The sequence below is a fragment of the Coregonus clupeaformis genome, chromosome 24, assembly GCF_020615455.1.
Source record: "Coregonus clupeaformis isolate EN_2021a chromosome 24, ASM2061545v1, whole genome shotgun sequence".
NCBI classification, from domain to species: domain Eukaryota; kingdom Metazoa; phylum Chordata; class Actinopteri; order Salmoniformes; family Salmonidae; genus Coregonus; species Coregonus clupeaformis.
In genome coordinates, this window is record NC_059215.1 from 45,579,840 (window position 1) to 45,650,782 (window position 70,943).

The 70,943-nt window shown below is 41.0% G+C and overlaps 5 protein-coding genes across 12 annotated transcripts in view; 3 read left to right on the forward strand and 2 right to left on the reverse strand.

Annotated features, from left to right (window-relative positions):
- The first annotated feature begins 9,058 nt into the window (after positions 1-9,058).
- LOC121538595 (RNA-binding protein 39) lies at positions 9,059-25,658 on the forward strand. Of its 2 annotated transcripts, XM_041846750.2 has the most exons (17): positions 9,059-9,575; positions 11,754-11,810; positions 14,914-14,966; positions 15,154-15,333; positions 16,011-16,076; positions 16,195-16,248; positions 17,181-17,298; positions 17,445-17,597; positions 17,701-17,838; positions 17,928-17,993; positions 18,072-18,276; positions 18,513-18,614; positions 23,097-23,129; positions 23,647-23,761; positions 24,034-24,139; positions 24,336-24,414; positions 24,681-25,658. In XM_041846750.2, exons 2-17 carry the CDS (start codon positions 11,760-11,762, stop codon positions 24,779-24,781), a joined length of 1,620 nt encoding a protein of 539 aa, XP_041702684.1. In that variant the 5' UTR covers positions 9,059-9,575; positions 11,754-11,759; the 3' UTR covers positions 24,782-25,658. The 2 variants fall into 2 exon arrangements, with proteins under 2 accessions (XP_041702684.1, XP_041702685.1); XM_041846751.2 differs by lacking the exon at positions 23,097-23,129 and having other exon boundaries at positions 9,061-9,575; positions 24,681-25,655.
- Positions 25,659-27,559: 1,901 nt separating this feature from the next.
- Positions 27,560-31,284, reverse strand: LOC121538597 (polyadenylate-binding protein 1A). Of its 7 annotated transcripts, none has more exons than XM_041846756.2 (10): positions 31,159-31,284; positions 30,923-31,037; positions 30,127-30,266; positions 29,552-29,918; positions 29,365-29,463; positions 29,030-29,242; positions 28,746-28,853; positions 28,021-28,347; positions 27,802-27,872; positions 27,560-27,697 (listed from the first exon to the last, which is right to left on the reverse strand). In XM_041846756.2, exons 4-9 carry the CDS (start codon positions 29,678-29,680, stop codon positions 27,810-27,812), a joined length of 939 nt encoding a protein of 312 aa, XP_041702690.2. In that variant the 5' UTR covers positions 29,681-29,918; positions 30,127-30,266; positions 30,923-31,037; positions 31,159-31,284; the 3' UTR covers positions 27,560-27,697; positions 27,802-27,809. The 7 variants fall into 7 exon arrangements, 6 of the variants coding, with proteins under 6 accessions (XP_041702690.2, XP_041702689.2, XP_041702688.2 ...); XM_041846755.2 differs by having other exon boundaries at positions 30,127-30,677; XM_041846754.2 differs by having other exon boundaries at positions 30,597-31,037.
- A 10,624-nt stretch (positions 31,285-41,908) lies between these two features.
- LOC121538598 (14-3-3 protein beta/alpha-2) lies at positions 41,909-46,409 on the reverse strand. Its single transcript, XM_041846760.2, has 6 exons — positions 46,304-46,409; positions 44,205-44,506; positions 43,981-44,104; positions 43,600-43,763; positions 43,169-43,264; positions 41,909-42,962 (listed from the first exon to the last, which is right to left on the reverse strand). Exons 2-6 carry the CDS (start codon positions 44,496-44,498, stop codon positions 42,906-42,908), a joined length of 735 nt encoding a protein of 244 aa, XP_041702694.1. The 5' UTR covers positions 44,499-44,506; positions 46,304-46,409; the 3' UTR covers positions 41,909-42,905.
- Positions 46,410-59,204: 12,795 nt separating this feature from the next.
- On the forward strand, positions 59,205-60,496 carry LOC121537552 (protein BTG1). The gene is made up of 2 exons (XM_041845159.1): positions 59,205-59,743; positions 59,891-60,496. The coding sequence occupies exons 1-2, from the start codon at positions 59,626-59,628 to the stop codon at positions 60,238-60,240; spliced, it is 468 nt and encodes a 155-aa protein (XP_041701093.1). The 5' UTR covers positions 59,205-59,625; the 3' UTR covers positions 60,241-60,496.
- An 8,530-nt stretch (positions 60,497-69,026) lies between these two features.
- LOC121537553 (mimecan-like) overlaps positions 69,027-70,943 on the forward strand; it is a 2,424-nt gene continuing 507 nt past the window's right edge. The window contains exons 1-6 of the mRNA XM_041845160.1: positions 69,027-69,193; positions 69,587-69,668; positions 69,967-70,131; positions 70,276-70,478; positions 70,664-70,756; positions 70,931-70,943. The exon at positions 70,931-70,943 is cut by the window's right edge and continues 507 nt beyond it. Of these exons, the coding sequence (XP_041701094.1) occupies positions 69,095-69,193; positions 69,587-69,668; positions 69,967-70,131; positions 70,276-70,478; positions 70,664-70,756; positions 70,931-70,943 (655 nt within the window). The 5' untranslated portion in view covers positions 69,027-69,094. The remainder of the gene's footprint in view (positions 69,194-69,586; positions 69,669-69,966; positions 70,132-70,275; positions 70,479-70,663; positions 70,757-70,930) is intronic.

Below are 70,943 nucleotides of genomic sequence, written 5' to 3' on the forward strand. Positions count from 1 at the left end.
AGAACTACTGCCGTAGTTGCCCTGAGTGTCAGCAGGTTGCGCCAAAGCCCACATATAGAAACCCGCTCATTCCCTTGCCCATTATCGAAACTCCTTTTGAGAGGATTGGATTAGACATAGTCGGGCCCTTACCGAAAAGTTCCAGGGGACATCAATACATTCTGGTCATTCTGGACTATGCATCCCGGTACCCGGAGGCCATTCCGCTGAGGAAGGCTACATCCAGACAAATCGCCAAGGAGTTGTTCCGTCTCTCAACTAGTCTGGGAATCCCAAAAGAGATATTGACGGACCAAGGGACTCCATTCATGTCCAGAGTGATGAAAGAACTCTGTGCTTTACTGAAAATCAAACAGCTGAGAACCTCGGTCTACCACCCCCAGACAGATGGCCTAGTCGAACGTTTTAACAAAACACTAAAATCCATGCTGCGGAAGCGGTAGGGGAAGATGGGCGCAACTGGGATCAGCTGTTACCCTACATATTATTTGCGGTGAGAGAGGTACCTCAGTCTTCTACTGGTTTTTCACCCTTTGAGCTCTTGCTTTCCTACAGACCCAGAGGACTGCTCGACATCGCCAAGGAGGCCTGGGAGGAGCAGCCATGCCAACAGCGGACACTGATCGACCATGTCGGGGCTATGAGGGGAGAGAATGAAGGCCATCTATCCCATGATGCGGGAACACCTGGAGGCCAGTCAGCGGCAACAGCAAGCCTCCTACAACAGATCTGCTCAACCCAGGGAGTTTAAGCCGGGGGACAGAGTGCTGGTCCTGGTGCCAACCGTTGAGTGTAAATTCCTGGCAACCTGGCAAGGACCATATGAGGTCATTGAACGCATGGGAGAAGTAAACTACAAGGTGAGGCAATCAGATAAAAGGAAAACTGAGCAGATTTATCATGTTAACCTTTTAAAGAAGTGGCACGCCAGAGAGGCGCTGTTCAGCTGTCTACCCCCCACAGAGACCAAGGAACCGGCGCGAGAAGAGGTTCAGCTGGGTCCAAATCTGTCCCCACATCAACGACAGATGGCCCTGGAACTCGTGGAGCAGAACCAGGATGTCTTCTCCTCCCTTCCCGGTCACACAGAGGTGGTCCAACATGAGATCCGCACCATGCCTGGCCGAACGGTAAACCAGCGCCCGTACCGCGTGCCAGAGGCTCGTAAAGTGGTTATACAGAAGGAGGTAAGGAAGATGCGGGAGTTGGGAGTAATCGAAGAGTCCCACAGTGCCTGGGCAAGTCCCATCGTACTAGTTCCCAAGCCAGACGGTTCAGTACGATTTTGTAATGACTATCGAAAGTTGAATGAAGTGTCTGAATTTGATGCATACCCAATGCCTCGTGTCGATGATTTAATAGACTCCTTGGGGCATGCTCGTTTCCTAACCACTCTTGATCTCACAAAAGGCTACTGGCAGGTGCCCCTGACCCCGGCGTCTAAGGAGAAGACAGCCTTTGCCACCCCGGAGGGGCTCTACCAGTATACCCGACTTCCGTTTGGTCTCCACGGGGCACCTGCCACGTTCCAACGCCTGATGGATCGAGTCCTTGCGCCCCCACAAGAGTGCACGCAGCGGCTTATTTGGATGATGTTGTTATACAAAGTCCGGATTGGGCCAGCCACATACCCCGGGTACAAGCGGTGCTGGATTCGCTCAGGGAAGCAGGGCTCACGGCAAACCCGAAGAAGTGCAAGCTGGCCTTCAGTGAGACAAACTACCTGGGGTACACCATTGGGCGGGGGTTGGTCAAACCACAGGAAGCCAAACTGCGGGCCATACAGGACTGGCCGCAGCCCATCACCAAGAAGCAAGTAAGGTCATTTTTGGGCCTCGCTGGCTACTATAGACGCTTTATTGCAGATTTTGCTACCATAGCTGCACCGTTGACGGAGCTGACGACCAAACGCCACTCACGAATGGTGAAGTGGAACCCTGCGGCGGAGGCGGCTTTCCTCAACCTGGAGCGAGCACTCTGCTCCAGTCCGATCCTGGTAGCACCAGACTTCAAGAAGGAATTCATTGTCCAAGCGGATGCTTCGGAGGTGGGTCTGGGTGCTGTCCTCACCCAGGCACATGACAGTGAAGAACATCCCATTCTCTACCTAAGCAGAAAGTTACTTCCAAGAGAGAAGAACTATTCAACGGTGGAGAAAGAATGTCTGGCTGTAGTCTGGGCCCTGGAGTCCCTTCGGTTCTATCTCCTGGGCCGACGTTTCATGGTGGTATCTGATCACGCCCCTCTGCAGTGGATGGCCAAGAACAAGGAATCAAACAGTAGAGTAACCAGATGGTTTTTGAGCTTGCAACCGTTTAACTTTTCTGTTGTCCACAGGGCTGGCAAGCACCACGGCAATGCGGACGCCCTCTCCCGGCGTGATGCCTTCTTCGCTGCCTTTACCCCGACGAGGGCGTCGGTCCCGAGGGAGGGGATGTGTGATGTCACGAGAGGCTGTGTCCTGGAGGGACGTTACATCCCCCCTGAGGTGGCTGCAAACCCAGACAGCTATGGCTCCATCTGCTGGTATGGTCGGGAACTCCACCCCTCTATGGCCAATCTTCCCACGCAGCTGAAACAAATGAGGAGCTGATGAGCTGAAGGTTTGGGAAGGGGAAGAGACACACTGAGGGAGTGTGGGGGGGGTGAAGAGACACAGTCTCCAACCTGGGCTCTCTGGAGGACAAGAGTGCTGCACGTCCACTTCCATGAGGAATATAAGGATTTGGAGATACTTACCTTTGGGAAATACTCACCTTTGGATATATGCACCTGTGGAAATACGTGAGAGACATTTGGAAGGACTTTTTTGCTGGGTTGGCCACTAGCTGCAACGTGGACTACAGTAAGGCTGGGGAAAAGTTATCTGAGCGAGTGAGAATTATGATTTTGGATGTGGAAGAGACATCCCTGAACTGTTAACCCTTAAAGAGCCACAAGAGAACAGAATTTTGTTATATTTTCGTTAATTTCCCAAGACCTATAATAAAATCCTTGTTTTGTTTGAACCTTGTCTCCTTGCACTACTTGAGCAATCCCGCTGAAAGCTGTGTAGCCTCTCGTGACGTCACAATATATATATAAACGCAACATGTAAAGTGTTGGTCCCATATTTCATGAGCAGAAAAAAAAGATCTCAGAAAACACATTGAAATAGGTGGGTAAACCTTGGCAAGACATTCATTTTCACAGTATTTATGCCTCCAGATAGCGAAAGGGGGAGAAGAAACCAACGCTCAAAGTCAAGTTTAGTATGTTCTAGTAGCTTTGTGTAAAGTTTGCCTTTAGGAAGTCTTTAAAATGGATGGATGGAAGTGTAGCCAAACTAGTGGACCCATCATGCGGGAGAATAGAAAACATTTCACATTTATGCAGATTTAGTTTATAGCCAGATATTTTCCCAAAGGTTTCAAGAGTATTCAAAACCATTGGTGCACATAACATTGGATTAGAGATAAATAAAAGTATATCATCAGCATGAAGTGAGATTTTGTGTTCGAAGACCTCCTCTTATCACCCCTTTCACTACCTCACTGCTACGTAGAGCGATGGCTAGTGGCTCTTTGGCTATAGAAAAAAGGAATGGAGACATCGAATAACCCTACCTAGTGGAATGTTGTAAAGGAAAGTATTCAGAAAGGATGGCATTAGTTCGAACTGAAGCCAGTGGAGATTTGTAGATTATTTTAACGCATGAAATAAATGCATCTCCAAAACCAAAGCCTTTCAATGCTTGGAATAAATAATCCCATTCTATATGGTCAAATGCTTTTTTTGCATCCATCAACATAACTATTTCTAAGTTTGCAGAGGGTGGAGTATATATAATATTAAACAGGCGTCTCAATTTTTTTTTAAGAATGTCTGTTTTTAATAAACCCTGTTTGTTCGGGGTTGATTATAGAACGTAAGGCAGTCTCAAGGAGAAGGGTTTTAGCTAATATTTTATAGTCTACATCCAGAAGCGAAATAGGACTATTGGAGGCACACTCGGGGGGGGATCCTTATCTTTCTTTAGAATTATTGATATAGTGACTTGGTAAAAAGTCTGGGGTAGAAATTTCGTATCAAACGAGTGGGAGAAGGCTGAGGCTAAAAGCGGTACGAGTTCTTTAGCAAATGTCTTAAAAAATTCAGCTGAGAACCTGTCTGGTCCCGGTGTTTTGCCATTCTTTAAGGACTTTATGGCTTGTAAAATTTCTGAAGTTATAAGTGGTTTATCAAGATCCATTCTCACTTTGTCGTTTTGCTTAGGTATTGGTAAACTTGAGAGGAAAGTGTCTGTCAATGGGGAATCTCCAGAGGCTTCAGTGTGATATAAATCAAAGTAAACATTTGAAACTGATTATTGATCACATGGCTATCATTTGAAATCAGCCCTTCTTTTAATTTTTTTACCCATCTACCAATTGGTGCCCTTCTTTGTGAGGCATTGGAAAACCTCCTTGGTCTTTGTGGTTGAATCTGTGTTTGAAATTCACTGCTCGACTGAGGGACCTTACAGATAATTGTATGTGTGGGGTACAGAGATGAGGTAGTCACAGTGGCGAATCGTGACTATAGGACCTGGGCCTTCAAAGGGACCCAAAATCTTCCAATACGTTGTATCAAACAAAAAAATCTAGAAAATAACAGAAAACATAGCATCACTTAATGCGCCCGACAATATACAGTAGAAGTCGGAAGTTTACATACACTTAGGTTGGAGTCATTAAAACTTGTTTTTCAACCACTCCACACATTTATTGTTAACAAACTATAGTTTTGGCAAGCCGGTTAGGACATCTACTTTGTGCATGACACAAGTAGTTTTTCCAACAGTTGTTTACAGACAGATTATATCACTTATAATTCACTGTATCACAATTCCAGTGGGTCAGAAGTTTACATACACTAAGTTGACTGTGCCTTTAAACAGCTTAGGAAATTCCAGAAAATGATGTCATGGCTTTAGAAGCTTTTGATGGACTAATTGACATCATTTTAGTCAATTGGATGTGTACCTGTAGATGTATTTCAAGACCTACCTTTGCTTAACATCATGGGAAAATCAAAAGAAATCAGCCAAGACCTCAGAAAAAATATTGTAGACCTCCACAAGTCTGGTTCATCCTTGGGAGCAATTTCCAAACGCCTGAAGGTACGTTCATCTGTACAAACAATAGTACGCAAGTATAAACACCATGGGACCACGCAGCCATCATACCGCTCAGGAAGGAGACGCGTTCTGTCTCCTAGAGATGAACGTACTTTGGTGCGAAAAGTGCAAATCAATCCCAGAACAACAGCAAAGGACCTTTTGAAGATGCTGGAGGAAACCGGTACAAAAGTATCTATATCCACAGTAAAACAAGTCCTATATCGACATAACCTGAAAGGCCGCTCAACAAGGAAGAAACCACTGCTCCAAAACCGCCATGAAAAAGCCAGACTACGGTTTGCAACTGCACATGGGGACAAAGATCTTACTTTTTGGAGAAATGTCCTCTGGTCTGATGTATCAAAAATAAAACTGTTTGGCCATAATGACCATCGTTATGTTTGCAGGAAAAAGGGGGAACGCTTGCAAGCCGAAGAACACCATCCCAACCGTGAAGCACGGAGGTGGCAGCATCATGCTGTGGGGGTGCTTTGCTGCAGGAGGGGCTGGTGCACTTCAGAAAATAGATGGCATCATGAGGAAGGAAAATTGTGTGGATATTTTGAACCAACATCTCAAGACATCAGTCAGGAAGTTAAAGCTTGGTCGCAAATGGGTCTTCCAAATGGACAATGACCCCAAGCATACTTCCAAAGTTGTGGCAAAATGGTTTAAGGACAACAAAGTCAAGGTATTGGAGTGGCCATCACAATGCCCTGACCTCAATCCTATAGAAAATGTGGGGGCAGAACTGAAAAAGCGCGTGAGAGCAATGAGGCCTACAAACCTGACTCAGTTACACCATCTCTGTCAGGAGGAATGGGCCAAAATTCACCCAACTTATTGTGGGAAGCTTGTGGAAGGCTACCCGAAACGTTTGACCCAAGTTAAACAATTTAAAGGAAATGCTACCAAATACTAATTGAGTGTATTTAAACTTCTGACCCACTGGGAATGTGATGAAATAAATAAAAGCTGAAATAAATAATTCTCTCTACTATTATTCTGACATTTCACATTCTTAAAATAAAGTGGTGACCCTAACTGACCCGACAGGGCATTTTTACTAGGATTAAATGTCAGGAATTGTGAAAGACTGAGTTTAAATGTATTTGGCTAAGGTGTATGTAAACTTCCGACTTCAACTGTATTACCTAATTTCCTCGACCAACCTATTGACACATTGATTCTGTACCGGTACCCCCTGTATATAGCCTCCATACTGTTATTTAATTTTACTGCTGCTCTTTAACCTCTATGAGATCGGTGTCCTGTATATGTGACGGTTGAGCTAACGTGTGCTAATGTGATTAGCATGACTGCTGTAAGTAACAGCAAACTTTCCAGGACATAGACATGTCTTATATGGGCAGAAAGCTTAAATTATTGTTAGTCTTTTCTGCACTGTCCAATTTACAGTAGCTATTACAATGAGAAAATACCATGCTATTGTTTGAGGAGAGTGCACAACAACAAAAACCTATCACAGCAACTGGTTTGATACATTCACCTCTGAAGGTAAATAATGTACTTACTTCACTAGTCTTGCTCTGATTTGTCATCCTAAGAGCCCCAGAGACAAAACGTAGTATAGTTTTGTTTCATAAAATCCATTTTTATATTCAAATGTAGGAACTGGGTTCTACAGTTTGAACCCCTGCTGCCTCTGGCTCCACACCCACCCCGCCCGGCCATTTAGATGTGTGAAAGTTAGAGTATAAGCTAATGATCCATCATGTATGACATTCCTGGGAGTGTGTAAACTTACATTTTGTATTACCATATCTTTTTTGTATGTTCTCTATAGTTACGTACTTGAAATTGTATCAATTGACCAATTTGGCACATTTGGGCAGACTTGATACAAAATAGTCCAGTATTGCAATGCTTCACTGGATCAATCTGAAACTTTGCACACACACTCCTTCCATCTAGTGGCCAAAATCTAAATTGCGCCTAAACTGCAATATTATATTGTGGCCTTTCTCTTGCATTTCAAAGATGATAAAAAACAACAACAAAATTTGGGGTTTGTATGATCTTTTACCAGATCTAATGTGTTATATACTTCTACATTAATTTCACATTTCCACAAACTTCAAAGTTTTTCCTTTCAAATGGTATCAAGAATATGCATATCCTTGCTTCAGGTCCTGAGCTACAGGCAGTTAGATTTGGGTATGTCATTTTAGGCGAAAATTGAAAGAAAGGGTCCGATCCTTAAGAGGTTACTTATTTATTTTTTACTTATCAATTTTTTACTTAACACTTATTTTTCTTAAAACTGCATTGTTGGTTAAGGGCTTGTAAGTAAGCATTTCACTGTAACATCTACACCTGTTGTATTCAGCGCATGTGGCAATATAATTTTATTTGATTCCTGAGTGGCGCAGTGGTCTAAGGCAAGCTGTGCCACTAGAGATCCTGGTTCGAGTCCAGGCTCTGTCGCAACCGGGAGACCCAAGGGCTGCGATGCAGTGCCAATTGGTCCAGCGTCTTCCAACGTAGGGGAGGGTTTGGCCGGCAGGGATGTGGGTTCGTTTTCCACCGGGGGCCAGTATGAAAATAAAAAATTAAAAAAAACTATGCATTCACTAACTGTAAGTCGCTCTGGGTAAGAGCGTCTGCTAAATGACAAAAATGTAAATGAGCATAGAGTGAGGCGGTGGAGTACCCTGTTTTATCAGATCCTTGCTATCAGGGATCCTTGGGAGTCCCTACCCTATTGAAGTTGACATGTAAAATGGTGAGGGTTAAAGGTGGTTATGGTTAGCGTAAGGGTTAAGGGAGGAAGATGGCAGAAGTGGTTGATGAGTTCGAATTAAGCAGCGCGTCTAGTAAATTTGGTGAAGAACAATGTTCTGAGTGGACAACAGTAATATCGAAAACTGGAACAAAAAGGAAATTGTCTAAAATTGGAGTGGTGGATACATGTGTAAATGAAAATGAATCGCTTCTTGTTTGGATGCGTTTGTTGAGTAAGGATGCATATGTGGGAATCCCGTTTGAGGTGTTGAAAATTGTGAAGTATGCGCTTTGAAAAGTGGAGTCTGCCAGAGTGACCAAGAATGGTCTTACTTTGATTCATTGTATTTCTGAAGAGCAGAGGAAGATTGCAGTGGGCCTCAAAACAATCCGGACAACAGAAGTTTTGTGTTTTGAACATCGGAGTAGAGCACCCGTCAAATAAGTAATCTCAGGGGTGACGACGGAAGTTCAGGTTGAATACCTGAAGATAATTCCTTGCGTGGTTGGTGCCCGGCGTCTGACCCGCTGGGTGAATAGAGAAAAATAAGAAAGTCTGTCGGTCCTGTTGTTTTTTGATAAAGTACAAATACCTACGCATGTGAAGCTTGGTTATATAAGATACGCCTTAAGAGCTTTCGTCCCCAAACCATTACAGTGTAAGAATTGTAAAGGATTTGGCCATGTTTCAAGTGTGTGCTGACGAACAGAGTATACTGAAGAAAGGTGAGTAGAAGGACGACGGTGTTGCAATTGTGGTGGGTATCATGATCTTGTAAGGGTGAAGGAAATTGCAGTTGCAAAAGTTAGTGGTCAATCAAATCTCCGATGCAGAGGCGATTAAAATAATTGAGAAAACAAGTGATGCTAGTGAAGAGATGGTAGTGGATACACCACAGCCTGTATAAATGTTTGCTGCCAGACAAAAGATACCCTGTGGATTTTGTTGCGTTCATTTCCATAGTTATAAACTGTAGAGCACAAGTCTAAAAGAAACTAGACATTATTGTGGCTGCAGCAGAAACGTTTTTGGGACTCAGGGATTTTACATCGGAAGACCCGCCCTCCCAGGTTCCACTTGAGCCTGTGTAGGGATCAGATCTGTTTTATTTATTTATTTTTAAGAGAACAGTTGTTTTATTTATTTTTGTTCGTTTTTTTTGGTAGTTCCGTTTTGGGGGGGGGGTCCTGTTTCCATCCTGCATAGTAGGTGGCGGGATGCACATTAAATTGTGTGATCGCCAATATACCATAGAAGAATAAGTAGTAGTAGGGGTTAAGGTTAGGGACGTCCTAAGGACCCAGCATTGCACCGTTTTAGATAGGACCACCCTCATCGCAAGTCGTGTGTTGATCAGACGAGAGAACGCAATTTTAGAGAAGCTAATGAAAGTTGTTTTGTGAAACAACTTCAAACGCTAAAAAAGGTTATACACATTATAGCTAGCTATTATAAGGCTAAATACCTTACGGGCTGCTATTAATAATTTCGTTAGCTAGCTAATACGTTACGTTAGAGCGGAACGGGAGCTTTTTTTTCTTTTCAAACTGTTGTTGGGAAGGTGAAATTGGGCCAATTTTATCCTGAAGGAACGTTAGCTGGCTAGCTCACTGGCTGATTGATAAGTTTGCTAGCTAACTGAATTGTTTCTGCGCACAGAAGAAGCAGACGTTGGGACAAATCCCTGCGGTAAGTTAGCGACTACTATTACAAATCGCCACAGGCACATCTTCCTCAGATGGGTTTTGGCTAACGTTGTCTAACTAGGCTAGCTACGTTACTAGTAAACATATTGGTAGTAAGCCAGGTAGCTAGCTAATTTTACGCAAGTCAAGTTCAATGTGGTTCTTGCTCTAGCTTGTTGGAAGCTGCAGGAGTGTTGGTCAAAAAAAGGGACAGTAATGCGCTAGCTAGCAGATTGTAAAGAGCTTATGTGACGCTCAGGACTGTCAGAGTTTCTAAACCTAGAGGCGAGACTTCCGAGAACGCTTGCGACAGACCAGGCCGGGGTTTGAGAAGGCAATGAGATTCTTCCTTAGTTGTTAGTCTTCTCAAAATCTAAAGGCACAACCTAGATTCGAGCCAATGTCTTAAGTAGTTGAACATGTTATTTCTCCAGCCTCGCGAAAGTGACATACTGACACGTTTTAATTTTCGTCAAAAGCAACTTTATATCGAAAGAGTGCCGGCTTGCACATGACGTGTTACTACGTATGAGCTTAGCTAGCCAACGACGTCGCCATTACCTCGCCTAGAAGTGTGATCGGGGATTTCTATTGGAGGAGCAGTTTTGGCCTATCTTCAAACTGTACTGTTTTTGGTACTGTTTGGTATAATTTTATCCAGAATAGATTCCGACCCTACGCTTGTTTACAGCTGCACTGGGGTCGGACAGGCTTCCTAGGGTGTAAGGGGACAAAATGAAACTTTGGTTCTGATGCTAAACTTTGTATTCCATGTTATAGTATCACAGAACAGTTTATTTCATGAGGATAGGACTTACCATTGCTGAGATCTTATTTTGAAGTTATCAGAAAAGGTCAAAAAGGTTGTGGGCAGGTCAATGTTAACCCCTAGTCAATAATGGCACCAAATCACCTCTCTCAATTCAAAAATTCAACACGTTTTGTCCAATATCTCAAGATAGGGTGGTCATATTGTTTTGCCATTTTCAGAACTGATGTAGAACACAGATGATTCAAATAAATGTAAAATGCAATATTATTCAAAGTATGCACATTAATACACAATTACAGTAATTTAAGACTAATAATTTAAGGTAGGGTGGTGATATTATTAACAAATCAAAATGCTTTATGCAAAACTGAGTTTATAACAATTTGAAACAATTTATGAAATTAGAATAAAACTTGTTATACTACTTTATGTAAATTAGATACTTAATATGGTAATTAGTCTACGGAATAAAAAAATATACAGCATGTTACGCCCATTCATTTAAAGTAAGGTGGTTATATTGTTGACATATTTATGCAAAACTGGGATTTTACACTGAATTTGATGCTGGCACAAAACAGCCAATGCCATGCAGCGCTGCCTCTTGCCCGGCTTGTTACCTCAGCGAACTGCATCAGGCACTCCCACACAGCTAGCACTCATCGTGGAAATGGGTGTGGCAAAACATCAATTTGGACCAATCCCTGATAACCCATACATCAAAATGTAGCTACGAAGCTCTACTTTGTAGCCTGCTGTTTTTTTTTCTTGTGACAGAAGCAAAATCAACTTCTTACCTTATATTTCAGTCAAAAGTTGTCAGATGACCGTGAAACACCCTCAGGATTTCCCATACATACTTGGCGATACAATGTCACATCGATCTTACTCTGAGGAATACCCATCGTAAAGAGCAAATATGAACACGTGATTTTGCGGGTTTCACAAAAAAGGCTGTCCCTCAGATTTGAACGTTCTTAACACAGCACTTGCTTTACATTTGGGCTCATATTGCATATATATATTAACGTACAGTATTGGAATATTAAGACATGGGTAACAACTGCCGCATTCATGTTTTCAAAGGATTTATGTATTTTGACCACATGATTGACATTTAGTGAAAATAGATTTGTTTACCGATTTTTTTTTTTTTTTGAATTCTCACATAGCGTCCATTGTTTGTCGTGTCACCGAACACCTTAGGCTTCTTGTTTAGATTAAGACACCGCAGAGCCGGCACATTCAGAAAACTAACCTCAATCCAGGGATGAGAAATGCATTGTAACCCATCTATTCTGTGCCGGTTGTAGTAACAAGCTATCTAGCTAGACATATTTCTTCTCAAATGTCTTGCTTTTATCGCATGACTGATGTTTTGACTTGATTGTATCATGTTTTCTCTTTCAGGAGACCATGTCAGACGACTTTGACATTGAGGCTATGCTAGAGGCTCCATACAGAAAGGTGGGTAGCTAGAATTGCCAGGCTTGTAGCTATGTTTTTTTGTGCATTCACTATTTGCTGGTCTTGTATCATCTCTGCTGCTCAGATGTGTAGCTATTATTTATGGTTAAAGGATTGTGTGTGCTTCTCTCAAAATGTTTGAATGTGGTGTGTGTGATTCATTCAGACAAATCCAAAATTCGGAATAAACGCCCATCTATCTCTCTTTGTAGACTTGCCTAATGATATCTCACCTCTTCTCTCACCTTTTGATTCAAGTGTGAACTGTGGAAAAAAAGTAAGGTAGTAATTGCGCAATGTATTGATGTACTGTGATCCCCCTAGGACAAAAAGAGCCTCATTTTTGAACATCCTATCACCTGTTTGGTTACAACAAGGTGAATGCAAATGTGTGATAATCAGCACATTTTACCTCGCATGCAAAGGAGACAGTATTCACATTTTCTGTTGACATGGTAGCTAAAGGCATTTTCACCATGTTTACACCTAACGTTACAGTTGGATTGACCCATAGAAATATAATTACTGTGACACCAGTAGTTCTGGCACATATTCTATTTATATGCATTGACCTTTGTTGATCAGTGTCAATCAAGTAAGTCTGACCTGAAATAGGCCTTACATGTATTAGTACCTATTTTATCCTTACATTTGGCTTTAGTAGATTCGTCTACTCTATAGTACACTTTAACAAATCATTGATAAGGCTTAAATGTGTAGTCACGATTTTACCAAGGTCAACAAAACAAGCTATTGATTATTTTAAAATATGAATAGTTTCTCCCTGCCCAAGTCTATTGTGATGGTTTCCGATTTTGTAAATCAGCATCTTGACTTTGCATGCCTTTTAACACCAGTAATTTTCGTTTATTTTCTTACTACAATTTATTTGTAAGATTTATTTAAAAATTTCATTTCTATTATAAATGTAGTTAATGATTTCACCAGTATGAGTATTTTCCCCCTAATAAATACAAGCCATTCAAATACAAACACATCCATTCAGCTGGCACAAAATACAAATAAATAAATAGGACATTTAACATGAGGCTGAACTAGTGGATTTTTTTTTTTCTTCAGTTTTACTTGGGAGTCCATATTACTAAGCAGTGTGAATCCCTGTTTTCTTCCGGGCGAGATGTGTGACAGAGGTGGCATCGAACTCTTACAGTCCAAGAACGAAAATGGGTGAAGATCACTGGACTGACATCAACCACAGGATCTCTTTTTAGCGGCTGTGGGCCAAGCATGGCCTCAGTGGGCTTAGGAACAGATAGTGGTATTGGTACGACAAAGGAGGGGTGGGGTTGAGATGACCAAACAGTTTCCATGGCTTACTGTAGCATTCCAAAATAGTCTTATTTTCCCATAGACCTAGACTTTTGGTTGGATTGAGTACTGTACAGTCGTGGTCAAAAGTTTTGAGAATGACACATACTATTTTTCACAAAGTCTGCTGCCTCAGTTTTGATTATGGCAATTTGCATATACTCCAGAATGTCATGAAGAGTGGTCAGATGAATTGCAATTAATTGCAAAGTCCTTCTTTGCCATGAAAATTATCTTAATTTAAAAAAAGCATTTCCACTGCATTTCAGCCCTGCCACAAAAGGACCAGCTGACATCATGTCAGTGATTCTCTTGTTAACACAGGTGAGAGTGCTGATTGAGTTAGAATAACAGACTGGAAGCGTTAAAAGGAGGGTGGTGCTTGAAATCATTGTTCTTCCTCTGTTAACCATGGTTGACTGCAAGGAAACACGTGCCGTCATCATTGCTTTGCACAAATATTGCTGCTAGGAAGATTGCACCTAAATCAACCATTTATCGGATCATCAAGAACTTCAAGGAGAGAGGTTCAATTGTTGTGAAGAAGGCGTCAGGGCGCCCAAGAAAGTCCAGCAAGCGCCAGGACCGTCTCCTAAAGTTGATTCAGCTGCGGGATCGTGGCACCACCAGTGCAGAGCTTGCTCAGGAATGGCAGCAGGCAGGTGTGAGTGCATCTGCACGCACAGTGAGGCGAAGACTTGGAGGACGGCCTGGTGTCAAGAAGGGCAGCAAAGAAGCCACTTCTCTCCAGGAAAAACATCAGGGACAGACTGATATTCTGCAAAAGGTACAGGGATTGGACTGCTGAGGACTGGGGTAAAGTAATTTTCTCTGATGAATCCCCTTTCCGATTGTTTGGGGCATCCGGAAAACACCTTGTCCGGAGAAGACAAGGTGAGCGCTACCATCAGTCCTGTGTCATGCCAACAGTAAAGCATCCTGAGACCATTCATGTGTGGGATTGCTTCTCAGCCAAGGGAGTGGGCTCACTCACAATTTTGCCTAAGAACACAGCCATGAATAAAGAATGGTACCAACACATCCTCAGAGAGCAACTTCTCCCAACCATCCAAGAACAGTTTGGTGATGACCAATGCCTTTTCCAGCATGATGGAGCACCTTGCCAGAAGGCAAAAGTGATAACTAAGTGGCTCGGGGAACAAAACGTCTACATTTTGGGTCCATGGCCAGGAAACTCCCCAAACCTTAATCCCATTGAGAACTTGTGGTCGATCCTCAAGAGGCGGGTGGACAAACAAAACCCCACAAATTCTGACAAACTTCAAGCATTGCTTATGCAAGAATGGGCTGCCATCAGTCAGGATGTGGCCCAGAAGTTAATTGACAGAGGTCTTGAAAAAGAACAACACTGCAAATATTGACTCTTTGCGTAAACTTAATGTAATTGTCAATAAAAGCCTTTGACACTTATGGAATGCTTGTAATTATACTTCAGTATACCATAGTAACATCTGACAAAAATATCTCATAACACTGAAGCAGCGAACTTTGTGAAGACCCAAACTTGTGTCATTCTCAAAACCTTTTGACCACGACTGTACAATATGTAGTTATAACAGCGGGGGGAGTAATGGGAGTGGAACTCTACCGGGGCTGTAGAAGTACCGCCTTAGATACTTGTCCAAACATATTAGTAATGTTAACAGTATTTTTACTATATTAATATATTCTGTATTTTCTTGTTCCCTTACCCCTGACGACTTGCAATGTTTCCTCTACATCCTCATGATGTTCTTCTATCAACCCTGCTTAGGATGAGAGAAAGTCCTCTAGTGCTAACGGACATGAAGAGCGCAGTAGGAAGAAGTAAGTACTGATTTTAAACTCTTTGCTAAACCATCTCCACATTATCGTGTCAGTTAGTTGCTACTAGTCATGCTTCAATCATGTAACCTTTTGGAAACTGCATCAGTGATGGATAGGAGATGTCTGAAGTGTCTGTTTACAATTGTATTCGGTGACTGCACCCTGATAATGTCATCCTGTGTTCCAGGAAAAAGAGGAGCCCGAGCTCTGACAAGCGCAGAAGCAAGAGCAAAGACGGGAAGAAGAGCCGTGATCGGAAGAGGAGCAAGAGTTGGGAGAAGAAACGGAGCTGCAGTAAAGAGCGCCGCCGCAGTGGCTCCCGTAGCAGCGAACATGCTATATGCTACAGAGGACACCGGAGCCCCTTGTATGTATAGCATGGTTTTCCAAACTCAGTGCACGTTTTGGTTTTTGCCCTAGCACTACACAGCTGATTTCAAAGAATCAACTGATCATCATGCTTTGATCATTTGAGTCAGCTGTGTAGTGTAAGGTCAAAAAACCAAAACGGGCACCCCTTGGGTTCCTGAGGACCGAGTTTGGGAAATGCTTATGTATAGAGTATTTTTCCTGTGTCACAATTTTTGGCCTTCCTTATGTCTTGTGTTCTGTCTGTGTTGTCTGCAGACAAAAATGGGTTGGATTAATCTGCTATATCTCCTCGTTGGACGTAATTTGTGGTTTCCACCGTGAAAGCTGTTGTCTATAGAAACTTTGTGTTGATGAAATGAAACCGGGTTTTGTATTTAAAAGCGGTGTAGTTTGTTGCCTTCTATGTTGAAGTTCACGCATGAGACGGATAACTGAAGCCATAGCCCTGGGGTTTGTGTCCTCAGGTCAACCCCCTCCCTGTTTATGTGACCGGGCTGATGTGTTTCAAGAGAAGTAGAGTACACAAAGTAGGCCCAAATGAGTGGGGGGAACTAAGTTGGAAACTAAGTTGAATAGAATATTACTTATGTATTAAAAACCTATACAGTTTGGCATATAACCTTAATCAGTAGGAGGCATACATACTGAGCTGAACCTTGTTTTACACCCTAGTTTAGGGCTGAAATTTTATGGTGGTCCGGGAGGGAAGATTGGTCCACCACATGCCAACAAACTAAGGTTTTTATGATTAAATTCTTTGTGAATTGTTGGTGGTTGCCTTTTGGATGTCTTGTCAATAAAGTATGTATGTGAAGTCTGGGTAAGAACTAAACGTTGTGATTGTACTTTTTTTCAGTTGGAGACGCTCAAGAAGTCATAGCCCCTTCAAGAAAGACAAGAGTCCAGTAAGGTGAGATACACAGCTGGATTGTCTAGTTAGAAGCCGCAGTGGAGAGGGTAAAAAGCTTCAAGTTCCTTAGCATGCACATCACGGAGGACCTGAAATGGTCCCTCCACACCGACAGCGTGGTGAAGAGGTTGCAACAGCGCCTCTTCAACCTCCGGAGGCTGAAGAAATTTGGCTTGGCCCCCAAGACCCTCACAAACTTCTACAGATGCACCATCGAGAGCATTCTGTCAGGCTGTATCACCGCCTGGTGCGGCAACTTCACCGGCCGCAACCACAGGGCTCTCCAGAGGGTGGTGCGGTCAGCCAGCGCATTATCGGGGGCACACTGCCTGCCCGCCAGGACATCTACAGCACCCAGTGTCACAGGAAGGCCAATAAGATCATTAAGAAGATGGAGACCGTACAGGTGCATCAAAGCTGGGACCGAGAGACTGATAAACAGTTTCTATCTCCAGTCCATCAGACTGTTAAACAGCTATCACAAGCAAGCTGGTACCCTGCCCTGAACCTTAGACTGCTGCCCTATGTACATAGTAATTGAACACTGGTCACTTTAAATGTTTACATACTGTTTTACCCACTTTATATGTGTATATACTGTATTCTAGTCATGACTTATCCTATATAACTACTGCTAAATACACCATTTATATACATATTTATATTCTGGACATCGTACTGAGACGTCTTAATTTCTTTTGTTTTTTTAATTTTGAGATTGTGTGTGTTGTTGTATTGCTAGATATTCCTGCTTTGTTGGAGCTAGACGTAAGCATTTCGCTGCACCTACGATCAAATCTGTGTACGCGACCAATAAACTTTGATGTGATTTAGAAGCGCTATCATGGTTTCAGACAAGTTTTGTGAACAGGACTCTTTGCTCACCATTCATGAAAATGATCTATGTTACTCCGTTTTTTCTCTTTTTCAAGGCAACCAATTGACAACCTGACCCCAGAGGAGAGGGATGCCCGTACTGTTTTTTGTATGCAGCTGGCAGCCAGAATCAGACCACGAGACCTAGAGGACTTCTTCTCAGCCGTGGGGAAAGTCAGTATTCGCAGTTTACAAACTTAAAAGTATATTGCATTATCTCTTTGACGCATGAAATAATTCAACATCGAGACTTTATTTAACTACTGGTCTTTAGGAAGGTGCTCACTCTTGATACACGATTACTATTTTATCCCCTGTAGGTGAGAGACGTGAGGATGATCTCCGACAGAAACTCCAGGAGGTCAAAGGGCATTGCCTACATTGAGTTTCTGGAAGTGAATTCAGTCCCGCTGGCTATTGGCTTGACTGGTCAGAGACTTCTAGGAGTGCCCATCATCGTGCAGGCCTCTCAGGTAGTTGATTTAACTATAGCATTGATGGAATTAGTAAATGTGATGTCACCTTTCACCGCTTACTTGGCAGATGGCATAGACTCACCATTTTGTGTGTGTGCAGGCTGAGAAGAACAGAGCTGCAGCAATGGCCAACAACCTTCAGAAGGGTAATGCTGGCCCCATGCGGCTGTATGTGGGCTCTCTGCACTTCAACATCACAGAGGAGATGCTGCGAGGCGTCTTTGACCCTTTCGGAAGGGTAAGGAGGAAACACCATTACTTATCAATTACATTTTAACCTCCATCTACACTAACTCTCTTTATATATATAACTGTTTTCATAAACAGATTGAGAGCATACAACTGATGAATGACAGTGAAACTGGACGATCCAAAGGATATGGTTTCATCTCAGTAAGTTCCTGATTTAGACTTACAATAGATTGGGCTGTGTGCCATTTTAGTTAGCTGATTCACACTGTGTTATTGTAGTTTGCAGATGCAGAGTGCGCTAAGAAGGCCCTGGAGCAGCTGAATGGCTTTGAGCTGGCCGGACGGCCCATGAAGGTTGGTCACGTGACGGAACGCACCGACTCCTCCACCGCCAGCTCCTTCCTGGACAACGACGAGCTGGAGAGGACGGGCATCGACCTGGGCACCACCGGGCGCCTGCAGCTCATGGCCCGGCTGGCTGAGGGTGAGATTTGGTCTTTTTGGCGCTCATAATTGCCATTAGGTTTATTTGTCAGCCGTAAGTGAAAGTTGAGCTTAGTATTCGATATCTCTACCTGTTGTGCTTAAATGTAAAACTAATTGGTCAACCAAGGTGTTGATACCCCAGTTGACTTCTATAATCGTTCCAGTATGTGTGCTCAAGTTGTTTTGAATAGCTTTGAACAGACTTGATGCTAATGAATAGTTTGTTTCCCTCAGGTACTGGTCTTCAGATCCCTCCAGCTGCACAGCAGCCTCTACAGATGAGTGGTTCCATCCACTCTACTCCAATCCACTTCAGCAACATGGCAGCTGGTACAGGTAGGCTCGTTATCCATGTGTAACGTATCATACTGCATATTGTGGAAGGAACTACTCATCTAAGGACATTTGAAGTTTGAGCTTATTGATACCTCATGCAAATGTGAAATGCACCACTAAGTTTGCTTTGGCTATTAATCATAAAACTCATTCTAAAGGTAGGTAGCAAAGGAAAGCTGTCAGACATGCTTTGGCAGTATGATTTCCAGTGACCTTTTTGCTCCTCCCTTAATTTGGTCTGTGATGTATCAGAAAACGATGCAAAGCCTCCCGAGTGGCGCAGCGGTCTAAGGCACTGCATCGCAGTGGTCTAAGGCACTGCAGACCCGGGTTCGATCCCAGGCTGTGTCACAATCGGCCGTGACCGGGAGTCCCATAGGGCGGCACACAATTGGCCCAGCGTCGTCCGGGTTAGGGGAGGGTTTGGCCGGGTGGGCTTTACTTGGCTCATCACGTTCTAGCGACTCCTTGTGGCGGGCCGGGCGCCTGTACTGGCGGTCATGGATGCACATAATGTTAACCCATTTAGTCTCCGGATAATGTGAACCCTCTTTGCAAGTTGTCTTTTTTTTATGCCCCCTTTTTCTCCCCAATTTCGTGATATCTAATTGCGATCTTGTCTCATCGCTGCAACTCCCCAACGGGCTCGGGAGAGGCGAAGGTCGAGTCATGCGTCCTCTGAAACATGACCCGCCAAACCTCCGACACATTGGTGCAGCTGGCTTACGGGATAAGCGGGCGGGTGTTAAGAAGCCTTGCAAAAGTATTCATCCCCTTTGGCGTTTTTCCTATTTTGTTACATAACAACCTGTAATTTAAATAGATTTTTCTTTGGATTTCATGTAATGGACATACACAAAATAGTCCAGATTTGTGAAGTAAAATGAAAGAAATAACTTGTTTCAAAAAATTTGAAATAATAAATAACGGAAAAGTGGTGAATGCATATGTATTCACCCCCTTTGCTATGAAGCTCCTAAATAAGATCTGGTGCAACCAATTACCTTCAGAAGTCACATAATTAGTTAGATTGCACACAGGTGGACTTTATTTAAGTGTCACATGATCTCAGTGTGTGTATATATACACCTGTTCTGAAAGGCCCCAGAGTCTGCAACACCACTAAGCAAGCGGCACCATGAAGACCAAGGAGCTCTCCAAACAGGTTAGGGACAAAGTTGTGGAGAAGTACAGATCAGGGTTGGGTTACAAAAAAATATCCGTAACTTTGAACATCCCACGGAGCACCATTAAATCCATTATTAAAAAATTGAAAGAATATGGCACCACAACAAACCTGCCAAGAGATGGCCGCCCACCAAAACTCACGGACCAGGCAAGGAGGGCATTAATCAGAGGGCAACAAAGAGACCAAAGATAACCCTGAAGGTGCTGCAAAGCTCCACCGCGGAGATTGGAGTATCTGTCCATAGGACCACTTTAAGCCGTACACTCCACAAAGCTGGGCTTTATAGAAGAGTGGCCAGAAAAAAGCCATTGCTTAAAGAAAAAAATAAGCAAACACGTTTGGTGTTCGCCAAAAGGCATGTGGGAGACTCCCCAAACATATGGAAGAAGGTACTCCGGTCAGATGAGACTCAAATTGTGCTTTTTGGCCATCAAAGAAAACACTATGTCTGGCGCAAACCCAACACCTCTCATCACCCCGAGAACACCATCCCCACAGTGAAGCATGGTGGTGGCAGCATCATGCTGTGGGGATGTTTTTCATCGGCAGGGATTTGGGGTTTATTTATAAATCTATAAAAACATGCAAAGAGGGTTAACATTATCTGGAGACTAAATGGGTTAACATTATCTGCATCCATGACCACCAGTACAGCGGTTCTTCCTTTAAAAGTTGTGTCATACTGCAGCACAGCTTGCGGTGTGCTGCGGAATGGTATGGCACTGTTGGAGTGCATGACGTCATAATATTTTACTGTCAGCCATTGTTGCCGTTTAATGCTAGTTTGACCACCAGAGGGCATCTTTGAGAAGCTAAGTTATTGAAATGACATGGAGCTGTAGGCCTAAGAGTCCTGTCTACTGTAGCTGTTTTAGCGTAACTTACTTATTGGCATAAAGGCCTACTTCAATATACAGGTTATCATTAATTCATTTGTGCATGTCATCACACAGCATACAAGTCATCCATGTCTTTAAATACAGTCATGCGTTTTAGTTATAAAATGAAATAACAAAGGGAGCCTTGAATAATTAAACAATGAATAAACCGCAACATGTCGGCTAAAGCGATTGAATTCACAAATGCATTTGACTGTTTTTAATATTGGCTGTACTAGAGACTTTAAAACTTTTGTTTTGTTTTGTTAGAACAGACTATATGGGATTGATAATTTGTTTGTAAATTATTATTGTATTTGTTGTGCTTTTTATACTGTTAGAAATGTAGCTTAATTAAATGGATTAATATTATGGTGTTTCTATTCCAAGAAAAACGAAAATGCATTTTACAGTAGGCTATGTAGGCCTCAGTGTTTCCGTTAGGAAAATATGGCGCTGTACAACGTGACCGGTTGGGAGTAGACCTAGGCTTCTAAGCGACTCAGAGTGAAGAGCAAAATAATCCTACAATTTCCACACCCTCAGTCAACACATATTTTAAGAAATAATGGAATATAACAGACCATTTTTGTTTCTCTTAGAATAAAAACCTTAGTGTAACAACCATTTTAATAAGTAATAAGCTACAGTCCAGTTAAAGCTTCTTCTGACAAAGTAGAAACAAAGGAAGAGCAAATCTTAAACTATTGTTCTAAATTCAATAACTCTTCTTCATCCTCATCATTCCATTAATTCAAATAGAATTGTAATACATTTTGTCACTCCTGTTCAACAACTCCAAATTGATTTTGCATGTGCTCTAAAGGGATAACTTGAAATAATATGATATAGGTTAATTAAATAATCAAAAGGAAAAATGTGATTTATTTATTAGCCTAGTGGATATAAGTATTTTAGGCATATTGTGAATTAGGCCTCATGTAAAATCATTGTCAAAGGTGCAAGAGATACTATTGCATGACAAACAGGTGCTGTTAGATTACAATAATTTATCTGCCAGTTTGGAACAGTGTAAACAATACTAAATAAATTATAAGTAATACCAGAGAGTCTGTTCTAATGAAAAATGTGTAAAGCCTTTAATACAGCATAGCAAATTTTAAAAACAGACGGATTTATGAAATTGCTTTATCCTACATTTTGCGGTTGCATGAGGCTTGGTGATCACAGAATCAGTAGGATATAAAACAAACACTCAAATAGGCAATAGAAGCAGGAACAGCATAGGGCTGAATGACTCACTCATTCCTGGCTTTCGTTCAAAAGAAGTTATAATGCAGGGTTAAATAAGACTCAACTCTGACTGACCGCAGCATCTATCGGTAGTCTAAACTGTGGCACAAATTGGGGGATTTTTCACACCTAGCCAAGCAATTAGACTATCCTTTTGTAAAAAAATAAAAAGTCAGTCCACAAGTGTAATTACGCTATTGTATTTACCCAAGTTCTCTCAACTCTGGAACCACCCGTCAGCTTCTTTGTTGTTGTTGTTGCCTGATGCAGGACTCAAGTGCCAAAGAGGAGACTCTTGGACTGAAACATTCACACCTCCATTAATTTAGGAAAAGATTGTCAATTTGTGCCACAGTTCAGACTACCGATAGATCAGCGTTCTAACTCCCCCTTGTGATAGTGTGGTGCAATGACAGAATTACGCAATTTAGCACAATCTGCCACAAATGGTAGCGGCATAAGCTCAAAACTTTTGATTGAGGAACCACTGTATATGATCATCTCAAATGAACCGCCATAAGACTTCTCATCTTTTCTCACTATCATTTCTCCTTTAATGATCTCTTCCACATTTATCCAATAGATCCACATGTAAACACTAAAGGCCAATCCGGCATTGCCACCAACACTCATTATGAGGTATGTTAATCACTTCTGATCACATCCCTGCAACAACCTGCCATGACGTTGTCAGCCTCTGATGAAAGAGTTGGTCTCTGAGATGTCTATGTGAAAGCTGTTTTTTCACTCACCGTGGCCCTGCTTGAAAAGAGCACATTGAATATCATGGGCAACTGGTATGAAACCCAGAATGAGTTTACATCATTCAAGTCAACCCGTGTGTTGTTTTGACTTGCCAAAGCCAGCAGTTTGTCTTGCTAAGTGAAGGGACTCTTCAAACTTATGTAACACACTACAATATCACAGTACCATGTTAGATGTGAATGCTGATATTGAAGTAGCATGCAGAAACAGGATAACCTTTGCTTCTCTCACATTGTTTGCCATATGCTATGGCTGTCCTCTTCTAGCACCTAGGCCTAATGGTTTGATGTGCAGCGTAGTAAGTCCATGGTCTTCATCCATTGTGCATCGTTCCATCCTCACAACCTTTTCTAACTGAAGTGCAAGTCTTTAATTTCTCTTCTTCTAATCTTTTAGACATACAAGCCAGGCTGAACCCACCCCCTGAAGGTGAATGTGAAAGAAAGTGTACAGCTTCTCAAATCTGCACATGATTTAATGCTCATCTAAAATAAATCATTTCGTTTCAAGTTCTCATGTTTCAAACCGGAGAGAAATCCCCCATGGTCATTTTTTCTTGTATTGGTCTGAAATCATTGCGGTCATGCATACCCACATTTATTTTTGTTTAAGCCACATTATAAGATTCTCAAGCTGTCTGTTATTATCTCTGGTTTTCTTGTGTGTAACTACATTGTGTCCAAACGTGCATTGAAACAACACAGAGGAAAAACCAGTCCTGTACTTTGAGATGTATTCATTGATTGTCTTGGTAAAGGGGGCAGGGAATGGAAAGGATGGTCAGCTTGATGTTCTCAGTTAGAAGCAGGGTTGGGGTCAGTTAATGCCATTGAAATTCCAGTCAGTTAAGGAACTGATCAATTCCTCAGACAGGAATTGATCTGCACTTGACTCCAGCTCTGGTGAGAAGGACCTCTGTTAATGATACTGTCATCTCCTTTTACAGCTCCTGCCACCCCTTCACTGAACCTGGCTCCAAGCATGAACCAGGCCATGAACCTCACAACGCAGCCACTGGCTACTCACTGCCTACAGCTGTCCAACATGTTCAACCCACAGTCGTAAGACACTACTTTAACCTTTTCATTTCATGATGAAAGGAAGCATTGTTTTAGAGTTTTAATAAAATTCACTGAACTAAGTTCACAAATGCATCCCCAAATATAAGATTAGGATAGAATTAGAAGATACTGAACGATTGTAAACTAATTAATTTGTTTCTGGGAGCCAAAAAGTATTTACTTTCAATGTAAATGTAACTGGTCATTTCCTGAAGCTGGGTTAGGTCAGATGAGTTTGATGAATGGCTTGAAATTACCAGCCTCTTTTCCAGGGAAAATGAACCCGGCTGGGACGTCGAGATTCAAGATGACGTCATTGAGGAGTGCAACAAACACGGTGGAATTGTCCACATATACGTCGACAAGAACTCCCCTCAGGTAAACCGCTTTTGAAATGCACTTTAAAGAAGTGAATAGGTCTAAGGTGGTCCAGCAAATTACGCACTTTGTAAATAAATTATAAATGCATTCACCATTTCTTTATTGTCAATTATACCATTTTACCCATCAAATAGTCTGTTGCAAATTGAACGTTGTCTTATTGCCCTTACCTCATTACTTCTTTCCTTTATAGGGCAACGTGTACGTAAAATGCCCCACAATCCCAACAGCACTGGCTGCAGTGAATGCGCTACATGGGCGGTGGTTTGCAGGTGGGTATCCTTGTACCAATGGATTATGTATGGTCATTCTTTGATATTTATATACCTTGCATTTAGATCAGTTATGTTTGTGGCTAGGGATGGTGGGAACTAACCAAAATTAAATAGTACCATGTTTAGGGAATTTCTGCTGCTGATTTGTAATCTATAGCTCGATTATGTTCTTTAGAACTCTCAGGTTTCTACATTTAATAAATGACTAATTCATATGTATTTGACAAGTATTGATGTATTTTTTTTTCTCTCTCTCTCCGTAGGTAAAATGATCACTGCAGCGTACGTACCCCTCCCAACCTACCACAACCTATTCCCTGATTCGGTAACGGCCGCCCAGTTATTGATGCCTGTGCGGCGATGAGCCTGCCATGCATGGAGTAGATGTCACAACGCTTGTTGGCTTCAAGAATGTACATACTTTTTTGCTAATATGTTGGGCTCTTATTGAACAGAGTAGTGAATTACTGTACCAGTACACCCTACCTTAATCTAGAAATACAAAGGTTTTGAAGGAGATTTAAAATGTTTTATTGTTCAGTCTGACAGCCATCAGAAGCTTGAGTTCTTCTGTAACCACACATTTCTGTAGCTGCACTTGAGCAAATTACGTTGTGTGTTTCAACCTGTATTGTAAGACTACAGTTGGGGGTTTTGGTGGGGGTAGGGGCGCGCTGGGTACAGAGTTGTTATACAGATGTTTTACAGTGGGAAGTGGGAACTGCGTATATTTCTGTTGAAACTGACCCCAGAAGAACAACCCATTTTTGGGACAGCCCAAACAAATGAACCTGTGACTCAAATTGCAGTCTGCCCTATGCTGTCCTCATCCCATTACCACATTTATATTGTACATTTAGTCAGTCAGTTGTGCTTTTAGAAATGTTCATTTGCCATGTACGTTTTTGTCAGTTAATGTGTTAAATTAAAAGAACGATGCCTACAAACAGATAATTTTTTTTTACAACTTCAAGGTATTCATTGTACCATTAGAAATGGTATTGCTACTATTTACACCACGGGTATGGTACTGATTGATAAGTCAATACATTTAGCAGTACATAACTGGTCAATAGAGTTAGACGTTTTGTGCTTGGAACTTCAGATAATCTTGACAATTTTTCTCCAACTCAATTAGTATTTGGTAGCATTGCCTTTAAATTGTTTAACTTGGGTCAAATGTTTCGGGTAGCCTTCCACAAGCTTCCCACAATAAATTGGGTGACTTTTTGCCTGTTCCTCCTGACAGGGCTGGTGTAACTGAGTCAGGTTTGTAGGCCTCCTTGCTCGCACACGCTTTTTCAGTTCTGCCCACACATTTTATATAGGATTGAGGTCAAGGCTTTGTGATGGCCACTCTTGACTTTGTTGTCCTTAAGCCATTTTGACACAACTTTGGAAGTATGCTTGGGGTCATTGTCCATTTCGAAGACCCATTTGTGGCCAAGCTTTAACTTCCTGACTGATGTCTTGAGATGTTGCTTCAATATAAATATATCATTTTCCTTCCTCATGATGCCATCTATTTTGTGAAGTGCACCAGTCCCTCCTGCAGCAAAGCACCCCCACAGCATGATAATGCCACCCCTGTGCTTCACGGTTGGGATGGTGTTCTTCGGCTTGCAAATAACCCCCTTTTTCCTCCAAACATAACGATGGTCATTATGGCCAAACAGTTCTATTTTTGATTCATCAGACCAGAGGACATTTCTCCAAAAAGTATGATCTTTGTCCCTATGTGCAGTTGCAAACCGTAGTCTGGCTTTTTTATGGCGGTTTTGGAGCGGTGGCTTCTTCCTTGCGGCCTTTCAGGTTATGTCGATATAGGACTCGTTTTACTGTGTATATAGATACTTTTGTACCGGTTTCCTCCAGCATCTTCACAAGGTCCTTTGCTGTTGTTCTGGGATTGATTCGCACCAGTTCATCTCTAGGAGACAGAACGCGTCTCCTTCCTGAGCGGTATGATGGCTGCGTGGTCCCATGGTGTTTATACTTGCATACTATTGTTTGTATGGATGAATATGGTACCTTCAGGCGTTTGGAAATTGCTCCCAAGGATGAACCAGACTTGTGGAGGTCTACAATTGTTTTTCTGAGGTCTTTGCTGATTTATTTTGATTTTCCCATGATGTCAAGCAAAGAGGCACTGAGTTTGAAGGTAGGCCTTGAAATACATCCACAGGTACACCTCCAATTGACTCATGTCAATTAGCCAATCAGAAGCCTCTAAAGCCATGACATTTTCTGGAATTTTCCAAGCTGTTTAAAGGCACAGTCAACTTAGTGTATGTAAACTTCTGACCCACTGGAATTGTGATTAAGTGACATAATCTGTAAACAATTTACTTGTGTCATGCACAAAGTAGATGTCCTAACCGACTTGCCAAAACTATAGTTTGTTAACAAGAAATTTGTGGAGTGGTTGAAAAATGAGTTTTAATTACCTAAGTGTATGTAAACTTCCGACTTCAACTGCACATGAATGTTGTCGGGTGCAGTGCTACACTTGTTGCATGATACCTGTAGCTGAAAGGGCCAACAGTGAAATAATGTAGTCTGAGCTTAAACGTGTACAATAACAGCAATTGTTGCTATACTGCACACCTAAGTAATAAACCATCTGCTCTGCAAGCTGGTACTGGCCTTTACTCAAGCACAGCAGGTCATGCTTATTGCTTACATACAGAACATTTGATTAAATTGTGTTACTGACCATGAATGTACTAGGTATTACTTTTAGATTCAGTATGAGCCAAGATGTTTCGATTGGTACCTGTACCTACCGGTTAGTTTGAATGTCTCCATTATTGGAACATCCAGAAACTATTCCCATCTCAATATGATCCCCTCTTGCCTCTAGTTTGTTTTCACCTTTTAAAGATCCCATTGGGGTATTATCAACACTGTATACTTCTCCAAGGAATTACAGTTACATCAAAATCTTTACCACTATTTCACTCTCTGCATATTCTATAGTTCTGAACTAATCACTGATCTGTAACAGAAAAATTGAAGGGGGTTTCATTCCACAACAAATGAGACGTGATACACAGGTTTAAAGCACAAAAATACTAAGCCATTTTCTTTAAAAAAAAAAAAAAAGTAGAATAAACAACCCACTGCAAAAAGCATGGTTTTATTTTCACAGATATATATTTATCAAATTCACAGATTTCAATCAAATGTGCCATTTACCAAAAAAATCTATTTTTTGCCCACTTTTCAAAAATGTTTGTGTTAGTTTGAACTTTGTCCTTCAGCGATTCTTTGCAGTGTCCTGGAACACAAGTAATATTACATTCAGCAACTGAACTGCTTTACAGTCACATTGAGACAATAATTGTGTGGTCAATTGTGGCATAGTAACTACTGTTAACTCACTATGTTCTTTACTTCTTAGGAGAGTTTTCCTTAGCCTGGTGGGCTTGCAGCACAGCCACCACCTCCTTCACCTGGAGAGAACAGTGAAGAGAGAGCACAATAACAACCATGATAACCCACCACCAAGGAACTCCCAGGGCTCATAAGTGGCCTCCTTTATGCATTTAGAATTTCTTCCTCTTCGCTGACCTGAAAGGACAGAGTGGAAGCATGTCATACCTTAGAGCGAAGGGACTCTGGTGACTCCGGCATGTGCAGCAGCTCAGAGTTGTCAATCTCCAGCAGCATCCCAGTGATTTTACCAGCCAGGTTGGGGTGAAGGCCCTGGATCGGCGGGTACAGTCGCTCACCTGCAAACCAAGGGAAAGAGAGAATGAGATTAGATTGAGAGACTGCCATCACAATTAATGAACACTCACCAATACCATTCCAGTCACAACCCAGCAGCTTTTTCTGCTCCATGAGAGGGGCTGTAGCCAGCATGGAGGCAGTGAGGGGTTCCTGGCCACTGACGTGCACCGCTAGCGCCATCATCTGGGTAACAACCTTACAACAGGAAATATTAAACACAATGCAATACAAATTACCACTGGGATGTAACTCTTAAAGGCAGATGTAAAATACCAGCAATCAGTCACCACAATGTATGCATCATTATGTTCTGTGTCAAAACAATAAACTACACAAATACATATTCAATTCTGCAGTTATTTTACATTGTATTTCATTGGGGAAAGGATGCAACTTAGAAATGTCCTGCACCCCTGAGGAGTGCTTATACTGGATGCCTCAGACCATATCACCAGACATGCCTGCACGACCTCCTGCTGTCTGTGTGCCAATGTTAGCTGGAGAGGTGGGTGTCGCTTGGTTACTATTTGGTTTTTGCACACACTGGTTTAGTAAGTAAGTGTTTTGAGTAAGCTTTTGGATGTAGCCCATACCCATCCTCTGTGTGTAGTTGATGAGTGGACCCTGGGTGGAGGCCTTTCTGACGGTGGTGGAGGCTTGTCGGGGAACAGCAGACCTAACAAACTGGCCTGAGTAGGGGGCTGATAGCAAAACAACACATGCCATGTCAATAGGGCATCACAAACAAACACATTAGTGTAACAAATAAACATGTTAGAGTTGCAGTAACGCTTTAGTCGTTTAATTCTAATTATTTGCCTTTAGCTCCAGTATCTCATCTAAAAAGCTTTCTATGTGAGCGCTGCCTCCAACTCACCCTGTGGTCTGGTCCCGACGGTGCCCAGCCTCTGCATGTACTTGTTGGGGTGAGGATGGCATTACGTTCCTCCTTGCGCTGGGCTATAGCCACGTACAGCGGTTTGGTGACCACGATGCGGCCGTTCATCTCAGTCACCGCTTTGGTGGCTTCCTCGGGCGATGAGAAACAGACAAAGCCAAAGCCCTTGCTGTGGACCCCGTCCGTCATCACCTGAGTGAAGGCAAGAGTTAGGGAAGATCAAGAAGTTACGAGGTACAGAGATAGTACACAGATCCTTTGTGATACATCATTGGATAACAGATGTGACTACTCATGAAAAAGTTGGGTATTACCACCTTGGCACTGGTGATGGTGCCGTAAGGTGCAAACTCCTTCCTGAGTTTCTCGTCGTCTAACCCATCATCCAAGTTCTTGACGTACAAATTGACCCCCTGAATCAACACAAGACACTTCTTCCAATTAACTTACGTTAAAGCCATTTTTCTTCATACCACAGGTGTGCGCACTTCCCCACAGTACCTGATAGCGGTGGATGCGTTCTTGTTTCATCAGCTCAAACTTGCGTTTCAGCTTCCCCTGTCGCTCGATCCTCTTCTGAGCATGTCCCACATACAGAACTCGACCAGGAATGAGTTTTTTCCCATTCATCTGCTCAACTGCCTAAAAGCAGTCAAGGTCAACTAAAAAAGCCCAATTTTAAATGTCATGTTCCCAATTTTCACATTATAATGGTTGATGAGGAGATGACACATAAGGGAGCAACTTCAGAGTAGTCCCATAAAACCCATATACAAACCCTTTGTGCATCCTCGTGGTTTCCACAGTTTACAAAGCCAAATCCACGAGACCCTTTCGTCCATCATCAACCGCACACTGAGGGACCTGCCTGGGAGACCAAGAAAAGACAAGGAGCCTATATATTATAAGCTTTCATGCCAATTCACCCCCTACATCTGATTACATGGATGTTCCAGAATGTTCATTTCAATAAAATACAACATCAACCAGCACTTTATACTAGTGCCCAAAGAAAGGGATATTAAGTCATGTCAAAGCTAGTCTAGTCATATGTCCTACTTTCAGGATGTTCTTACCAAATGCTGAGAAGACATCCTTGAGTTTGTCATCGCTATAGTCTTCGCCAAAGTTCTTGATGTACACGTTTGTGAACTTCATGGCTTTGGCCCCAAACTCAGCCTGTCGCTCCTTTCGGGACTTAAAGTGGCCAACAAAACTGAACACCACACCCATCACCAGGGACAGTTGAGAGATAGAAATATAGAAAAAGAAATCCTTTAATAGAAAACAGAGGATGATGTATATATACAAAAGAACAAACTCATATGCTGGGATGTGGAGTAGTTTTAAGTGTGGAGACTTACATTGATTCTGATATCAACCTTTGATTTTACACATTCTTGACAGGCAGTTGATTATCATTCAGCATAAGCATGTTTTCAATGCTTGATTTAGAAAGTCCTGCAAGTCTCAACTTGGCCATCAGACCAAACCTTATTCAAATAAAAAAAAAGGACAGGAACAACTGTCTACTATTTCCCCTCACCTAATCGTGGACAACTGACATTTTTCCCCCAGGAAATGGGCCTTTGGGTGTGCATTGCCAGAGTCACTACATGTCTCTAGCCTGAGCAAAGAACATGAAAATATTATCTGCTAAAACGTTTATCACGGTCTGAATAAACGTTGAACAAATCAATATTCCCTCCTCCTCCCAAACCATTACAGATTTTCTTTGCACTTTCCCCACTTACATCTCATTCAATTCCAGGTGGTTTATAGACTGGTTGAAAGAAATGTAAAAAATTAAATACAAATACAAATACCATATGGATAGAATAAATAGCTCTTGGTAGGAATTTGTTCACTCACACTTCCGGTCATTCAACAGCATTCCATTCATGGTATCAATGGCTCGATTGGCTGCCTCTTGAGTGTCAAAGTGAACAAAGCCGTAGCCTTTGGAGCCATTCTCATCACACACAACCTGAAATTGAAAAGTTCATGTTGGTGCAGAAAAATGATGCCCTGACACTCAGACAAGAATAGAATGTCTAATGTCTACCTTACAAGACAGAATATTCCTGAAGGCTGAGAATGTGTCATACAGGGCATTGTTGTCAATGGACTCGTCCATGTTCTTGATAAAAATGTTTCCAGCTCCAGACTTCCGTAGCCCTGGGTCGCGCTGAGACCACATTATTCTGATTGGTCGACCCTTGAGGACCTCATAGTTTATCGTAAAGAAAAAGACTAAAGACATACACTACATCAGACATCTGCTCATCATACACACGTCCATGAATAAATTTATATAATATTTAATTGGTTTAATCATTGGAATATTAATCAATTAGCAGGATTAATCTTGCCATCCAGTTGATCAAAGCAAATAGCAAAGTCTACTTCAATGTAGTTGACCTTTGGAGTGGCTCTAATTAAGAGAGACAAAGCTCTAATATGGTGTGAGTTACCATCAGCTTATGTCTATTTGTCCATGATTGATACGTAGTACAAATGTTACCATCAAAGCTGCTGGAAGTTGATGTAGGCGTATCCTAGGGGACCTGCGAGTGATGACATCACGGCAGACGCGGATGGACATGATGGGCCCAGCAGGAGAGAACTTCTGGTAGAGTATGGACTCTGTGACGTCAGGGTGCAGGTCCCCTACGTACAGGGAGGACAACGGGTATGACTGACCACTGCTGTTCATCCTGCAGACACAGAGAGTGTGAAGATCAGAGAGCCTGAAACTGGCAGACAACAAAATAAAAACTAACGGTGAGTTGGAGACTTTATTGTTTTGCACCATTTCATTGACTGCTATCTTATATGATGTTGCCAAGTCCCTTACAAATTTAGGCTAGTTAGTTTATCTGACCTCTGGCCTGGGACTTGAGACACATGGTCTGTCTCTTGGGGGTGGGAGGGGAGGTGTCACATAAGGAAATTGACCAGCTGAGGATCAGAATGGCCAATTAAGTCCAGTGGGGCAACTCTGTTCCTTCTGACCTGGTTGTGTGAGGTCTATGCTAGCACCTGCCCTCCATAAAAATGTGAGTAATGTTACACAACTATTTCTGAACCTCACATTAACCTGTTAAACTCAGTGGTTGTTTCCGGTGAGTTTGGGGGGAAAGTGACATTATTCGAAAGCTACATTCCTTGTCTTTTTGGAAATCGAACTCAGATCTTACTGCTGGCAATGTCATGAGACATACTGCTGGCAATGTCCCCCCCCCCTAATTCTTACCTTGCTTACCATGGCATTGGCTATTAGCTAGCTAGCTTACCAAGCAAACCAGACGACAGGTTTGATATGATGTAGCTAGCTAGTTTTCAATACAACCTGGCCAGCTAAAATTCCTGCTCGCTCACGTTAGCTAGCTAGCTAGCTAGCTTGTTTCAACTCTGATTTGCTAGCTAACGTTATGTAGCTAGCATTTGAGTGCTGACTGTTCTCATAAAAGTTTATTGTGTAGTGCAAAAATGAATGAAGGATCCAGCTATGGTGATAATTCGTGTCATGTCTGATTACTGCAGTACCGCTTGTCTATGTGCTAGCTAACAACAAGCCCAGACGAGCTAGCTAACGTTGTGTCAGCATCCAGCAGTGATCTGCTTGGTGGTTGTATAGTAACGGCGTCACCAGCCCAAATTCTAATTGAGCTGGCACCAGTTGTGAAACTGGGCTGCGCTGGCCCGGGTTTCCCTCAACCCAGCTCAAATTTCAGAATAGAATTCCAGCTCTAATTTGGCCCTAATTTGCCCTCGTTTTAAGTGCCAATGGAAACGGGGCTTTGGAGTCACGCGATGGCATGTTGTGTAGTCCTCCCCACTACAACTCTTCAGGAAAGCATGCCGTTTATTAGGCTACAGATTAAATAAATTATGATGAACTTCCCAGGGGGTGAAAGTGAAAGGTGATGAGCTTGATGCTCCTTTCCAATAAATATCAAAAGGTCTTATTCTGGTGACATGATCATCGATGCTTGGCTGCTGTTTGACAAAAAAATACTCACAAAATAATAAAATAATGTAGGCTATATGTGCGCTCTAGCCACCATCGAGCAGATACAATACTGTAGGCCTATCTGCGCGCTGTTAGTAGAAAGCATGTGCCAATACCAGAGTGGGCACACTCGCTATATAACGCAATATTTTTTGTGAGAAAACCATCAGTAGAGTTGAAAATGTGATGGAAACCCATTGAACTTGTATTTTTTTATTGAGTACATGGGAATTTAACTGCAAAAGTTATTTTAATGTACACTACCTCATCACGCACAACTTTTTATTTGCAAGAAGGAAATTTGATGCAAACATCTCTGGCGGGAAAATATGCATAGTTTTTAATGTGGATTTTAGAATATTGCCATGAAAATCTGTTGCCAATTGGATGGAAACCTAGCTAGTGACTCACAACTCAAACCTAGGGTTGCAAAATTCCGGGAACTTTCAATAAATTCCCTGGTTTTCCAGAAATCCTGGTTGGAGGTTTCCGGATTTCCTTCTTACTCACTCCTGATTCCGGGAATAATCCAACCAGAATTTCGGGAAAAATAGGGAATTTATTGAACGTTCCCGGAATTTTGCAACCCTACCCAAACCAGGCAACTGGTTTCAAGTGGCCAAGAGATGTCATGTGATCTTATACTGCTCCTAGTGGACGAACTGGGAATCAGACATTTACACCAATGGATAGGTAGACTTCAGCTTTCTCCTCATGTATATCATTCCTGTAAGACGAAAAATGAAGGCATGTCACGTTGCACTAGCCCTGCTCTTTTAAAATGGCTGTGTTCTGTGGGGGTCTATTCTCTTACAACTAGAAGTGATGCCTAGCTTAAAAATAATACATTAATGATTAAACATAATAGATTTGTGCTGTACTGATATAGATTGTTTAACATAACAAGCTGTGACTAATGTGAGGAACCGTTAGGGCGGAGGCTGAGATAGACTTGTGACAGACACACACACACTGCCTCTTTGTTAAACCACTCAAGAAAATTATTTTTTAATCTTCAACATAGGAATGCTACCAAAAATAACTTAATGAAACTGGTTACAATTGACGGAGTCACCCATAATTCACCAAATGATATTTTGAAGGAAGAAACAAAGTACTTTAAGCATATGTTTTCTTTTCAGTCGCCTCCATCTCCTCTAACTGAAGCTAATTGTAGCGATTTTTTTTCTATTGATAATGTCAAATTAACACCCACACAGAAAGACTCATGTGAAGGTGAAATTACAGAGGAGGAACTTCTGGATGCAATTAAAGACTTTAAGTCTGGGAAAACTCCAGGGTTGGATGGCATACCAGTCGAGGTATACCAAACCTTTTTTGATATACTAAGAGGACCGTTATTAGCATGTTTTAACCACTCCTATGTAAATGGTAGATTATCTGACACTCAAGAAGAAGGTCTGATCTCATTATTACTGAAACAGGATACAAGTGGAAAATATAAAGATCCAGTCCATTGACAAAATTGGAGGCCCCTTACACTTCAGTGTTGTGATGCAAAAATCCTAGCAAAATGTATAGCGCATAGAATTAAAAAGGTATTGTCGGATATTATTCATTCTAATCAGACAGGTTTTTTACATGGAAGATACATTGGAGATGATATAAGGCAAGTATTGGAAACAATAGAACACTATGGAAAATATGGGAAACCAGGCCTGCTATTCATAGCAGACTTCGAAAAGGCATTTGATAAAGTTCGACTGGGGTTGATATATAAATGCCTGGAGGATTTCAATTTTGGAGAATCTCTTATAAAATGGGTCAAAATAATGTATAGTAACCCTAGGTGTAAGATAGTAAATAATGGCTATTTCTCAGAAAGTTTTAAACTGTCAAGAGGAGTGAAACAAGGTTGTCCACTATCGGCATATCTATTTATTGTGGCCATCGAGATGTTAGCTATTAAAATCAGATCCAATAATAATATCAGAGGATTAGAAATCCAGGGCTTAAAAACAAAGGTGTCATTGTACGCTGATGATTCATGTTTTCTTTTAAATCCACAACTAGAATCCCTCCACAGCCTCATAGAGGATCTAGATACATTTTCTAACCTCTCTGGATTACAACCAAATTATGACAAATGTACTATATTACATATTGGATCACTAAAAAATACAATTTTTACATTACCATGTAGTTTACCAATAAAATGGTCTGATGGTGATGTGGATATACTCGGAATACATATCCCAAAGGAAATAAATGATCTCACTTCAATACATTTTAATAGAAAATTAGCAAAAATAGATAAGATCTTACTACCATGGAAAGGAAAATACCTGTCAATTTGTGGAAAAATCACCCTGATTAACTGTTTAGTATTATCCCAGTTTACCTATTTGCTTATGGTCTTGCCTACGCCTAGCGAACAGTTTTTTAAATTATATGAGAAAAAAATATTCAATTTATTTGGAACGGCAAGCCAGACAAAATTAAAAGGGCATATTTATATAATGAATATGAATTCGGAGGACAGAAATTATTAAATATTAAAGCATTAGACCTATCACTAAAAGCTTCAGTCATACAAAAGTTATACTTAAATCCGAACTGGTTCTCAAACAAATTAGTAAGATTGTCTCACCCAATGTTCAAGAAAGGCCTTTTTCCCTTTATTCAGATTACAACAACTCATTTGCAGTTATTTGAAAAGGAAATCATCTCCCAAATATCACTATTTCTAAAACAAGCCATAGAAAGTTGGTTGCAATTTCAATTTAATCCTTCAGAAACGACAGAACGAATAATGCAACAAATATTGTGGTTAAATTCAAATATACTAATTGACAAAAAACCTTTATTTTTTGACAGAATGTTTAAAAAAGGTATAATCTTCTAAAATGATATCATCGGTAGGACTGGTGGAGTCATCGCACATGCAGCAAACAAAAACATATGGAAATGTCTGCTCTACCCAAAATTACAACCAAATAATTGCAGCCTTACCGCAAAAGTGGAAGAGGAAAGTGGAAGGGGGAGAAAGTAAGGAACTTGTCTGTCGGCCTTGCATTAAAGAACATAATTGGTTAAGGAAAACTGTGATAAATAAAAAAGTATATAAGTTTCACTTAAGGACCAAAGGATTGACAGCCGTCCCATATAGATTGCAAAATAGTTGGGAAGAGATTTTTGACGTACCGATCCCATGGCATAATGTTTATGTTCAATTTAAATTATTATATAAAATTCTTGCTACCAATATAATTAGATCATTTGTTTTGGTTCTGTCCATTTGTAGCTTGTTTTTGGATACAGGTCCAGGAATGGCTAAAGGATTGCAATATTTACCTGGAGCTAACCTTGCAGATAGCATTACTGGGTGATCTGAAAAGTCATAGTCAATCGATCAATAATATAATAATACTTTTAGCAAAAATGTCTATTTTTAATTCACAATCTGTAGAAGCAATGAGAATAGAAAGGTTCAGAACTTTTGTAAAACATCACAGTACGGTTGAAATATATATGGCAAATAGAAATCCTATATGGATGGTGTTAAGAGATAGATGGGAGGAATTGAATAGAGTTGAAGGATGGGACGAATAACAAATAACAACAAATAACAACAAAGATAGCTAATAATGTAAGCATACTGTGTCCATAATAAGTATATAGGTTGTATGTTGGGAGCTTTTGGGAAAGAGCACAGTTAGAAAGATATGGCATATAGAAGCAAACCGGATGGACATCATGAAAATGATCGGAGAGGTTGAGAGTAGAAGAAGTTCAGGAGCAAAAAAAAAATATATATATATATATATATATATATATATATATATAATAGAATTATTGTACAATTAACTGTGTCCATAAGGTGTAGATAGTAAGTATAGACCGGAAGTAGAGGCCTGGGCATTGTTGTTCACTAATTTACTCCAAGTAGGGAAAGGATGGCGGGGTTGAAAAAGAATAAAAGGGAAGATAATATATAAAAAAACATGGGGGATTGGAAGTGATGCAGACAATTACATTGATAGAAGATACAATCTATCTGCAATATTAAGCTGATTCACCCCCAAAAAAAAAACAATGAAGAAGAAGAAACTATGTCTGTGGTTGCTGACTCTCGAGACAAGTTGCAAAAACAACTAATGCCCGGCAACAGTGAAGTGCCAAGGGGCTGGGACCAGCCTGTGCGCCAATGATAGGCTGAGCAAGTCTAAACCACGCCCAGCCTCTACTCTGACAGGCCCGCTTTGAGCGGGAACTATCTCTGTCAGAGTATTAAAGAAGAACTTTGTGTTTGACCAGTTAGTTCTCTGTTAGCCCTGTGAGGTGTTACAGTGAGCCCGTATATACGAAGATTGCATTTACCATTTATTTGCTTGACTAATTATATTAATAAAAAAGCTGAGAATATATTCAGTGACTTAGTGTTAAATTCTGTTCTGATACCAGATTCGAATGACGCAACGTAACAGTTCCTATAGGAATTTGCGCATATTTATAGCGTCACCATAAGGTAAAAGATCTGACAAATTTTTTTTTACAAAATATACATTTACATTTTAGTCATTTAGCAGACGCTCTTATCCAGAGCGACTTACAGTTAGTGAGTGCATACATTATTATACATTATTTTGAAACAGTAATTGGTGACATCTTTTATTTTAAAACAGGCTTTTTAAATGTCTTATTCCCCCAACATGGGGACAATTGGGTACAATTGAGAAAAGCTGAAAAAAATGATGACGTATTGTACAGCAACTAACGGTGTATCATACAGCATTTATGTATCTATTTATGATTTGACAAGACATTATCAATATATATTGTACATTTATCAAAATGTGAGTTTATTGACCAAAAAGACAACCAATCACGTCCAGCTGTGATGACTCTCAAAAGCAGTGACAGCCTCCTGTGCAGTACTACCGACCTCTGCGGCACACAAATGTGGCACTTTTTTGTTCATTTCACACAATACATCGCAAACAAGTCTGTAATTAAACATTCTATGAACTCTGTTCAATGTAATTTAAAAGGTAATACGTTGGATAAATCGGGTAGAAAATGGAATTTCGCCACTGGACATGTTTCCCCATCCCGCATCTGCTCTAAGCCAAAACTCCCTTTCTCACGGCGCACCTCCATTACTCCTCCTGCAGGTGGCAGAGATTGACCGTGTAACATCTTCAGCTTGATTTTGCTAGAAATTTAAGAAATTAAGCTTTCCGGTGGTGTTTATAGCTGACCTGGAAAATATATTTATGTTGGGCGTAACTAAGGCAAAAGTGTACAGAAGACTGTTCGATACGCAGTGAGTTAAATCAGCTAACTAGCAAATCAGTATTGTTTACTAGTTCGTCGTTGAAACAGATTGCCGATTTCTAGCAGGTAGCTAGTATAAGCATTCAAACGGTTCGGTCATTTGTTTGAAATCCAACTTGTTTGCTTAGCTACTTGGCTTGCTAGCCGTTAGCTACGTACATAGATAGCTGGTTAGCTAATGTTAGCTAGCTAGCTACGGTCACACAACCAAATTGGCGGACTCGTGATTGCCAATCAATGCCAGCAGCATCACTAATGGGAAACGAAATAAATTCCAGAAAATAGCATTTATAAATATATATTCTTGGAGAATGACTGACCTTATTCAAAGGCCCAAGGTGGAAATATAGCTCAGTCAGATTACAAAGTATTTTAATGATTGTCGTGAAACACCTCTACCTTTTCACTCCGCGGCCATGAATATTATAAACTATGATGACGCGGACCGACTAAATCTTCCGCGTGAAAAAGTAGTCCACATACATTGAAAAGCTACATTATGTGATTCGAAAAACCAGAACTGGATCCCCGACACTTGTTTTTGCAAACAGTTAAAGCATAAGTAAATGTAAAATGGAACATTGTTAATCATATGCACTTAGCAAAAATCAAACATTTGTTCAAGCAAATGAGCGACAGTTGTAGACATCCTTGCAGCCTGGTCTCATAGACTAGACGTAGTATAGCAAAGTAAACCCGTTTTACTACATTAGTATATATTATGTTATGTTTGGTATGGTTACATAAGACAGATGGTTACTTTAGGCAAAAACAAAAGTAGGGTGGTTGGTCGGGGTGGATGGGTGGGTGTATAAACCAAAGGTTGTGAGTTCGAATCTCATCATTTTAGTTAATTAGCTACTTTTCAACTACACTGAACAAAAATATAAATGCAACATGTAAAGTGTTGGTCCCATGTTTTATGAGCTGAAATAAAATATCCTAGAAATGTTCCAAAAAGCTTATTTATCTTTGTTTACATCCCTGTTAGTGAGCATTTCTCCTTTGACAAGATAATCCATCCACTTGACATGTGTGGCATATCAAGAAGCTGATTAAACAGCATGATCATTACACAGGTGCACCTTGTGTTGGGGACAGTAAAAGGCCACTCTAAAATGTGCAGTTTTGTCACACAACACAATGCCACAGATGTCTCAAGTTTTGAGGGAGCGTGCAATTGGCATGATGACTGCAGGAATGTCCACCAGTGCTGTTGCCAGATCATTTAATGTTCATTTCTCTACCATAAGCCACCTCCAATGTCATTTTAGAGAACTTGGCAGTATGATAATGGTATGGCCAGCCCCATGTCGCAAGGATCTGTACACAATTCCTGGAAGCTGAAAATGTCCCAATTCTTCTATTGCCTGCATACTCACCAGACATGTCACCCATTGAGCATGTTTGTGATGCTCTGGATTGATGTGTACGACAGTGTGTTCCAGTTCTCGCCAATATCCAGCAACTTTGTACAGCCATTGAAGAGTGGGACAACATTCCACAGGCCACAATCAACAGCCTTATCAACTCTATGCGAAGGAGATTTGTAGCGCTGCATGAAGCAAATGGTGGTCACACCAGATACTGACTGGTTTTCTGATCCATGCCACTAACTTTTTTTTTTAAAGGTATCTGTGACCAACAGATTCATACAGTATCTGTATTCCCAGTCATGTGAAATCCATAGATTAGGGCCTAATGAATTTATTTCAATTGACTAATTTCCTCATATGAACTGTAACTTTGTAAAATATTTGAAATTGTTGCATGTTGCGTTTATATTTTTGTTCAGTATACTTACTACCTTTTAGCTACTTAGCAACTACTTAGCATGTTAGCTAACTCTAACCCTTTTAGCTAACCCTTCCCCTAATCCTTTAACATAACTCCTAAACTTAACTCTAAAACCTAGCCTAGCTAACGTTAGCCAGCTTGCTAGCCTTCATAACATATCATACGTTTTGCAAATTCGTAACATCATACAAAATGGGAGATGGACATCCACAAATTAATACATGCCATATGAAACATAACATATAGTAAATTGACAGTCACATATTTACATACAAAATAATACGAAATGCTGAGACCAGGTTGATCATTGGCAAAAACCAATCATTGTACAATTGTACAATAATGTACTTTGCAAATACTGTTGAAAAATAAAGATAGACATTCTGCCTGTTTTTATCTTAAACGCAACTTTATTTCACTTGGACTTTTTGACAGTTTACTAATTATTACCTAAGTGAACCTGGGATGGTTTTTGAAAGACAAACATTTAATCTATAACCTGTTTTCCCAATTTTATTAATAGCTACTTTTACCATTCTAACTTTTCACAACCATGTGCGCACTGGGCAAATAGACTGTCTCAAGCTAGGTTTCCATGCAATTGGCAACAGATTTTCATGCGAATACTCTAAAAACCGCATAAATAGAATATGCGCATTTTCCCAGATGTTTCCATCAAATTGACCTTTTGCGGATAAAATACTGTGCGTGATGACGTAGTGCACATAACTACTTTTGCTGTTAAATTCCCATGTACCGAATAAAGACTACAAGTAAAATGGGTTTCCATCGAATGATTAAATTTACTGATGATTTTGTCCCCAAAAAAAAATTTCCGTTATATTGCGAATGTGCCCACTCTGTTCTTTGCTCTAGCTAACAGCTCGCATATACAGTAGGATAGCCTACACTACATGAGATTATTTGTTTTTGTCAAAAGGCAGTCAAGCATCGACCATCATGTCTTTCCCGAGTCAATGGGAGTACCACACAATATATCGTCGTATGACTGCAAATTTACTTCGATATGATTATTATGTCAATATTTGCGTATAAAGGCATTTCCATCGCCATTTCTCGCATAATTAATTTTACCGACACAAAAAGAGCTCTCCTTGTCTAGCATATTTTGTTTTGTCGACATTTGGAAAGTTTACCGACAAATTAGCTGTTTCCATCAGGCCTGTCATTACATTTTTTTATCCGACGTACTTTAATCGCATAAAAAGGTTTGATAGAAACCTTGTTACAGCACATTTTTGGCCAGAAAAAAATACTGCTAAGTAAAAACAAAGCAAGATAGGCTGTTCCACATTCACTAACTGCGTCTTTATTTATTCAGAGTGGATTCTCACTTTAAGAAAGCAGACTGACAGCTATATGTAGACTGGTGTCTTAATGTGGGATGTAATGGTGGTGTTGATATTGTGAATTTGTGACACTGCTTCTTACTTGGGTTGTCGTATGGGTTGGGTCTCCAATCTGCTGCTTCACAATAAATTGTACAGCAATGGCTTCAGAGGCTTGTGTTCAAAGCAGTGGAGTTTAGGGTCATGAGAAGGTTATGACATCATACCTTACAAACCATAGAACAAACCTAACATAACAAATATGTTTACATTCTAAAACATGACAATAGAACAGACTTGATTGGTCTAAGCTTAATTTGAATTTCTTGGCAGTCTGAAACAAGAGATATGAATCACCTTCCATTTGAAGTGTCTAAGAGAAAACCAGGCACAGAAACATTGGAGAAAACAACCGCTTTAAGAGGAATATTTTGCAAGCAGGGTTGATACAGTGTGATAAGACATTTTCGAAAAAAGGTTAAGTTACTTTAGGTTTTACAGAAAGATGATAGTCAATCTTGCAAAATACATGGAACATTTAAGCACATACAATTTTCATTTTACTGAGTTCAAGCAGCGCTTGATCTTGAACAGTGAGTTATACCACTAGGACAATAATCCACTTTGTTCAAAAAGATTTCTGCTTTTCATAAAGCCTAATACAATTCTGGTGGAATGTCTTATAATGGAGGAAATCTAACATGGCGAATTAAGGGTTCCCTTAACCAAACCTTGAAATTGTGAAAGTGATTATAGAGCAAAACGCCCAGATGCCAGTGTCACAATACAGCCTGCCTCCTTTCTGTATGAGCCCACAGCAGAATTGCACTGTTAGTTAAATACAGGATTGTACTGTGTGTCTGAATTTCAAAAGCAAGCAATAGTGACGTGGGGAAGAAAATGTAACACTTAGCATCACAGTGTTTGGTAAAAATTAACTGCCAGTTTAATAACCATACTTTAAACCTGCAAATACCATGACGAATCACACACAAAAAATGATCGTAACAAAAATGATGAAATATGCACAACCAGCTAGGTGGGACAAAGGAATTAAGGACGATTAGAATTAACAACCCCCCCCCGCCCTCAACACAAACACACAGTCCTTCACACACATACAATCTAGCACACACACACAAAACCCCCAAAAAATAACAGCAACATGGACTCGCTACTCAATACAACCACATTATTTTCACAAACAAAATGACTGAACCTGCTAACAACTGGACATTACCCTGTCGCCTCAGTGACCTGAGAGGGATAAACTAGTTGGTCAGGAACAATTCCAGCTGCTTGTCATACAGAAGGGGGAGGAGTTGATGGAGTGGAGGGGGGATGTTTATAAGCTGTTTGTGTTTAAGAGTGTAGGTAGATTAACAGTGCAATTCCATTAGTTTTCCCCTTCTCCGGTCTCTCCCTCATCTCCCTGGTTTTCCGATGTCCACAGCTGCAAAAGAAGGTAGTGATTTGTTACATTATATTCCCCAAACTGCATTTGGTAACTTCTACGTTAGAATTAACAAGAAAAAAACATGTCATAGCAATTAACTAAACATATGCATGTAACGAAGCATCAGTGGATCGACTTGAAGAAATTACAATAGAGGAATTTGTGTCAAGCCATTTAATTATTATTATTTTTTAAAGACTTACAGTCAGGTTGTCCCTTAGTAGTTGCATGATCAAGGTGCTGTCTTTGTAGGAATCCTCGTTTAAGGTGTCGAGTTCAGCGATGGCTTCATCAAATGCCTGTAAAGAGGAAATTACACTAAGAATAGAATGCTAAATCGCCACCAGCTATTCCAGTACACATCTATCCCTTTGCTATACAAATGCATTAAGTTATTGTCATGCCAGTCATTTGTTTAAATAGTGGTATGCTGAAATAACTGCAGCAGGGGTATAATTTTTTATCCAATTTCATCTTTGTAAACTGAGCCAAAGTGCCTTCTTACAAATGCAGAAACTGGCAAGATAAGACATGTCACAATGGCTCTGCATTCTTTGAGTGAAGCTCTGTGCTATTGATTGTCAGGGGTGAAAGATGAGGAGGCATGACTTTGCACTTGAAGTCGCTCTCTCACCGTCTTGGCCAAGGTGCAGGCCTTCTCAGGGTTATTGAGGATTTCATAGTAGAAGACAGAGAAGTTGAGGGCCAGGCCGAGCCTGATGGGGTGTGTTGGCTGCATCTCCTTCTTGCTGATGTCGAAAGCATCCTGGTATGCCTGCTGGGAATTATCCACTGTGGCTTTAAAGGTAACAAGAAGGGAGAGGATGAATTTGAGCAATGCTATGAATCCAACATGCACTTAGTGTGTGGCAGTGCATTTCATCACATCTTTAGGGAATATTTTAACATATTCCTCTATCCAGACATCTGATCCATTAGGAGTTTCACGAGTCATCATGTGATTTGGTGTATTGTCCCAATTCATATAACTAAATAAACTCTCTCGTTTACTTACTCTTTTTTGCTTCGCCAGCTGCTACCTCAGACAGGTATCTATAATAATCGCCTTTCATTTTCAGGTAGAACACCTTGCTCTCAGCTGCAGTTGCATTGGCAATCAGGTACTTGTCAAGAAGTCCCTGAAAGAGAAGACGAAATGATTGAAATCAGGATATCTACCTAGAGAGAAATGTTTAAAAAAAAAAAATATTTCAGAGGGTGGACCACAACAGTTATTACCAGCACATCGTTGCAGATGTCCTGCAGCTCGGTTTCAATCTTCTCCCGGTACTCCTTGGCCATGGCCTGCTTCTTCTCGTTGCCTTCTGTCTTCTGCTCGATGCTGGAGATGACGCGCCAGGATGAGCGGCGTGCCCCCACTACGTTCTTGTAGGCCACTGACAGCAGGTTGCGCTCCTCATTGGAGAGCTCCCCGCCCTGCTCCGTCACAGACTTCATGGCCCCAGCCATGTCGTCATAGCGCTCAGCCTGCTCAGCGAGCTTAGCCTTCTGTACCAGGTCGTTCTTGTCCATTTTTCAGTCTGTGTGAGAGGAACAGAGAGCGGAGTGTTAGGAGTGTATCGAAATAGTCTGGTGGGCCTTTTTCTCATCATATCTGTGCAGATGAAGGAAAGTACTATTGAGAGTAGATATACCTATAGCATACTGCATATGTCTAGTAAATTACAGAACTTATTCAAACTGCTGAGAGGTGACACGGGGCTGTAGGTTAATCTGACTGATTAATGTTCATGTTCCTTCTTTTGGTTTCTAGCTAGATTGGTTAGATTAGGCCATTCTTATGAATTAATGGCTAGGGGACTCTAATATTGCCTACTTTCGTACTACCTGGACTAAGGCTATTTGAAATATAGCTAAATAAGTGATTTGGGCCATGATTATGCAATTTTCTATAAATTTGAATACGAATACAATTGAATGTTAGCTAAAACAGGTAGCTATGTAGAACAACACTTAGCCTTAATTTTGTACTGGTGCATGGCCGCCGTTGTACGACTTCCATACAGCTAGTCATGGTGGTGTGTTCCTGTCCTAAATGTGTTCTTGCACGCAAGCTTGTACTAGTTAGTAGTGGCAGCAGTGCGTGGTAGGGCCGTCGGGCTGCACCACTCACTACACTAGCTAGCTACATAACTTGTAAGACTACATGCATAAAATTGCTAACCAGGGATACATATTAATGGGGGGATAATTTCATCAATTTAGCTAGCTACAGTTACATATCGTTGAGTTAACTAATTTTACTACTGCTAGCCAATTCTGACAGAACAACCAATCGACATTAATCTTTCGATGTATCTTCACCCGCCCCTAGCTAGTTACCCCGTTTGAAATCAATAATTATAGCAGCTACTTTCAAAATATATATATACACATTTTGAAAGTAGCTGCTATAATTATTGATTTCAAACGGGGTAACTAGCTAGGGGCGGGTGAAGATACATCGAAAGATTAATGTCGATTGGTTGTTATCTATATATAGCTACCTAACCTCTTTAGTGGGTTATATGTAAATTGTTTTGCCATCTAACGTTAACGTGTTAGTTATTACTAACTAGCCAATTTAATGCATTATTAAAACAACGGTGGCTGAATGGCGGGGCATTGGCTAGCTAACTAGCTAACGTTGCGGCAAGAGGCTTGATGTAACTAACTTTAACTCGCAAATGGTAACGTTGGTTACTATCCTTGTCAAACGATATAATTTAACGTAGCTAGCTAGCTGGGTCAAATATGTGTTCTTATTGATTTAGCGTTGACAAGAATCAACACAATTATCCGGCAAACGACGTTGCGGGTCAGATTGTGACATTACATTAGCCGCAAAGGCCTGTGCTCAGCCTTTTAGCAGCTAGCTATGGATGCTAGTCGACAGCTAGTTGCAGCTAACCACCTCAGAGAATGGTGGAGGATCGGTCAAATGGCTAGGAGAGTAACGTTAACTCGCCATCTGTAAAATACGTTGTTTGCTGGTTATCGACTTTTCGCATGTCCATTTCAATAGACAAGTCCCCGCTTGTCAGTTATAGCTGATAAGTTAGTTATTTTAATTCGCGTACATGGCCTAGCTAGCTCGTTTAGCAAGCTTGCCAGAACAAAGTGGCATGAGCTTAGTTAGCTTACTAGCTACCTAGAAAGCAAGTCCTTGTTCAGCACACTTCACATAGGAGCGCCGTATGATTTAAATGAGCGAGCTAGCATGATGGCTAACGAATATAATTACACCGAAACGGATATACTGTGCAATATTTAAAACTATAAATAAAAACATAAGACATAAATGAACTTTTCTCGGGTCCCCGAGTATACAAACTCACAATATTTACGGCTCTAATTCCTGCTTTTTCTCTGGACGATGCAGCCTCCGTCCTCCGTCTCGCTCCTCGAATCGTTCAGGGCAGTACCACTTCCGCTACATTGACACTTGTGTTTCCTCTAGCTAGCTAGCTAGTTCATGTCAACAAAATACTTCACGCCTTAACAGACATGACATCTATTGGTTTTAATCATGTTTATTCAGCTACCTACTATGTTTTATTCTCAAAACACTCAATGGGAGACACTCAACCCCTTATTTAAACCAGGATAGTGCAGTGTGTTTTGGCTAGTAAGAGGAACAGCTGTACACACATACAGTATCTTCAAATTAGCACTGAATTCAATGCATGTTGGATGCACCCTATGCACCTGAACATAGGAAGCAATTATACTTCCCTATTACTAATAGTTGGAGGACAAATCTAATTACAGCGTTGAAATATTGTTGAAGATAGCGTGAAAAAGAAATGCACTTGGGCTGTGTTTTAAGATATGCCAAGTTCAGGTGTGTGCTTTCAAAATCCTGGCTATTGGAATACTTTTTCTCTACTCATTGCAACGTATGTGCAGTTGACATTCAGGACATTGTGAGTATGTTGAGCCTTTATGAGCCAACATGACTCAAAGCTACATAGACATTCTTTGGAATGAAGATGAGCAGAGAGGGTAGTGTTCAGTATCTTACAATGACTTCCTTTCAAACAATACAGTTGACTCATACATATGTACATTGCATTAATGCAGTGCTGTTCATCAGTCATTTTGCTTGCTCTTGTTTTGTGCATGCATTCACATGCCCCTAGTCATTGCATGTATCAGGGGTCCATTATGCCCAACTTCCATTCATATACATTAATTACTTTCTTTACAATCACCCTTCCCCTTCCTTACCCCCCCCCAAAAAATAATAATAATAAAAAATAAAATAAAAAATAATACAGTAATTGAAAATGCATTTGATTTATTCCACATTAAGTGGGTCATTCCACGAAATGGGTTCCTTTTCCGGGCCTTTGATATTTTAAGTAGAAATTGTGCACCAATATTGCTTTTTAAAAGCCTGTTATATTATATGAAGTGCCCTTTAATATAGACAGCATGGAGAATTCAATAAATCTGATTTATTTTTAAAATGAACAAAGACTTGCTAAAGTGCCAAACTTCTGCATTTTGACATGTAGCTCCATCAACCCTGTGTCACCTATTAACCCCAAAATGTCTCCAAGTGTCACGCCTACTCCCTCCAGCGCACGACATCGCCTGTCTGCTAACCACTGGACCTGGCACCATCGTTACGCACACCTGTTCCCCATCATTACACACACCTGGACCTCATTATCGCCTTGATTACTCTCCCTTTATTTAGCCCTCAGTCATCAGGCAGTATTGGTTTTTGTCTCATTCAGTACGGTGCGCTTGTTTTGTTTATCTGCCTTTCATTATTATTAAACTCACCTGCTTCCTGACTCCCAGCGTATCTGTTACACCAAGTTTCACCATCAATGTAAAGCCCTACTTATATTGTCACTTTGACAAAGTATTTTTGGAAGATTATTATTTATTTCAAGTGATTCATTTACATCTGTCCCTTATTTTAAGGTCAACCCTGTTACGTTAACTGAATTTGTGCTTTAAAATGGTAAAACGATTCCTTTTAAAATGTTTTTTAAAAGAAACATTGGACATCTAATAGCGAAATGCTTGTAAGCATTTCGCTACACCCGCAATAACATCTGCTAAATATTTGAATGTGACCAATAAAATTTGATTTTTAATAGCAAAATCATAGTGTAAAAGCAGGGGAGCTGGTTCTACTATTTTTAGCCATTTTATGCTGTTTTGCGGAGGAAAACTGAGTGGGTCGAGCATAATATGTCAATCCTGTTACCCATAGACAGGCTAGAAATGTTTTAACAATTTCATTTTTTGTGAAACTCCCTGTTGCACACAACAAACTTCCATTCCCCCTGTCAAAGGGGATTTATGGCTGATTTAAGATGAAATTGTCAACCCTGTTATGGTCAACACTGTTACTTTATTTGGCACTTAATAGGAACTTTTTTTAAATGTAACTTCTTAAAATGGGAAAACTAGTTTTTTTAATGTGCTCTTTGTGACAGAATGTTATAATTAGGTGAAATCTAACTTTTTTTTAACCAACTTACACTTCCCAAAAGGCACCGAATTGGTGGAATGACCCAAGTATCTACACATAAAAGTTGTACAGAATGTTTATGTGAGATAATGGACAAGTTTTCCTAACACCTGTCCCATATTGATTCAGTGCTGTTGATCATGAAGCCTGACCTGAAAGGAGTCATTAACAGTGATGGAAAAACTGCTTGAAATGATTGAGCACAGTAAAAAATAAAAAAATAAACATAATATTAATAAAGACTAATACTTCGCTAAATATCAACGCGTGAAATGGGGGGTAGATTAAAGAAACAGGAATAATTATGTGAATAATCCTGAAGTGAGGAGTATACCGGTAGTCAATCAAAAAGTGCAGAGTTGCCACCAGAGGGATCAAAAGCATTGGATGAAGTTGAGTTGTCTTATTTTGGTGGTCTGTATGCTATCTTCCATGTCTTCAAAACTGACCACCTGTGTCTTGTAATAGACCAATGGTACCAAGATTGCAGACCCCATGAATAGCTGTTGTGTCTCCCGAGTGGCGCAGTGGTCTAAGGCACTGCATTGCAGTGCTAGCTGTGCCACTAGAGATCCTGGTTCGAATCCAGGCTCTGTCGTAGCCGGCCGCGACCAGGAGACCCATGGGGCGGCGCACAATTGGCCCAGTGTCGTCCAGGGTAGGGGAGGGAATGGCCGGCAGGGATGTAGCTCTGTTGGTAGAGCATGGTGTTTGCAACGCCAGGGTTGTGGGTTCGATTCCAGTATGAAAAAAAAACTCACTAACTGTAAGTCGCTCTGGATAAGAGCGTCTGCTAAATGACTAAAATGTAAATGTCTGTAGAGAATCAGTATAATTGAGTATAATTGAGAGCTGCACACCTTCAGTCCCATTTGCTTCCTCTGATCGTGCTTAGGTTCCGCTGCCCATCTCAGGAAGGTGCAGACATCTTTGCCCACCTGGCTCATAGTGGCTGGGGTGCCTGTGGAGAGATGTCATTAGGGAAAATAGTTGAACATGCGCACATCTATTGGTTTTGTACCGGTGTGTGATATCCTAGTATGAAAAGGAGAAGAGTCTAATCTACAGACAATATAGGCCACTCTCCATCCTCAAACTCTCCAAACCTCATTGTAGATGGGAGTAGCCATGCTAATAGCCTGGCCAGGAAAATAAGGCTTGTAGGAGAGCCCCTCTCTCACTGTGACCCCAGTAGGGGTCGGAGGCAGAATATAAACAGCGCCTCATAAAACACAACTTTCTTCAGATTTGTTGAATGTGCTCCAATCTGGCGTCCTTCTTCTATCCCCCACAGTCTGCGTTCCATTGACCTCTTTACCTCCTCAATTACCCTTTTCTTTGTTGTTGTCAGGGTTTTGTTTGAGTTTGTTTTATATATTAAAAAAATATTAAAAACTCAGAGATCAATTTGCATTTGTCATTAGTAGTTGTTATAAAAGCTGATTACTCTATTTTGGAATGTATGCTTTAGTAACACAAGTCAGTTGCTCTCACCTCTTCAGCAAGCACCTTGACTTCAGTCTCTGTGTGCAAACACCTTGACTTCAGTCTCTCCCCTACAAGATATCAGAAGGCCATTCATTCCATACTATGACAGGCAGAACACACCTGCTTTTACACCTGATATCCGCATTGAATACTGTGAAACAAAACAAAAGCGAGGCATGAGAAAGACTTGTGTAACCCCAACGTGTTTTTAACATTATCTCACATGTGATAATAACATAAAGGAGGTGAAGTAACCTGGCATGATCAAGAGATAAAAGCATGCCACTGAGTCCATGGGTAAGACGGTGGATGAAGCTCCCGATCTGAAGCTTTCACAGACTGGTGAAGCATCAGAGCAGTACTGGCCCCTCATGCGGTCAACACACCCAATGATGATAGGGCCACCTTCTTTCCTCTGGACAGACTGGCAAATTACATGTTGCTTGCCTGTGGAAAAGGTGAACGAAAATCAAGGTGAATGTCAGTAGTACCCAGCTAACAATTATAGGGAGAGAGAACGTTTTTGTAATGTTACCCTAATGTTTGATAGTCCAGTTTTCCGTTAGTTAGGGGAACATTCTATCAATGATAGCAAAAACCTCAGAACCTTTTTAGCATGTTTAGGTGTGAAAGTTAGGAGAACATTCCCTTAATGTCAAGCAGTACTTAACTAGAATATTAATGTTCTAGACGCGTTTTATGGGACATTGCAAGAACATTTATGTTTCCAGGTTTCTGAGGGTTAGGAGAAAATTCCATCAACGTTCGACCAAACATATACAGAATATGGTTGCCATGTTCTCCGAATATACAGTACAATATTAATGTTCTAAATACGTTTCATGGGACGTTGAAAGAACATTCATGTGTCCAGTTTTCTGAGGGTTAGGAGAACATTCCATCAACGTCCCACCAAACATACACATAACATGGTTGCCATGTTCTCAGAATGTAAGATATTAATGTTATAGACACGTTTCATTGGAAAGTTGCAAGAATATTTCTGTGTACCAGTTGTCAGGACGTTGCCTGATGTTCCCAAAGAAAAATGTGATGGTCTTGAAAAGAAAATGATTTCATTACACATCACGGCTTGTTACTTTTGCCAAGCCCATCAAGGCCCTAACTGGTTAATCACTGATCCATTCACAGCTCTTTTTGTCTGTTGGCAAGGGATACTCACACACACATAGCTTTTAACATACTGTGTATTCAACTTACAGTGCCTTCAGAAAGTATTCATGATCTATTCCACATTTTGTTGTGTTATAGCCTGAATTCAAAATTGATTAAATATATATTTTTCTCTCACCCATCTACACACAATACCCCATAATGACAAAGTGAAAACATGTTTTAGACATTTTTGCAAATGTATTGAAAATGAAATACAGAAATATCTCATTTATATAAGTATTCACACCCCCTGAGTCAATACATGTTAGAATAACCTTTGGCAGTTGTCGTGGAAATTCTACACAGGGACACTCAAAGTCAATCTTAAATGAATAATTCTTTATTATCAGCGCGCTGGAGAGGTTCCAACCAACTCAATGCACCAAGTACACATGTTGATCAGGAGCTTTCCCGGGGCAGTCCCGTTAGTTCTCTTATATACTGCAGACAAGTTATATTTGCATAATTTAGCTTATTCATCATTCATAATTAATTCATAATTAATGTTTGCTTCATTCATGTGACCGACCAATACTGGGTCATGCATGTGACATACCAATAAATATCTCACAAGGCTTCTCTAAGCTCTAAGCTGAAACCTTGAAACTGAGATATCTTTCATCCTCAAAACAAGGGTCTGGGCGTATTGCCAAATTGCAGATACTGATAGTGAGGATTCGTTCAATCAGTCACTCGCATGAACACAGAAATTGGTTATTAGAAAAGCACAAACATAAACATTTCCATCACACAGTGATTACAGCTGTGAGTCTTTCTGGGTAAATCTCTAAGAGCTTTGCACACCTGGATTGTACAATATTTGCACATTATTATTTTTATAATTCTTCAACCTCTGTCAAGTTGGTTGTTGATCATTGCTAGACAGAAATTTTCAATTCTTGCCATATAAAAAATATAAGCGCAACATATAAAGTGTTGGTCCTATGTTTCATGAGCTGAAATAAAATATCCCAGAAATGTTCCATATGCACAAAAAGCTGATTTCTCTCAAATTTGGAGCACAAATGTGTTTACATCCCTGTAATTGAGCATGTCCCCTTTGCCAAGATAATCCAGCCACCTGACAGGTGTGGCATATCAAGAAGCTGATTAAACAGCATGATCATTACACAGTTGCACCTCATGCTGGGGACAGTAAAAGGCCACTCTAAAATGTGCAGTTTTGTCACACAACACAATGCCACAGATGTCTCAAGTTTTAAGTGAGCATGCAGTTGGCATGCTGACTACAGGAATGTCCATCAGAGCTGTTGCCAGATAATTTCATGTTAATTTCTCTATCATAAGTCATTTTAGAGAATTTGGCAGTATGTCTAACCGGCCTCACAATCGCAGACCACGTGTAACCACGCCAGCCCAGGACCTCCACATCTGGCTTCTTCACCTGCGGGATCATCTGAGACCAGCCACCCGGACAGCTGATGAAACTGTGGGTTTGCACAACCGAAGAATTTCTGCACAAACTATCAGAAGCTAATAACTTCACCATGCTCAAAGAGATATTCAGCATCTGTTTATTTTTATTTTTACACATCTACCAATCGGTGCACTTCTTTGCGAGGCATTAGAAGAACCTCCCTGGTCTTTGTGATTGAATCTGTGCTTGAAATTCACTACTCGATTTAGGGACCTTACAGATAATTGTATGTGTGGGGTACAGAGATGGGTAGTCATTCAAAAATAACGTTAACCACTATTATTGAACACGGAATGAGTCCATGCAACTTATTATGTGATTTGTTAAGCACAGTTGTATTCCTAAAGCTATTTAGCCTCGCCATAACATAGGGGTTGAATACTTATTGACTTATACTTACTTATCATTTCAGCTTTTAATTTTGTATTAATTTCTACAATTTTCTATAACAAAATTCCACAATGACATTATGGGGGTATTGTGTGTAGATCAGTGACACAAAATCTCTATTTAATCAATTTTAAATTCAGGCTATAACACAACAAAATGTGGAAAAGGGATGTGAATACTGTCTCCTGAGTGGCGCAGTGGTCTAAGGCACTGCATCGCAGTGCTAACTGTGCCACTAGAGATCCTGGTTTGAATCCAGGCTCTGTCGCAGCCGGCCGTGACCGGGAGACTCATGGGCGGCGCACAATTGGCCCAGGGTAGGGGAGGGAATGGCCGGCAGGGATGTAGCTTAGTTGATAGAGCATGGCGTTTGCAACGCCAGGGTTGTGGGTTCGATTCCCACGGGGGGCCAGTATAAAAACAATATATATGTATTCACTAACTGTAAGTCGCTCTGGATAAGAGCGTCTGCTAAATGACTAAAATGTAAATGTAATACTTTCTGAAGGCACTGTACACACTTTGAGATACATGATTACATTGTGCATTTACAGTCATTATTATTCAACATGTCCTCACCTGGGATTTGAACTCACAACCTCTTGGTTCAGGGCATTCAGATCTTCCTGCTATGCCACCATGTCTGTGTTATCATTGATTTGATTTACTTATTTCAACAATTTAAGGGGTTTCTGTATAGTTGTCTAAAGTTGGTGGGGCATATCAAATACAATTTGATTGGTCACATACATATATTTAGCAGATGTTAATGTGGATGTAGCGAAATGCTTGTGTTCCTAGCTCCAACAGTGCAGTAATATCTAATCTGCATATCTGGGATGGTTGTATCCCCCATATATATAATATTCTATTGGTTGCAAGAATTTTGTATAATAATTTAAATTGAAAAACAAAGTTTTGAATCTGGTGTTGTTTTGTGTATCAGTTCATAAACCATGTGCCATGGAATCGGTACATCGAAAATATCTTCCCAACTAGTTTGCTATCTGTATGGCACAGCTGTACATTTTTGGTCCTTAAATGAAACTGGTATACTTTTTTATTTATCACAATTTTCTTTAACCAATTTTGGTCTTTGATGCAGGGCCGACAGACAAGTTCCTTACTTTCTCCACCTTCCACTTGCGGTAATGCTGCAATTAGTTGGTTATAATTTTGGATAGAGCAGACATTTCCATATACACTACATAGCCAATAGTATGTGGACACCCCTTCAAATGAGTGGATTTGGCTATTTCAGCCACACCTGTTGCTGACAGACATGCAATCTCCATTGACAAACATTGGTAGTAGAATGGCCCATACTGAAGAGATCAGTGACTTTCAACGTGGCACCGTGATAGGAGGCCACCTTTCCAACAAGTCAGTTCGTCAAATTGCTGTTTGTCTCTCCAACATTTGCAACTTTGTTTCAATATTCAAATTTGATCTCCAGCTGTCGCATAGTAATGAACGAGTAGGGATGAGACAGACAGGCAGGCAGCTTTTCTCAGCCTGTCGAAATCATGAATTGGCATCATTTTTATGGATATATACAAAGATATATCAATAGAAAACAGCTTAAGGTTGTTTGAAGTGATTGTGTTAGCTGTGTTGGCTAGCTCCTCTGAACAACATTGTCCTGACGAGAGAGCACATTTTCTATGCCAGGGGAAATCACGCATCATTAGCTCATTGTTATGGATGTATCCAAATAAATATCACTCCTCTGAACAACATTGTCCTGACGAGAGAGCACATTTTCTATGCCAGGGGAAATCACGCATCATTAGCTCATTGTTATGGATGTATCCAAATAAATATTACTAGAAAACAGCTTAAACAAATGCGAATGCAGCTACTTTGTTGTTATTCTGGCTGTACTGTATGACGTGACTGTAAGTTAGCCGTAGTTAGCTAGATAGTAAGCAAGGGATAATAACATTGCCAGCCAGTATGGCAATAGAACATTAAGAACGAACGACTGGGTCGCACAAATAGATACAGAACAAAAATACTTAACGACTGGGTCGAGTCTCTGGCAACCGAACCGATAGAACGAACGACCAGCCGGCTTGGGTAGCAACCCTAGATTTGGATCGGGACTATATCTTGTGGAAGGATGAAATAGTATGAATAAATTAATACAAATAAAGTTTTTAATGAAAATATGTAAATCATTATTTGAATATGTTAGTAACCAGTTGTATAAAAGTGATAATGCCCTCGAAGCCGGTGTTTAGAAGATATATCGGCACGATTCGCGTCCATAGATACAGAACAAAAAGACTTAATGACTGGGTCGAGTCTCTGGCAACCGAACTGATAGAACGAACGAACATCTAGTGGAAAGCCTTCCCAGAAGAGTGGAGGCTGTTATAGTTTTGAGCCTAACAACACCCATGCCAATATATCCTCCAAACACCGGCTTCAAGGGCATTATCACTTAATTGTTTGATGGTCCATCCGCATTCTGTCCCCTATCAACACTTTTTATAGTTTTGGTGGCAGCGAGAATGACATTAGAAAGTAGTCAAGATGACTAGCTTGATTGAGGCTCCACCATGTACAGTTGAAGTCGGAAGTTTACATACACTTAGGTTGGAGTCATTAAAACTAGTTTTTCAACCACTTCACAACTTTCTTGTTAATAAACTATAGTTTTGGCAAGTCGGTAAGGATATCTACTTTGTGCATGACACACGTAATTTTTCCAACAGTTGTTTACAGACAGATAATTTCACTTATAATTCACTGTATCACAATTCCAGTAGGTCAGAAGTTTACATATAGTAAGTTGACTGTGCCTTTAAACAGCTTGGAAAATTCCAGAAAATGATGTCATGGCTTTAGAAGCTTCTGATAGGCTAATTGACATAATTTGAGTCAATTGGAGGTGTACCTGTGGATGTATTTCAAGGCCTACCTTCAAACTCAGTGCCTCTTTGCTTGACATCATCGAAAATCAAAAGAAATCAGCCAAGACCTCAGAAAAACAATTGTAGACCTCCACAAGTCTGGTTCATCCTTGGTATCAATTTCCAAACGCCTGAAGGTACCACGTTCATCTGTACAAACAATAGTACGCAAGTATAAACACCATGGGACCACGCAGCCGTCATACCGCTCAGGAAGGAGACACGTTCTGTCTCCTAGAGATGAACATACTTTGGTGCGAAAAGTGCAAATCAATCCCAGAACAACAGCAAAGGACCTTGTGAAGATGCTGGAGGAAACAGGTACAAATCGACAGAAAAATTAGTCCTATATCGACATAACCTGAAAGGCCGCTCAGCAAGGAAGAAGCCACTGCTCCAAAAAGCCAGACTACGGTTTGCAACTGCACATGGGGACAAAGATCATACTTTTTGGAGAAATGTCCTCTGGTCTGATGAAACAAAAATAGAACTGTTTGGCCATAATGACCATCGTTATGTTTGGAGGAAAAAGGGGAACGCTTGCAAGCCGAAGAACACCATCCCAACCGTGAAGCACGGGGTGGCAGCATCATGCTGTGGGGGTGCATTGCTGCAGGAGGGACTGGTGCACTTCACAAAATAGATGGCATCATGAGGAAGGAAAATGAGGTGGATATATTGAAGCAACATCTCAAGACATCAGTCAGGAAGTTAAAGCTTGGTCGCAAATGGGTCTTCCAAATGGACAATGACCCCAAGCATACTTCCAAAGTTGTGTCGAAATGGCTTAAGGACAACAAAGTTAAGGTATTGGAGTGGCCATCACAAAGCACTGACCTCAATCCTATAGAAAATGTGTGGGCAGAACTGAAAAAGTGTGTGCGAGCAAGGAGGCCAACAAACCTGACTCAGTTACACTATCTATGTCAGGAGGAATGGGCCAAAATTCACCCAACTTATTGTGGGAAGCTTGTGGAAGGCTACCACAAATGTTTGAACCAAGTTAAACAATTTAAAGGCAATGCTACCAAATACTAATTGAGTGTATGTAAACTTCTGACCCACTGGGAATGTGATGAAAGAAAGAAATAATTATCTCTACTATTATTCTGACATTTCATATTCTTAAAATGAAGTGGTGATCATAACTGACCAAAGACAGGGAATTTTTACTAGGATTAAATGTCAGAAATTGTGAAAAACAGAGTTTAAATGTATTTGGCTAAGGTGTATGTAAACTTCGACTTCAACTGTATATCTCACTAGGTCCGGATATTTAAGCCTCCATATATCCACTAGCTCCAATATATCCATGATATTTGTGATTTCCTTAAGTGCATGAGCGCGATTGTTTGTAGTGTAATTTCCTTTTCGGTCCACTGAGGTATTTAAAACTGTATTATAATTCCTCACCATCATAAGAGTATTGTATTGCTTGTAGGCTTGATAAATTATTATATATGCACAGTACCAGTCAAAAGTTTGGACACACCTACTCATTCAAGCGTTTTTCTTTATTTTTTTGTATTTTCTACATTGTACAATAATAGCGAAGACATCAACACTATGAAATAACACATATTGAATCATGTAGTAACGACAAAAATGTTAAACAAATCAAAATATATTTTATATTTGAGATTCTTACAATAGCCACCCTTCGGCTTGATGACAGCTTCACCTGGAATGCTTTTCCAACAGTCTTGAAGGAGTTCCCACATATGCTGAGCACTTGTTAGCTGCTTTTCCTTCACTCTGCCGTCCAACTCATTCCAAACCATCTCAATTGGTTTGAGGTCGGGGGATTGTGGAGGAAAGGTCATCTGATGCAACACTCCATCACTCTCCTTCTTGGTAAAATAAACCTTACACAGCCTGGAGGTGTGTTGGGTCATTGACCTGTTGAAAAACAAATGATAGTCCCACTAAACCCAAACCAGATGGGATGGCGTATCGCTGCAGAATGCTGTGGTAGCCATGCTGGTTAAGTGTGCCTTGAATTCTAAATAAATCACAGACCGGGTCACCAACAAAGCACCCCCATACCATAACACCTCCTCCTCCATGCTTTACGGTGGGAATTACAGATGCAGAGATCATCCGTTCACCCACACTACGTCTCACAAAGACACTGCGGTTTGAACCAAAAATCTCAAATTTGGACTCAAGGGACAAATTTCCACCGGTCTAATGTCCATTGCTCGTGTTTCTCGGCACAAGCAAGTCTCTTCTTCTTATTGGTGTTCTTTAGTAGTGGTTTCCTTGCAGCAATTCAACCATGAAGGCCTGATTCACACAGTCTCCTCTGAACAGTTGATGTTGAGATGTGTCTGTTACTTGAACTCTGTGAAGCATTTATTTGGGTTGCAATTTCTGAGGTGCAGTTAACTCTAATGAACTTATCCTCTGCAGCAGAGGTAACTCTGGGTCTTCCATTCCTGTAGCAGTCCTCATGAGAGCCCATTTCATCATAGCGCTTGATGGTTTTTGCGACTGCACTTGAAGAAACTTTCAAAGTTCTTGCCATTTTCCGTATTGACTGACCTTCATGTCTTAAAGTAATGATGGACTGTCATTTCTCTGCTTATTTGAGCTGTTCTTACCATAATATGGACTTGGTCTTTTACCAAATAGGGCTATCTTCTGTATACCACCCCTTTCTTGTCACAACACAACTGATTGGCTCAAATGCATTAAGAAGGAAAGAAATTCCACAAATTAACTTTTAAGAAGGCACACCTGTTAATTAAACTTCCTTCCAGGTGACTACCTCATGAAGCTGGTTGAAAGAATGCCAAGAGTGTATAATATACGTTTGACCCATCCCCCTTTGATCCCCTCCTTCTTGCAGAGACCCATTCCAGGTTATGGCACTGTGCAATGTCAATGTGAGTGGCTGAGTTTGAACCATGTCCACAAGACTGTTAGTCTGCAGGTCATATTATTATATTATTCATATTATTTTCAAATTGTCCATTCCAATTGTGGTGGATGCATAATCAGAGGCAATAAAACAGAGGAAAGACTATTTATTGTTAGATGATGTCTCTCACTATGGATGTGTAATCAGGCCAGCACAGTAGAGCTTGGCTGGGTCGGTTCAGTAGTGTGAAAAGAGTGAGCCATAATATGTTTATGGGTTGCTATATCTTAGAAATACTACAATGTAGCCAGAAGGAGAGCTTTTTGGCCGGCTATAAAATGTGGTATTTGATGTGGGACATTTTGGGAACACACAGGTGGCGCTGTGATTAAGTTGTTCAATTGAGGAGCTGCATCCCAATAGAGAAAGAAGATTTGTGACGTAATTACACACCGTTAACTGATTGGTAGATGTGGCTTTGTGACGCAGAATAAGGTTTACCAGCAAAGGGCTGAAGTTAACAATTTATATGGACGACGTTAATCCTATGATATTTTGCTATATCTAAAGTTAATTATTTATTTTCACTAGATCTAATCCAACTCTCAGACGTTAGGTTTTGGTAGGTCCAAATTGTAAATCCTGACCTTAACGCTACATTCATTGTCCGAGTGAATTCCGTGAGTTATTGTGGCTTCCGTTTTACAACTACCGTTAGCTAGCTACAGTAGCTTTAGTTTAGCTTTTACAACTGGACAAAAGAAAGACCAACTGGTTGTCGCTTGGCCTTGTTGTTCAGCCTTCGACATTTTGCTTTAAATTTGGGATATAAAGCCAACTTGGTGTCTTTGCTATTCAACGTCAGGCTGATGAGATAGTATCTTGTTTCGAAAATGAAAACTGAAGTCTCAACAGCGGCCAGCTTTGTTGCCAGATTGCTGAAAACAACTGGATACTTGTCAGATGACCAACTGAAAGAGTTCACCCATTCCTTGGAGGAAGCTTTAGGAGGTATGTAGCTAGCAAGCTTGGGTAAAATACATTTGTGTTGTTGACATCACATAGCCTAGTTATAGACTACTAGCTACATAGTTACTATTAAGCAAACTAATTCCCGCTGCGCTGAGTCTGTTTTTCGCCCATTGCCCTCTCTTACAGAGCACTACCAACACCACTGGTTCCCCCAGGCTCCATGCAAAGGCTCGGGATACAGATGTCTCAGGATCAACCACAAAATGGACCCGTTGATTGGCAAAGCAGCTTGCACCATTGGACTTACTCGAGAACAACTCTTCTCCCTGCTGCCCAGTGAACTGACAATGTGGGTCGATCCATTTGAGGTGTCCTATCGGATAGGAGAGGATGGCTCCATCTGCATCCTCTACGAGTCCACTCCACCAGTGCCAACTAATGCCAACACAACAGACATGATCAGCTGCAAGGAAGAACTGAGATTCGGGAGGTCAAGCCCCTCCAAGTCGTTCAACATGATGACAGTCTCAGGCTAATATTTTTAATGTTCAGAGCTTTACCTGGGCACTTCTGTATCATTTCTGCCTCACCTTTTGATGTAATTAATTCTGACATTAAAGATTTTAGTATTACTGCCTAAACCCAATTTGTTTATTGTGAATTTCATGAAAAGCATCTATACTTTTTTCAATGAGTTCCATGATCTGTAAATGATCACTGTCTTGAAACAAAAGTTTTACAGATTTATATTACAAATAGTCATATTCTTGTGTATTTGTAATAAATTCCTCATTAGCAATTGTTTGTTTTGTGATGGTTTCTCTATCAACAATGGTGTCATGGTTGTGTTCAGTAGGCATGAAAACAGGAAACCTTGACACAGAAAATGAAAATGCATGTACTTATTGGAAAAATGCATTTTCTCCTGTGTAGTGCCTACTGAACACAACCCAGTTGATTGAGGCACTTGTGTGTTCCCGGAGGGAAAGCTGCCATTGTAAGCTCAGGTGTTGAGATCAGGTTAAAGATAATTTGTTAAACAACAGGATATTTAGGTCACCTGGAGCCTGCGCTGCAGCTGTCTGAACAGACTGACCCTAAGTATTAGTGGTTGTATTAGTGCTGATCTTCCGTCCCTTCACGAAAGGCAGTGGAGCAGTGCCATAAGCATGTTTGACCACTCAAGACTTTTAAGGGTCAGTATCACACAAAAGCACTCAGTTGATGTATGATAGTGAAGAGTAAAGGGGTGGCGGGCTTATGAGCACCCTAAACCTGCAATGACTTGAGAAATGGCACTTGTAGTCTGTAAAGAGCAAAAAGGATTAGTAAAACGGACAGTAATTGATCAGGATGAAAACCAGCACACACTTGAGGAATGAAGCTTGGGAAGTAAATTCAAGTTTCAGATTCTCATCAACAAAGTAGATGTACGATAAACAGCTGCTAGCAATTGTAGAATATCTTTGAGGGGGAAAACATTTGCATTGCATACCATCAGAGATTACTTGTCCTTTCCGTTGGTTTTGAATTTCCATCTACAATTACTGTTCTCTCAATGGGAGATAAAGAATATGTTTTTTTGTCAAAAATAAATCATTGGTGGTAATAAGCATAGCATACAATCACAAAAATAATTTGTTTTGGCTGGTTTGTTGTCCCCAAGGTGAGGAGATTATATGGATCCAAAAGGCTTGAATTTCTGTTCTTGCCATAGTAACTCTCGTGAATCATTCATTTGATCTGTTACAGCAATTAACCATGTCCACATACTTACCTTTTTTAGTAAGACAGACACATTCATAAAAGGTCAGGACAGTTTCAGTTTCTAGGTACAACTTGTCCTGTGTAGCAGATTCTACAAAGACTCCCCTGAAACCCCTTTTTTATTTTTTTTATTTTTTTATATCTAAAGCAGCCTTCAATGGTAGCACATCTATGTTTAACTAATCAAATCATATCCTGAAACTCATGGAGGCCAAGATTCTGAGTAGCAAATAAATGGGGAATACATTATGGAAAATGTCAGTCACACCTTACACAAAAACAATACATTTTATGGGAGCATGTTTGTATCTACTATATGTCACATATTAGCATTACAGCGCCTTCGGAAAGTATTCAGACCCCTTGACTTTTTCCACATTTTGTTACGTTACAGCCTTATTCTAAAATGGATTAAATATATATTTTTTCTCATCAATCTACACACAATACCCCCTAAATGACAAAGCAAAAACAGGTTTTTAGAAATTTTTGCAAATGTATTACAAATACAAAACTGAAATATCACATTTACATAAGTATTCAGACCCTTTACTCAGTCCTTTGTTGAAGCACCTTTGGCAGCAATTACAGCCTTGAGTCTTCTTGAGTATGACGCTACAAGCTTGGCACACCTGTATTTGGGGAGTTTCTCCCATTCTTCACTGCACATCCTCTCAAGCTCTGTCAGGTTGGATGGGGAGCGTCACTGCACAGCTATTTTCAGATCTCTCCAGATCTGTCAGGTTGGATGGGGAGCGTCACTGCACAGCTATTTTGTGTGTAGATTGGTGAGATTTTTTTTCTTAATCAATTTTAGAATATGGCTGTAACGTAACAAAATGTGGAAAAAGTCAAGGGGTCTGAATACTTTCCAAATGCACTCATCGGACAGTGTATTAGGTACACCACCTCGTTCACGAAAATGGATCGCTCCTACAAACAGTGAGTCACGTGGCTGTGGCTTGCCAAATAAACCAGGCAGACAGGCATTGAGGCATTCAGTTACTGTTTGATTGAACGTTAGAATGGGCAAAACAAGTGACCTAATTGACTTTGAGCGTGGTATGATCATCGGTGCCAGGCGCTCAGGATCCAGTATCTCAGAAACGGCCGCCCTCCTGGGCTTTTCACGCATGACAGTGTCTAGGGTTTACCGAGAATGGTGTGACAAACAAAAAACATCCAGTCAGCGGCAGTCCTGTGGGCGGAAACAGCTCGTTGATGAGAGAGGTCGAAGGAGAATGGCAAGAAACGTGCAAGTTAACAGGCAGGCCACAAACAGACAAATAATGCCACAGTTCAACAGTAGTGTGCAGAACGGCATCTAGGAACGCACAACTCATCGATCTTTGTCACGGATGGGCTATTGCAGCAGACGACCACACCGGTTTCCACTCCTATCAGCTAAAAACAAGAAGCCGCTCCAGTGGGCACGCAATCACCAATACTGGACAATTGAGGAGTGGAAAAACATTGCCTGGAACATGACAGCAAGTTCAGTTTACTTCAGTGGCCTGCGCAGTCCCCAGACCTCAACCCAATAGAGCATCTTTGGGATGAGATCAAATCAAATCAAATTGTATTTGTCACATACACCGAATACAACAGGTGTAGACCTTACTGTGAAATGCTTACTTACAAGCCCTTAACCAACAATGCAGTTTTAAGAAAATAGAGTTAAGAAAATATTTACTAAATAAACTAAAGTATTGTTATTTATTTTTTAAGTAACACAATAAAATAACAATAATGAGGCTATATGCAGGAAGTACAGGTACCGAGTTAATGTGCGGGGCTACAGGTTAGTCGAGGTAATTTGTACATGTAGGTAGGGGTACAGTGACTACGCATAGATAATAAACAGTGAGTAGCAGCAGTGTGTCAATGTAAATAGTCTGGGTGGCTATTTGATTAATTGTTCAGCAGTCTTATGGCTTGGGGGTAGAAGCTGTTAAGGAGCCTTTTGGACCTAGACTTGGCGCTCCGGTACCGCTTGCCGTGCGGTAGCAGAGAGAACAGTCTATGACTTAGGTGACTGGAGTCTTAGAAATTTTTTCGGCCTTCCTCTGACACCGCCTAGTATATAGGTCCTGGATGGCAGGAAGCTTGGCCCCAGTGATGTACTGGGCCATACGCACTACCCTCTGTAGTGCCTTACGGTCGGATGCCGAGCAGTTGCCATACCAGGCAGTGATGCAACCGGTCAGGATTCTCTCGATGGTGCAGCTGTATAACTTTTTGAGGATCTGGGGACCCATGCCAAATCTTTTCAGTCTCCTGAGGGGGACAAGGTGTTGTTGTGCCCTCTTCACAACTGTCTTGGTGTGTTTGGACCATGATAGTTTGTTGGTGATGTGGACACCAAGGAACTTGAAACTCTCGACCCGCTCCACTACAGCCCCGTCGATGTGAATGGGGGCATGTTCAGCCTTCCTTTTCCTGTAGTCCACAATCAGCTCCTTTGTCTTGCTCACGTTGAGGGAGAGGTTGTTGTCCTGGCACCACACTGCCAGGTCTCTGACCTCCTCCCTATAGGCTGTCTCATTGTTGTTGGTGATCAGGCCTACCACTGTTGTGTCGTCAGCAAACTTAATGATGGTGTTGCAGTCGTGCTTGGCCACGCGGTCGTGGTTGAACAGGGAGTACAGGAGGGGACTGAGCACACACCCCTGAGGGGCCCCCATGTTGAGGATCAGCACGGCAAATGTGTTGTTGCCTACCCTTACCACCTGGGGGCAGCCCATCAGGAAGTCCAGGATCCAGTTGCAGAGGGAGGTGTTTAGTCCCAGGGTCCTTAGCTTAGTGATGAGCTTTGTGGGCACTATGGTGTTGAACACTGAGCTGTAGTCAATGAACAGCGTTCTCACATAGGTGTTCCTTTTGTCCAGGTGGGAAAGGGCAGTGTGGAGTGCGATAGAGATTGCGTAATCTGTGGATCTGTTGGGGCGGTATGCGAATTGGAGTGAATCTAGGGTTTTCGGGATGATGGTGTTCATGTGAGCCATGACCAGCCTTTCAAAGCACTTCATGGCTACTGACGTGTGTGCTACATTTACATTTTAGTCATTTAGCAGATGCTCTTATCCAGAGCGACTTACAGTTAGTGAGTGCATACATTTTTCATACTGGCCTCCCATGGAAATCGAACCCAAAACCCTGGCGTTGCAAGCGCCATGCTCTACCAGCTGAGCTACAGGAGGGCTAGGGGGCGGTAGTCATTTAGGCAGGTTACCTTTGCTTTCTTGGGCACAGGTACTATGGTGGTCTGCTTGAAACATGTAGGTATTACAGACTCGGTCAGGGAGAGGTTGAAAATGTCAGTGAAGATACTTGCCAGTTGGTCTGCGCATGCTCGGAATTACACGTCCTGGTAATCCATCTGGCCCCGCGGCCTTGTGAATGTTGACCTGTTTAAAGATTTTGCTCACATCGGCTACGGAGAGCGTGATCACACAGTCGTCCGGAACAGCTGGTGTTCTCATGCATGCTTCAGTGTTGCTTGCCTCGAAATGAGCATAAAAGGCATTTTGCCCGTCTGGTAGGCTAGCGTCACTGGGCAGCTCACGGCTGGGTTTCCCTTTGTAGTCCGTAATAGTTTGCAAGCCCTGCCACATCCGACGAGTGTCAGAGCCGGTGTAGTAGGATTCAATCTTAGTCCTGTATTGATGCTTTGCCTGTTTGATGGTTCGTCTGAGGGCATTGCGGGATTTCTTATAAGCGTCCAGATTAGTGTCCCACTCCTTGAAAGCGGCAGCTCTAGCCTTTAGCTTGGTGCGAATGTTGCCTGTAATCCATGGCTTCTGGTTGGGATATGTACACTACCGTTCAAAAGTTTGGGATTACTTAGAAATGTCCTTGTTTTCCATGAAAACATACATGAAATGAGTTTGAATAAGAAATATAGCAACATGCATAGGAAATGTAGTCATTGAAAAGGTTAGAAATAATTATTTTTAATAGAAATAATAATTGTGTCCTTTAAACTTTGCTTTCGTCAAAGAATCCTCCATTTGCAGCAATTACAGCCTTGCAGACCTTTGGCATTCTAGTTGTCAATTTGTTGAGGTAATCTGAAGAGATTTCACCCCATGCTTCCTGAAGCACCTCCCACAAGTTGGATTGGCTTGATGGGCACTTCTTACATACCATACGGTCAAGCTGCTCCCGCAACAGCTCAATAGGGTTGAGATCCGGTGACTGTGCTGGCCACTCCATTATAGACAGAATACCAGCTGACTGCTTCTTCCCTAAATAGTTATTGCATAGTTTGGAGCTGTGCTTTGGGTCATTGTCTTGTTGTAGGAGGAAATTGGCTCCAATCAAGCGCCGTCCACAGGGTATGGCATGGAGTTGCAAAATGGAGTGATAGCCTTCCTTCTTCAAGATCCCTTTTACCCTGTACAAATCTCCCACTTTAGCACCACCAAAGCATCACATTGCCTCCACCATGCTTGACATATGGCATCAAGCACTACTCCAGCATCTTTTCATTTGGTCTGCGTCTCACAAATGTTCTTCTTTGTGATCCGAACACCTCAAACTTCGATTCGTCCGTCCATAACACTTTTTTCCAATCTTCCTCTGTCCAGTGTCTGTGTTCTTTTGCCCATCTTAATCTTTTCTTTTTATCGGCCAGTCTGAGATATGGCTTTTTTTTTTTTTTCTTTGCAACTCTGCCTAGAAGGTCAGCATCCCGGAGTCGCCTCTTCACTGTTGACGTTGAGTGTTTTGCGGGTACTATTTAATGAAGCTGCCAGTTTAGGACCTGTGAGGCATCTGTTTCTCAAACTAGACACTCTAATGTATTTGTCCTCTTGCTCAGTTGTGCACCGGGGCCTCCCACTCCTCTTTCTATTCTGGTTGGAGCCAGTTTGCCTTGTTCTGTGAAGGGAGTAGTACACAGCATTGTATGAGATCTTCTGTTTCTTGGCAATTTCTCGCATGTAACAGCCTTCATTTCTCAGAACAAGAATAGACTGACGAGTTTCAGAAGAAAGTTATTTGTTTCTGGCCATTTTGATCCTGTAATCGAACCCACAATTGCTGATGCTCCAGATACTCAACTAGTCTCAAGAAGGCCAGTTTTATTGCTTCTTTAATCAGCACAACAGTTTTCAGCTGTGCTAACATAATTGCAAAAGGGTTTTCTAATGATCAATTAGCCTTTTAAAATGATAAACTTGGATTAGCAAACAACGTGCCATTGGAACACAGGACTGATGGTTGCTGATAATGGGCCTCTTTACGCCTATGTAGATATTCCATAAAAAATCAGCAGTTTCCAGCTACAATAGCCATTTACAACATTAACAATGTCTACACTGTATTTCTGATCCATTTTATGTTTTTTAATGGACAATTTTTTTTTGTTTCTTTTGAAAACAAGGTCATTTCTAAGTGACCCCAAACTTTTGAACAGTGGGGACGACGTCGTCGATGCACTTATTGATGAAGCCGGTGACTGAGGTGGTATACTCCTCAATGCCATTGGATGAATCCCAGAACATATTCCTGTCTGTGCTAGCAAAACAGTCCTGTATCGTAGCATCTGCGTCATCTGACCACTTCCGTATTGAGCGTGTCACTGGTACTTCCTGCTTTAGTTTTTGCCTTTAAGCAGGAATCAGGAGGATAGAATTATGGCCAGATTTGCCAAATGGAGGGCGAGGGAGAGCTTTGTATGCGTCTGTGTGTGGAGTAAAGGTGGTCTAGAGTTTTTTTCCCTCTGGTTGCACATGTGACATGCTGGTAGAAATTAGGTAAAACGGATTTAAGTTTGCCTGCATTAAAGTCCCCGGCCACTAGGAGCGCCTCTTCTGGATGAGCTTTTTCTTGTTTGCTTATGGCCTTATACAGCTCGTTGAGTGTGGTGTTAGTGCCAGCATCGGTTTGTGGTGGTAAATAGACGGCTATGAAAAATATAGATGGAACGGGCTGTACGCAGCATGAATGTACCCCAGTCCAATCTGCAAGCACTGTGTGATGCCATCGTGTCAGCATGGACCAACATCCCTTTGGAACGTTTCCGACACTTTGTAGAATGCCCCGAAAAATTCAGACTGTTCTGGAGGCAAAGGGGGGTTGACCTGGTACTCGATCGATGTACCTAATAAATTGTCCAGTGAGTGTATATTGTCTCTGGGAATTCACTTCTAAGACCACACATCTACTGTATAAAACATTTACTAAAGACCTTATCTGATCACCTTTGAATATGTACAAGTGAGATTGCTTTGCAAAAGTATGCTGAGAGTATGATGAATATTATAAATGAATGGCTAATAATAATGGAAATTACACCATCTTGTCATTGCATTAAATCATTTTTGATATCTCACATAAACCATGCCAATTGGAAAAATGAGGCATGGAAAAACATGAGAACAAATAAGGATAGAAACCATGCCAGAGGTTGTATAACTTTTAAAGAAAATGGAGGAAAACTGTCAAGGTACTCAGGATGAGGAATGTTTTTAATTTTTGTTAAAGAAAATGAGAGATAGTTGAATCGTTTATGTGTACAGCCTAGTTTGAGCACAACAGCTTAAACAAGCCTTACATATACTTTTAGGTATGCATTTGTCTTAATATTAGCTTCTCCCTTAGTTCATGTTTTCCTCACATTAACCAAGTTTGAGCATCTCTGGAGGTGGACACCTGCAGAGTCTGAAAACATTATAGGAGGTGCAGAAGGTAGATGCTGACTTGTAACAAACACTTCTACACAAACATGTGCAAATAAAACCACAAGAGACCAGGGGAAACATTTTAGATTTTTTTTTAAAGTCAGAAAGGTAGGTGTTAGTAAGAAGAATACATTCCCTTGTTCATTGCTTGCTTTGGCATTAGATTTTATAATCACTTCGTGCAAAAGAGTTCTGTCCAAAATTCCAGTAATCATATCCCACTGCTCTTTACTTTTAGATTCCACAACAGTCAGTATTTTCCAGATAAATCGTTTTCATTTTTAAAAGCCAGCCTTTTTCCATGAACTTTTCCCAACTTTTTTCCGACATACACAGCACAGCAGGTTTGTCAGTCCATCAAAGATGGACAAAGGTCTTCTTTTTCGTTCTAAGTGAACCTTTCCAACATAATGGTTGATTTCATAGGGATGCAGGTGTCTGTGCTAACAGCTTGGGTATGCTACAGCATAGAAAAAAAGAAGGCAAACAAGTGGGTGTGATATACATTTTACACTCTTAATATACATGTTCATCTTTTCATCACATTCTAAAACGTTCTACTCCATGACATTTTATAATTTCAACGGTACTTTACAATAAAAATCATTACAGTTTAATATTTTGTTTTCTAATTGTATGAACCAGTGTGGTTTAGCCTGGAATGACATGCATCCACGTCCTTCTGTCAGCTTTCACAATTTTATACAATATGCCAATTGCCAAAAGCTGTTAAAAATGGAAGAGATGAGAAGGCTACTTTGACAGCAAATATTGGGTTAAGGCTGTTTCCTATTCTTGCTCAGCACTCCACTGGCAGCCTCTCTTTAAAACTGGATGGAAAATTCTCCTCCTGCTCAGTCAGATCTCAGCCCAGTACTTACAGCCCTAGCCCTCTCTTCTCAGTACTGCTCTGCTCCCGTCCCAGCTGTTAGACACAATGATGAACCTGAGGACTTTCTTTTTCACCATCATTCTGCTGCCATGGATGCTATCTTCTGCAGCAAGAAATGGAAACATGGAAGCAAGGAAACCTAAGGTGATTTTTGAAGTGAATATCTTTTGTAAACGTGTTTAACAACCTTTTGATTCTTTGATTTTGTTTAGGGTTTATGAACATGTTTTTTGGGGGCAGGATCCCATACCTCTAAAAACATTCTTAGCAGAATTTGTCCTACAATTATGAAGCTTAAGGTTTGCATATGAAAGTCCCATGTACAAGGTGCCAAACCCTATCCCTGCATAAATGATGACTCAACATACAGGACTTTCAGTCTGTTAAGACTATTCCTTGTGAGTCTGAGTGTACAAAAACGCTTGCTCAGCAGATGATCAAACTGTTAGTAAAACTTAGTTGGTGTAAATTAAATTACCCAGCTTATGTCTTTCTTGTGAGGTGATCTGGATAATTTATTTCGAAACAATTCTACAGAAAGAGGTTGTGACCATCCCAGACTATGACACCGCTGGAGACTCAAATACAAGCCCAGCATCAGTTCCTAAAGAAGAGGGTGGTGAGTTGATATACTCAAGACACAATGGAGAAAAATTCAAGCTCTTCACAACCACTTATTTATTAAGACCATATGCTAGGTCTGATGAGCCAATTTGTGAATGCAGTAAAAAAAACATATTACAGCAGGAATGTTAAATGTAGTGTCCTGATGACTACCATGGCACAATCGTATGTTAGGTTTCTATAAGAATGAAGAGAGATGAATACAGGGAGGGATTACTTGGCCGATCGATAGGAAAACTTGAAAGTCCTTGCTTAAGGAGAATGCGTTTAAGGGACATGGCTATTGGTTTCAGAGCTACCCACGTGCCTGCTGTGTGTGTGTCTGACTGGGTCGGTATACTGTGAGGAGGTCTCCCCTGAGATGACAGCAGTTCCATCCCTGCCCAAGGAAACTGCCTATCTCTACGCACGCTACAACAAAATTACCAAAATCACCAACAAAGACTTTGCAGACATTGGTTAGTGGAACACTATCCCTTTATCTATTAGAGTAGCTCTGTAACACTGTTGTCATTTCTTTGACCAAAATGAAGATGTTATTCACTTCTCACTTCCTTTTTCAGTGAACATCTCTAAAGTTGATGGTCTTTAACATTTTACAGCAACGTTGAGAAGAATCGATCTGACTGGGAACCTAATCTCTGAGATAGAAGATGGAGCTTTCTCAAAGCTTGCCCTCCTTGAAGAGCTCAATCTCTCAGAGAACAAGCTGGCCAAACTACCCATGTTACCTGCCAAACTTGTGTCCTTCAATGCCAATTACAACCAACTTAAAACCAAGGGTGTAAAATCAACCGCTTTTAAGGTAAGTGAGGAAGTCAGTCCAAGATCCTGTAGCAAACATTCTTCTTACCTACAGTAAAAATGTACAGTCTGTGTAATGATTGCCTTGAATGTCAATATAATTTGAACAACAATTTCCATGCCAAACATTAACCTTACCTGAAATACCCTGCTGTATATAAACATACAACAAACATATTTCCTCAGAAACTCACTAAGATGGCGTACCTCTACCTTGGCAATAACGAGCTGGAGGCGATCCCACAACTTCCAGAGAGTCTCCACATTGTGCACCTATATGTCTGTTTACAACTATCCCTCCCACAGCAATAACATTTTGACAAATATGTATCTTTCACCTAACAACACATTTCAGAGCATACATGCATGTGCAGGCAAATGCATAATTGTATAAAACAAAACAAAAAAGGTATTACAAACCAACATCTGTCTTCTAAACCTCTCCCCCTGCAGAACAATAAGATCA

Bases quoted from the DNA above. Each gene is read 5' to 3' on its own strand.
- LOC121538598 (XM_041846760.2), bottom strand. From the start codon at position 44,498: ATGGACAAGAACGACCTGGTACAGAAGGCTAAGCTCGCTGAGCAGGCT. The intron at 43,265-43,599 runs GTGAGAGAGCGA...TCCTCTTTACAG, and splicing joins CCTGCACCTTGGCCAAGACG to GCATTTGATGAAGCCATCGC. The intron at 42,963-43,168 runs GTAAGTCTTTAA...CTTCTTTTGCAG, and splicing joins TACTAAGGGACAACCTGACT to CTGTGGACATCGGAAAACCA.
- LOC121538595 (XM_041846750.2), top strand. From the start codon at position 11,760: ATGTCAGACGACTTTGACATTGAGGCTATGCTAGAGGCTCCATACAGA. The intron at 18,277-18,512 runs GTGAGATTTGGT...TGTTTCCCTCAG, and splicing joins CATGGCCCGGCTGGCTGAGG to GTACTGGTCTTCAGATCCCT. The intron at 23,762-24,033 runs GTAAGACACTAC...CCTCTTTTCCAG, and splicing joins AACATGTTCAACCCACAGTC to GGAAAATGAACCCGGCTGGG.
- LOC121538597 (XM_041846756.2), bottom strand. From the start codon at position 29,680: ATGAATGGGAAAAAACTCATTCCTGGTCGAGTTCTGTATGTGGGACAT. The intron at 29,464-29,551 runs GTACTGTGGGGA...GTGTTGATTCAG, and splicing joins AACGCATCCACCGCTATCAG to GGGGTCAATTTGTACGTCAA. The intron at 29,243-29,364 runs GTAATACCCAAC...GCCTTCACTCAG, and splicing joins CCATCACCAGTGCCAAGGTG to GTGATGACGGACGGGGTCCA.
- LOC121537552 (XM_041845159.1), top strand. From the start codon at position 59,626: ATGAAAACTGAAGTCTCAACAGCGGCCAGCTTTGTTGCCAGATTGCTG. The intron at 59,744-59,890 runs GTATGTAGCTAG...CCTCTCTTACAG, and splicing joins CTTGGAGGAAGCTTTAGGAG to AGCACTACCAACACCACTGG.